General features: G+C 44.3%; 4 protein-coding genes and 1 pseudogene across 4 annotated transcripts; all 5 read left to right on the forward strand.

Moving 5' to 3' along the window:
- Nucleotides 1-873: 873 nt before the first annotated feature.
- LOC146560667 (lymphocyte function-associated antigen 3-like) lies at nt 874-1,729 on the forward strand. The gene has a single exon (XM_085243133.1). The coding sequence runs from the start codon at nt 881-883 to the stop codon at nt 1,601-1,603; it is 723 nt and encodes a 240-aa protein (XP_085099259.1). The 5' UTR covers nt 874-880; the 3' UTR covers nt 1,604-1,729.
- Nucleotides 1,730-5,056: 3,327 nt separating this feature from the next.
- LOC146560668 (SLAM family member 9-like) lies at nt 5,057-5,824 on the forward strand. Its single transcript, XM_085243160.1, has one exon. It carries the CDS (start codon nt 5,057-5,059, stop codon nt 5,822-5,824), a length of 768 nt encoding a protein of 255 aa, XP_085099286.1.
- Nucleotides 5,825-7,723: 1,899 nt separating this feature from the next.
- On the forward strand, nt 7,724-8,730 carry LOC146560669 (SLAM family member 9-like). Its single transcript, XM_085243134.1, has one exon. It carries the CDS (start codon nt 7,724-7,726, stop codon nt 8,507-8,509), a length of 786 nt encoding a protein of 261 aa, XP_085099260.1. The 3' UTR covers nt 8,510-8,730.
- A 2,637-nt stretch (nt 8,731-11,367) lies between these two features.
- Nucleotides 11,368-11,966, forward strand: LOC146560670 (uncharacterized; annotated as a pseudogene).
- Nucleotides 11,967-15,382: 3,416 nt separating this feature from the next.
- On the forward strand, nt 15,383-38,294 carry LOC146560671 (TBC1 domain family member 12-like). Its single transcript, XM_085296083.1, has 13 exons — nt 15,383-16,832; nt 24,206-24,341; nt 29,206-29,339; nt 30,339-30,421; nt 30,510-30,627; nt 30,704-30,810; nt 31,218-31,301; nt 31,383-31,477; nt 31,722-31,793; nt 31,892-32,020; nt 32,186-32,295; nt 32,659-32,917; nt 33,000-38,294. Exons 1-13 carry the CDS (start codon nt 15,703-15,705, stop codon nt 33,069-33,071), a joined length of 2,529 nt encoding a protein of 842 aa, XP_085152209.1. The 5' UTR covers nt 15,383-15,702; the 3' UTR covers nt 33,072-38,294.
- Nucleotides 38,295-71,567: the final 33,273 nt, after the last annotated feature.

Here is a 71,567-nt window from a genome sequence, read left to right on the forward strand (position 1 = left end):
GACAGCTGCTAAAGGAGAGGAGGAAGTGACGACGAACTTGATGATGAAACTTTGTCTCGACCAGAAACATCAAACCCGAGTTAAAGTTGACGCCTGCACTCTGCTGACAGCTCCAGGAAAGCTGCTGAGCGGGTGTTGCTCAGAATAATCACTCTGGCTGAACTCTGGCTCTGAAACAATAATGAACAGCGACCAGCAGCAGCTGCCTGGCTGGTGATCAGACTCTCAGTTATATCTAATGTAGATGTGTTTGGCTACCATGTCACAGATATGTGATGTTTTCTATCTTTATTTGGAGTTTAAAGCAAAAACATAAATTAATTAGACATGAAGTTGTTGATAAACTTCTGGAGAGTTTGGAGTTTGTTTAGACTGAGTTTTGTTATCATTTGTTTCTATGATTATTCTAGATTAACAGTAATCTTCATATGTATCCATATGTCATCATACACACATATCTAACTGATTACTGGGAGTTCTCTAACAGAGAGTATTGTGTTTAGACTTCTTGCATGTCCTTCATTGGCCTTCCTGGTGTCTTCTTATCTCTCATCATTAAGTTGTTGTCTTTGGTTCTGTGCTCTGCTGTTTAGTCACTTCCTGTTGTGCTTTGCTCTTTGTTTACTTCTTTTGTTTGTTGTTGTCTGTTCAGGAGTTTGTTCAGGATCTTTTAGATTCACTTTAATTAAAACTTCGTTGTGTTTACTTTGTCTGCTCGCTGCATTTGGGTCATTTTGGCAAAACTGTGGGAGGAACATCCTGGAATCAGCAAAGACTGAGACTGCGCTCAGTGTAGGAAACCACAGGCTGTACGGAAGAGGAAAAGGGTTTGAGACCTCTGACACGTGGTTTGCTGTCACTCCTGCACTGATCTGTGAACATGACGCTCTCGGCTGGTTTCTGGCTCCTGGCTGTGCTGCTCTTGGCTGCATCCAGCTTCTCTCAGGATCAGATTGTAAAGAAGTACTTTGAGGATGGTGACACGCTTCAGCTCAGCCCTCAGCCGGTTTCTGAAAAGATCACCAGCATCGTGTGGTATTGTGATGAATACCTGCTGGCTGAGTGGGTGAAAGACTTGATTGAGCTGAGAGATCACATCTCGTTTAAAGGCCGAACCACTCTGAACACTGACACAGGAGTGTTGGAGATCAGGGACATGACTGCAGCGGACACTGGAGTGTATTCAGTGGAGATCAACAACCAGGTCCAGAGTCAGGTTTATAAGACAGTGGCGGTCGAAGCAGTGCCTCAGCCTGAGGTGAGTGTGATGCCGCTGTTGTGTAACTCAACCTCAGAGAGCTGCACACTGAGCTGTGACGGAGACATCAGCGCTGCTGGGCCTGTCGAGTATTCCTGGAAGATCGGAGACGGAGAGTGGAAGCAGTCAGGAACGAACATGGAGATCATCAATAATGAGGAAACACAGCGTGTTACGAATTTCATCTGCAGGATGAAGAATCCAGTGAGTGCGAGAGACAGCAAACCTCTCCCTAACCCACTCTTCCAAATGCCTTCCTTTCCATCTTCATCATCACCGATGACGGTCAGTGACGATACAGAGAGTGAACCGCTAACAAAGGCCCAGATTACAAATGGAGTTTAGGCGCTGTGACCTCTGGGGTCGCGGGGGTCTTTGTGGTCGTCCACCTGTTGAGGCAGAAACGAGAGACGCTCCACGTCTGTAAATGCAGTAAAAGTGATGATGATGATGATGCAGTTTAAAGTCGAGTATCTGCTTTGATTTCCTGATGAAGATTAAAGCCTATCTGCTCTCCTTAAACCAAAGTTGATGTTTGTTAGCTTGTAAAACGTTTCTGCTTTATTTCCACACTAATGATCATCATGGTCGGCCATGTTTGTAGTTTTTCTTTAAATCATTTCTTGTCTTTTTTAGAGTTTTTGTATCTCCCTTGTCTGCACTTGTCATTGATATATTAGTTCCTCTTTCATCATTACTCATTATGGTGATTTGTGTTTTCTGCACCTTTGATGTTTTCACTTCCTGTTTTTGTCAGTTTTCCGTCCTTCGTGTTCGTAGCGCCGAGTTAGTTTCGCCCCCTCAGGTCTGTGGTTTTATATGTCTGACTTTCTTATGTCAGACTGTTTTTTTCATCTCTGTCTTTATTTATATTTTCTGTGAAGTGCCTTCAGGGTTCAATATTTTCCATGATTTTTTATTTCTTTGAACTTTGCATTTAAAACTCACCTTTGAAAAATGATTCTTGCCTGAAGTGTCCTTTCTTCCTGCAACTCTTATACAGATCGTGTTTAGAAAGTAATTAGAAAGTAATTATTTATCTTTAATTATTTCATGTTTTTAAAATGATTGTTCATTGTTCGGTCCTGATGAGCCGTACCACTCTGACTTTCATAGATTTCTTTAATTTCCACTTTACTGGAATAAAATGCTTCGATTTGCAGAAAAACTCTGCTTTGTGTGAGCATTTCCAATTTAAAGTTTTATCGCTGACCATAAACATGTTAGAAGAGAGATTTCCTCATGTTAGTCAGCTTCATTCAAGACCCAAGATTCTTTATTTGTCACATGCGTAGTTATACGAGTACAACACAATGCTCCTCGACGGTGCAAAAAGAGAACATTATATACAGTAAGTGAACATATACAAGGAGGACATTATAGTAAGTGAGTGGATTCTATAGATTAAGTAACTAAAATAAAATAAAACAATCTGGAAATATAAGAAAATCTGAGACTGTACATTGTGTGAGTGGGTGTTAAAGTGTCTTGTGCCGTAGTGAGGCACAAGACACTTTAATAGCAGTATATGAATGACTACGAGGTTAGTCATTCATATACTGCTGCATGGGCTGGGCTGTAGTTACATCCTAAGGTTTTAAAAACTGAGCTTAAATAAATGATTAGCGGTAATAAAAGCCGAGGGAGGTCAACAGTGATCACTGACTGTTTTACGAGCTTTTTGAGATCAAATAGAAGAAAATACAAACATGCATTAAAGCAGGAACTGCACACCTAGCCATCAAACATTTATTAAAGTATCTTGATGCATGCTCAATCATCCAGGAAAGTAAATCTCCAAAAGTTGATTCTGTTCATCTGGACGCAGCGTTTTGTGGGAGAAACGTTTGGTCACTCATCCAGGTGACTTCTTTAGTCTCAGCTGACTGCAGGTTTCAATCTTATAAACAGTACATTTGCATGATGACTGAAACCAGCCCACTGAGGGAACAATGGGCTGGGAGGCCAGTTCCTTAGTCTTAATTATGCAAATTCTCATGACCATTGATCAACAACCACTGACTGTTCCAGAAACACTTCCCTTGTGCTTTTGGAAATCTGTTTTTTCCTATTTCCGTTGTGTTTTGTATGCTTTTGCTGCGTTTTTCTTAGTGCTGGTGTTTTCTCAAGTTGCAGTCTGTTTGGCCTCTCAGGGCCACCGTATAAAACAGTGTGATCATCGAACATTTTAGTGCAAAGAATAACAAACCCATTGGACTCACAATATCTCCCATGCTTATTTACTCTCCATGTCTTTCAGACAGTTACTTAGACAAACTAGCCTGTTCACATTTTCAGGGCAGCTCTTTTTTGTTACTATGTGACCTGTAAGTGAGAAGAGTCTGTCACATGGGACAGAAGTGGCAGGACTAATCAGATACTTACAGGCCAGGACAGACAGCTGTGGGTGGTCTCTGTTCGACTGGACCACCACTGCAGCGGGCAGTCTGTGTCGCTGATGGTGGATTCTGCTCTGTACAAACTCAGGGCCCCGTTACGCAGAGCTTCCTCATCTGAGTCTGAAGACAATGAAGAGAGGAGGACGATCTTTCTTTGCTGGCTCCTTTGTGGTGGCATTTTTACACTGTTCCTGCAGCAGGGCCTCAAGGCTGGTTCAAACTTCTTCTTGCTCTCCCCTTACAAGCAACTTTAAAACCTTAAAGTGTGGGTTAGTAGGGGAATTTTTTAATGTATGTATATGCTCGAACCGGCAACCTTCTGATTACAAGGCGAACGCCCAACTCTTGAGCCACGATCGCCCTTAATTAAGCGAAACAAAACAGTCAGATAAGTCAAACTTTGCTCAACTCATTCTTCTTGCTTCCTCCACTTCACTAATGTTGAATTTTTTCGCAGCTGCTCTATTCCCATGTTGTTGCAGTATATGAATGACTAACCTCGTATTGTGGATGGATTATCTCAGTTGTTCTCCTGACTGAAGTTTGGTCTGTTTACAGCATCCTGCCATGAGATTACATTTGTCCCTAACCATCTGTACGTTTGAATTTTTTCACAAATCAACCAGCTTCTCTCAACCAGATGGAGAGTGGGAGGAGATGTGGCGATCTTCAATTTGTATAAAATACAGCATGTTAAAAATGCTGCCTACTCACCCTGAGAGGAGAAATCATCTGAGAGCACTTCAGATACTGCAGGAGTCTGACTCTGTCTGTCTTTTCTTACTTACTGCAGAATGAAGAACTGAGAATGTGAGAAAGACACCTGGAGAATAATCCACAGTGTCCACTTTCAGTTTCAGTTGCTGTGACGAGATCCTCGGTGATGCTGCCAGTTTCCCTGGTGGTCTACTCTTTTTTTTTTTTTTTTTGCATCAGACACAAAAGCTTCAGAGGCTGTTGGATTGGTGTGCAGACAACACCTCGGACCTCAATACCAGCAAGACAAAAGAGCTGGTGGTCGACTTTAGAAGGAGGAAGTCTGAGCTGCAGCCCAGACTGAATTATAAAGCTAATAAACATGATCATGACTCGAGTACAGGAGGTGAAAATACTTTGATCATGCATGTTCAATTATAAGATTAAAACACTGGAAAACCTGCAGCTAACCAAATAAATACCTATTTTTTTTAGCCATAATGATTAATGTTTAGTAGGAAATGTTTAATATCTCATGAAAAGCAGAGGCTACATTCATACTCTCATGTGTGTTATGCGCTGTGCTGGTTTCCTTTTCACAGCTATGACACTCACTGCACTCACTTAGTAAACCACAAAGAGTAGAGAAAAGTAAAAGAGTAACACCGTCGAATAGTTTGTGTCACTGCACTGATCTGTGAACATGGAGACGTCGGCTGGTTTCTGGCTCCTGGCTGTGCTGCTCTTAGCTGCAACCAGCTTCTCTCAGGATCAGACTGTGAAGTACTTCAAAGTTGGTGACACACTTCAGCTCAGCCCTCAGCCGGTCTCTGAACAGATCTACAACGTCGTGTGGAAATACGGCAAGAACCTGCTGGCTGAGTGGGCGAAAGACCAGATTCCTCTGACATATTACAGCAAGTTTAAAGGACGAACCACTGTGAACACTGGCACAGGAGTGTTGGAGATCAGGAACATGACTGCGGCGGACACTAGACTGTATTCAGTGGAGATCAACAACCAAGTCCAGAGTCAGGTATATCAGATTGTGGAGATCGAAGCAGTGCCCCAGCCTGGGGTGAAAGTGACGCCGCTGTTGTGTAATTCAACCTCAGAGAGCTGTAAACTGGTGTGTGACGGAGTCATTAACAAAGCCGGGCCTGTCGAGTACTTCTGGAAGAAGGATGAAGGAGAGTGGGATCAGTCAGGAAAGGAGATGGAGATCCTGAATGATGGCGAAACACAGCGTGTGAAAACTTTCTCCTGCAGGATGAAGAACCTGGTGAGTGAGAGCGACAGCGAGCCCATCGATAATCCGCTCTACCAGGAGAAAACCCCCGACTGTGGACTCTGTGTCACACTTTCAGGTGCTGTGATGAGATCCTTGGCGATCCTGACTCCGTGTTGGGCGGCTGTGTGTTTGTGGACAAAACGAAAGACTCTTCGTAAATGCACAAACACACACAGCTGAAGCTGAACCACCGCCTTAATTTCCTGGTGTAGTGTGTTGATAATATTTTGCCTTTTAAAGCTGACGTTCAATAATTCTGTTGTAATAATTATCAGATAAAGCTCAGTTTGGTCTGTCCTGTGCAGACTGTTTGCTGTGGTGGTTTTTACAAGCTTGGGTTTCTGTTGTAACAGCTTGGTTTGGCTTCATCGAGGAGTCAGCTGTTAAACACAAAGTGTCCTCTCCTGATCTAACAGTGTCCTCAGAGAGAGAACAGCTCCACTCTAGAGTTTTATTTGTGTGGCCCAGATCACACATACAGGTTCAAACAGCTTCACTGGCAAAAAATGTGTCTAAAACAATTTCCTTTCTGAAGCTGAAAAACGGTTCATTATTCGAAGCTTGTCAACACAGCGCTCTTTGGTGACATCTGGTGGCCAAACATATGAAGCGCAGCTTGAATCTACAACATAGTGAACTGCTTCATTATGATTTCCCACAGAGCTGAAGTGACAGCTTCTGTTTAACATCATGACAGTTCTGTGTGAGATCGGGCTGATGTGCTGCTTTGAGCATGTGTAAAAAAATGATGTCTATTTTAATAATAACTAATTTCAATGAATAAACCTTCCTTCTTTAAACATGTGCCGTGTTCTGCCTTTGCTTTGACTTCTTGCAGTTTTTTTTACCAATAAGAAAATCTCTTTATATAACAATGTACAACACAGTCTTATAATAAACTGGAAGTATGCTTGTGCTGTGGGGTCCCTGCAGCCATGTGATAATGTAATTAACCAGTGGTTATACGTGTATGGGTGGTTAGCACTGTTGCCTCACAGCGAGAAGGTCCTGAGTTCAATTCCTCCACCAGGCCAGGGTCTTTCTATGTGGAGTTTGCATGTTCTCCCCGTGTTTGCGTGGGTTCTCTCCGGGTACTCCAGACACGCATGCAGTTAGTAGAAACTGTGTGTGAGTGGCTGTCTGTGTCTATGCTCCCTGCGAACCTGGAAAGGATAAACAGCTGGACGTATAATGTGGTTCTTAAGTACATTTTAGACCTGGGAACAGATTTGCTCATGAACTGGTTTTTATTTAGGAGCGTCCTCTCTTCCTGGCTTAAAAAACAGGAACAGGGTGCAGGACCTCTGACGCTGCTGTTACTTCTGCACTGATCTGTGAACATGGAGACATCAGCTTAACCAGCTTCTCTCAGTCTGTAAAGAAGTGCTTTAAGGTTGGCGACACTGTGGTCCTCAAACCTCTCAGTATCTCTGGACTGACCACCAGCATCTGTCTGTGTATCTGCTCTGCTGCCTGCTCTGAGCACAGGAATAAAATCTTTTATTAGACTTTTGTTCAAACACCTGGTTAACTCCAGCAGGTCATCAAGGTTACTGACAGCTTATTCTGAAACCGTGAACACTGCTTCATGCCAAACATCTCTGGATCGAATCTGGAAGTTGTTATCTGAACACAACTCGACCAAGAGCTGATCTAATAACTCCTGCTGTTTGTTTGAACAGCCCTCAGGATTGGGATTTCCTGGAGTTTAAAAACACTGTAGTACCAAAGAGCCAAAAGTCACATCCCACCACAAACACACTGATGTAAAGGAACATGCAACAAACACCAAATTACCTTCTATCCACTTTTACAACCAGTAGAACTTAATCTGGTTTGTGAATTCGGGATTGGCACCAGACAGGAACATTTACAGCGGGGCAGTCAGCTTACTCAGTCTACTTCTTCATATAATCACAGACACTATATTCATGTCCTCATGTGTGTTATGCACTGGGCTGACTTCCTTGTCACAACTGTTTTCATGATCATGCTTCCCACAAAAGAAAACCACAAAGATTAGAGAAAAGGAAGCTTTAAGACTGCTGCAAAGACTCACTTCTGCACTGATCTGTGAACATGGAGACGTCGGCTGGTTTCTGGCTCCTGGCTGTGCTGCTCTTAGCTGCAACCAGCTTCTCTCAGGATCAGACTGTGAAGTACTTCAAAGTTGGTGACACACTCCAGCTCAGCCCTCAGCCGGTCTCTGAACAGATCTACAGCGTCGTGTGGAAATACGGCAAGAACCTGCTGGCTGAGTGGGCGAAAGACCAGATTCCTCTGACATATTACAGCAAGTTTATTGGCAGAACCACTCTGAACACTGGCACAGGAGTGTTGGAGATCAGGGACATGACTGCAGCGGACACTGGAGTGTATTCAGTGGAGATCAACAACCAGGTCCAGAGTCAGGTTTATAAGACAGTGGCGGTCGAAGCAGTGCCTCAGCCTGAGGTGAGTGTGATGCCGCTGTTGTGTAACTCAACCTCAGAGAGCTGCACGCTGAGCTGTGACGGAGACGTCAGCGCTGCTGGGCCTGTCGAGTATTTCTGGAAGCTCGGAGATGGAGAGTGGAAGCAGTCAGGAACGAACATGGAGATCATCAATAATGAGGAAACACAGCGTGTCCCAACTTTCTCCTGCAGGATGAAGAATCGAGTAAGTGAGAGAGAAAGCAAACCTCTCTTTAATCCACTCTTCCAAATAAAACCTGCAGACTGTGGACACTGGATTATAGTTTTAGGTGCTGTGATGAGATCTCTGGCGATCGTGGCGCTCTTTGTTGCCGTCGTCTACTTTTTGTGCCAGAAACTTCCTTCTGTCTGTGTCTGTAAACACAGAAAAGGTCATAATGATGCAGTTTAATGTTGACCATCACCTTTGGTTTCCTGGTGAAGACTAAAGCACGTCAGTCCTGAAAGTTCACATTTATTTGCTCATAAAACTGTTCTGCTTATTTTCTATAGCAGTGATAATCACCAGGCTGTCATGGCCATGGTCTGCCATGTTTGTAGTTTTCTCTGTTCTTGTGCCTTTTACAGTATTTGTATTTGTCTGTTTCCCCTCTTTAACAGTAAGTATTAAAAGCTGACGTTTGTTCATCGTCTCTGCCTCCAGCGTCTTTGCTTCATCAAACAGAATCAAGTTTGATAAAAAAATCGATGATTGAAGAGAAATGCTTTGTGATGCAGTCTAACATCATTATGGCTTTTAAAAATTTGACTAAAGCAACACCTGGAAACATTTGCAACCAGTCTTTTTCCTCCAATCAGAAACAAGATTGAATGATAACGCTCACACTGCACATGCTCAGTGAGACCTGCCACATTTATTTAAAAAAGTGCAAAACTAGATTTTTGAGCTCCATTTTTCTTCTTAAGTTCTTGAACTTCTTCAGGAGGATCCTGAGGAGTTCGAGTTGACGAAGCTGTGACTTCTGTCTCCACCACTGCTCAGACTTCCTAATGTGGGTCTTTAAAGCAGGGCTGTTATCTCATGGCGGTCAGTCAAGGCTCTGACATCAGCCTTCAGTGGTTCAGAGGGATTATAAAAAGGTTTTTGGGACTTCCCCTTCACAAATGTTTTCATGATGAGGCTCACCACACATCTACTGAAGGAAACCACAGGAAGCACTGAAGGGAAAAAGATACCTGCTGATCTGTTTCCGACCCTCACCTGTAGTCATGAGCTCTGGGTGATGATGGATACAAGCAGGGGGTGAGCTTCCTGGTGGCTTGTTTGTAGTTTTAAAGCTGTTGTGGTTCTGGGTCCTGTTTTTGAGTTTTGTATCTTGTAAATAATTAATCGTTTGTTGTGTTTAGACTTCTCAGTGTTTTTCATGTTTCCTGTTTTATTTTGAAAGTGTCTTGTCTCTTCTGTATTCATGAGGAGGGTCCGTCATCATCCCAGTTCCTCCCAGTTTAGGTTTTCTGTTTTAGTTGTCTTGCAGGGGGACGAGCTGCCTGTGAGCCTTCTTGCATTTGTAAAGCAGATTCAGCAGCAGAAACACAAATGTGTGTGTGTGTGTGTGTGTGTGTGTGTGTGTGTGTGTGTGTGTGTGTGTGTGTTATTGGGAAGCTTCTCTGGGAAATAACTTTATCTGTTTATCTGTTCTAATTCTGAAATGTTGGGAGAGCAAAAGCCAGAGCAGCTGTAGCTGTGTGAGGGAGGCAGGATTAGGACCCGATTAGCAGGACGTGGGCTCAAAGCAGCTTTACTGCAGGACTACAAAGACCTACAGCACATACAAGACAAAGGCTCCTGACATGTGTCATCACAACACCATGCACAGCTGTGTGCACTCTTTATATTTCAGCTTGGATGGCTAATATTAGAGTGTTCAATTATAAACTACATTTAGTGTTCAGTAAAATGTGGAAAAAGACGCGTACAGACACAGCATTAAAAAAACACCACCTGAAAACCCTCCAAAATATGACGTATTAGAATAGACAGGTATGTTATAAGATACTCACTGCAAAGTAGCTTACAGGAGAATGCTACCAGCAGCTGTGATGCTGCATACTGTGCATGTATGTGAGATAGAAAGTACTTACATAGAAAACACAGAGAAAAAACGGGTGTGAATGAGGCACGTTGGGCAAAGCGCTACGAGAGTAGAAAAGCCAACCATTCACCATCTACTTCTGTGTAATATCATCCAATACCACAGGGTGGCGCTGTGAGCCAGTGTTGGAAGAGGACAGCAAACGGTCTGAAAGTGCTGAAGTCCCAGATGAGACTGGAAAACAACAAGTGATGATGAAGTTTGTCAGACTGGAAAGCTCAAAGTGCCGTTACTGCTGATGCTGAGGGGAGCAAACATGCACTTGATTACTGAAGCCAGTCCACAGGTTTTAAAGCCAATTATGTGGTACTGGGCTGTGGGAGCCACTTATTTGTCCACACACAGTATGTAAAAGCCCGTTTATTTCCCAAATCCACCATAAAGACGTTATACCAGCCAGAGGGCAGTGAGTCATGATGCCGTCACGTCTCACACAACATAAAAGGTGGACTTTGCTTCTTGGTCTGAAAAGTGAAGCCAGCTTGCTTTATAATGACGCCTCTGCACGGCTCAGCCTGCAGTCATGACCCACTGTGACTGATCAGCATCACCCAAGCTGTGGGCTGGAGGATCTCGATCTGTCATCAGAGGGACATCTACACTCTGCAGTGAGCCTGCGTGTGTGTTTGAACAGTGGAAGAACGTGCATGCTCCACAGAAAGGTCGGCAGGAAGTTTGAACAGCGACCCTTCCTCCTGTAAGGTAACAGTGCTGTGCACAGCAGCTCTGCATCTCAGCCCAAACACTGCACCTTCTTATATCTTACTGAGGCAACTGTTTCTGGTAAATCACTGTCATGCAGTGGTGAAAACCCGAGTACAAGTGTGCAAACTCAGTTAGCTCCTTTTGCGTGTTGAATTGTCTTCCTGAGTGAAAATGTTTACGTTTTTCTTGCTAAGGTTGTTGCATGCTGCAGTGTCAGTGAGGCTCAGTGTGAGGGGGTGCTTGGCCAGGAAGCTTGAGGCAGAGGTGAGAAGTTTTGCTGCACATCAAAGTTTCCCTGAAGCAGAAACAAAATAACTATTTGAATTTGGGGTTTGACTTCTTTCCAGTTTTCGCCACAGGTCTCACCGCAGTCACTGAAGGGAAACACAGCAGTGCAGAGAGTGGTTCAAGCCCTTGCATACATCTGTCACTTCAGTGCTGATTGGTGGACATGCTGTTTGCTGCACTGAACTCTTCTGGAGCCCAGATTTTTCTCTCATACTTCAAGGTTGGTGGCACACTGGTCCTCAGTCCTGCCTGGGCCTACGGTAAAAACCTGCTGGCTGAGTGGGTGAAAGGCTCGATTCCTCTGAGATATTAAAGCAGATTTAAAGGCCGCTCAGACCTGAACACGACCACCGGGGTGTTGGAAATCCACAACATGACTGCAGCGGATACTGGAGTGTATTCAGTGGAGATCAACAACCAGGTCCAGTGTTGGTTTATCAGACTGTGGAGATCAAAGATGTGCCCCAGCCTGAGGTGAGCGTGCAGCCGCCAGCGTGTCGCGTGAACTCAGAGGACTGAGCTGTGATGGAGACACTGATCAAAATGGGCCTGTTGAGTACTTCTGGAAGAAGGATGATGGAGAGTGGGAGCAGTCAGGAAAGAAGATGGAGATCCTCAATAATGAGGAAACAGCGTGTGAAAACTTTCTCCTGCAGGATGAAGAACCTGGTGAGTGAGAGCGACAGCGAGCCCATCGATAATCCGCTCTACCAGGAGAAAACCCCGGCTGTGGACTCTGTGTCACACTTTCAGGTGCTGTGATGAGATCCTTGGCGATCCTGGCTCCGTGTTGGGCGGCTGTGTGTTTGTGGACAAACGAAAGACTCTTCGTAAATGCAGAAACACACACAGCTGAAGCTGAACCACCGCCTTAATTTCCTGCTGTAGATAAAAGTGAATATTTTACTTTTTAAAGCAAAATAGTTATCAGATAAAGTCTGTTTGCTGTGGTTGTTTTACAAGCTTGGGTTTCTGTTGTAACAGCTTGGTGTGGCTTCATCAAGGAGTCAGCTGTTATACACAGTGTCCTCTCCTGCAGCAGCAGTGTCCACAGAGAGAACAGCTCCACTCTAGAGTTTTATTTGTGTGGCCCAGATCACACATACAGGTTCAAAAAGCTTCACTGGCAAAACACAGTATTTAAATCAATGAAAAACAATTTAGAAACAATTTCAAACAAATAAAAACCAGAAATGTTTGCAAAATATAAAGATGCATACAGACACAGAAGAACAGAAAGGAAGCAAAGCTGGTGCTGCTCTCACTGCAGACTGCAGCTTAGTTACAGCTCTGCATCCTCCAAGTACGAGTCTGTTGTGTTTGTCAGAATTTATTTGAATTAAAACTGAAAAACAAAACCGAGAAGTACCAAATAACTGTGATACAAAGCAGAAAAAATACTATGATTGAGTCAAAATTTGAAAATGCTGCAATGATTCAGTGAAATGTACAAACGCAGAAGTGCAGCACACAAGGTGAACGAGTTTGTACAACTCTAACAAGCTTGAAACTGAATCTTTGTTGTGAGCAGCTCTGTCAGCATCCTCGGGATGACGTCTCCAGGCTTCTTCTTTGTTCTGGTCCCTGTCAGGATGATCCCACACTGCTTCAGTCAGGCTGAGGTCGGCTCTGTGGAGGCCCTTCCATGACTGTTGGTGTCCTGCGGTGTGTTATTATATCCACGTGTGCTTTCACTGCACTGAAGTGTGTTTGCTGGAACAGGAAGCTGCTGGTATTGTATGGCAGATCAAAATATGATGGAACTTTCTGTGTTAATAATTCATATCTCCAACAGCCATACTGACTATAATCTGAGCCAAACACGTCAGATGTGGGTTCATCTCTCCGTCAGACCTGTTCCTCTGATCTTCGGTCCAGTTGACAGCCGTCCTTCACTGGATCCTCTCATCACCAACGATGATGACACCGCCTACAGAGATGAGATCCAGCGGCTGTCAGATTGGTGTAACTACAATAACCTCACCCTAAAAACCAAGAAAACCAAGGAAGTGGTCATGGACTTCTGCAGAACAAGAACTGATCCCCCTCCCCTCTCCATGAAAGGTGACTGTGTGGAGAGGGTGTCCTCCTTTAAGTTCCTCGGCACCCACATATCTGAGGACCGATCTTGGTCCACAAACACATGAGCCCTGGTGATGAAAGCCCAGCAGCGCCTCCATTTTCTGAGGGTCCTGAGATGGAACAGGCTGCAGACTGACCTCCTGTCCTTCTGCCGTGCCACTATGGAGAGCGTGCTGGTGCACGCCATCCCTGTGCGGTACGCTAGTTGCACAACAGCTGACAAGAAGAGCCTACAGAGGGTCATCAGAAGTGCAGAGAAGCTGTCCACTCCCCTCACTGGACTTATTTATTTATTTATTATATTATATAACTGCCCTTGTATGCAGCCCCACAATGTTTCTGTTTCAGTGTTTCTTACACATACACCATGTGTATAGTTCACTCACATATACGTTTTCTCTTCTTTACTTTTGCACCTTTGTGGTCCAGCTACCCAAATTTTGCTCTAAGTCTCTCAGGTCCTGTGTCAGGTCTTTGCTGGATGCTTTCCTCTTTCTGAAAGACGTGACCTTTGCTGCTCATCTGCTGTAGAAAGTTTTTAGACCTCACACTTCTTCTTTTGTCCAGTTTCCTCAGATTTTTTAACAACGTGGTGCACACCTTTGTAAATGTGTGTTGGTGCAAAAGTGTTATTTTATCTCAAAGTGTGTTATCTTTGGCTCAAGACTTTTGCACAGCACTCCAAAGCACTAAAAGAAAACGGATTCCCCCAGAATCCCCAAACATGGTTTTGACCAACAGCCCTCATTCATGGTTCTGTGAGTGTTTCACTGATGAGCTGTGGGAGGTTAACAGGTTACTGTGAGAGTGAAAGAGCAGGAGGTTATGCAGAGCGGTTGGGCCAGTCTGTCTTTGCAGCCAGTGTTTCCTGATTGAAGGTAAAGATAGCACATTCTCTGGTTTCCTGTGCAGCATTTTTCCTGGCTGAGTGGATGGAAGACGCCATTGACCTTGTATATTTTAGCAGATTTAGGGGCCGTTCACACCTGAACACTGATCCACTGCTGAAGATCAGGAACATGACTACAGCTGTCACATTTGTGTATTCAGTGGAGATCAACAACACGGTGTAGAGTCCCAGGTAGTGAGAAAGAGAGCGAATCCATCAATAATGTTTTCCACAGAGAATAAACAGGCCTCTCTTCTAAATCCAGCCTTATGATATCTCTGGGGACCTGCGATGGCTTGGGGCAGCAAAACCCAGAGTTTGAAAAGGAAATGCAAGTTTTTGCTTCATTTTCAGTGTTAATCATGTGTCAGATATCAAATATCAGTCTTCAAACGCTGATCTTTTTCAGGCTTTTTATATTTTTTAATTACTTTTTTCTGCCATCTTATCTGTGAATCTCTTTGACCTGCGCTACCCTGAATAAAACTTAAGAATAAAGTTTGATCTCTCTGCAAGAGTGACCTGGTCAATATGCCAGCAGACATTAAGGATAAACAATCAGATTTGACTGATGAACTATGAAAGATCAGGACAGCATCATTGTAGTTTTGATTTTTTCATTAGTTTTACTTCATTTTGAATTATTATTTTTGTTTCAGTTAGTTGCTCATATCAGTTTAGTTTTTATTGTTCCAAAACATTTAGTTTGTGTGAGTAATGCTGAGTGTATTTGTCAGGACTGGATCCTCCTTGTGATTTCTGGCTTGATAAATTTGACCACAATGACAAAAGCTCAGGTGATTTCTCGAATAGTATAATTTCAGTTTTTTTCTAGATTGTTAAAAGCACACAGAGCATAGTTCTGCCAGGTGCTTGCTCAAATGGTGATCATCTGATTACAGGGTTTCTCCATCTTTGTATTAATATAACGTCTTACCTTACAACATACTGTGTCTTGAGACAGTTGTTGTTGTGATTTAATGCTATATAAACAAAAATTGAACTAAATGTTTTCCAGTCTAGTCTTCAGATTAGTATTCGTTAACTGTAATAACTCTGAGTTTGTTTGAGTGTTTGTGTGCCTTTTTTTAATGGGGTCAACAAAGGTTTGAGGTGCAGTTACACAGATTGACCACAGGGTGTCACTGTAAACCTCTTCAGCGAATCAAAACACAGTTGTGGTGAATGACGTCATTGTTGGGGAATTTTCAAGATGGCGCTGGACTGTGGCCGGGATGCCACTGCTGCTGCGACTAGCTAACAGTTGGGGGATTTAATTAATCTTCTGCCCGGTGGCGACGCAAGAAAGCGGCCGTGAAGCGTTCCTTTGTCTGCATTAAACACCTGAGACGGAAATGTCGCGCCGGGTGTGTGTCAGGTAGCGTTAAACCGGCTCTGAAAATGCAGGTAGCCCCTTCCTCCAAGAACAACAAAACCTGCTGCTGCGGAGCTCGGCCCACCGGGCAGGGGGACTCGTTGCAGGAACTTACGCCCGCGGCAGAGGCTCGCTTGGCGGACTGAGAAGTCATGGAGACTGTGAGGGAGAACGGAGGGTCGTTCGGAGTCGACTTGAACGAGAACGAAGAGGGAGAAAGAGGTGGCGGAGCGGGGAAATCAGCACTCAGAGACCGCAGCATCGCGCTGCTAGCCGGGGTCAGCGCGGTGCAAGACGCTGGGAAGGCTTTCACCGGCCTCGGCAGGGATGTAAACACTGACGCCTCCTTGAAAGGGAAGATAATGCTGGAGAGGCTGTTCCCCGGCCAGGTTTCCGGGGTCTGCGGGGACCACAGTGGCCTGAACGGGTTCACTGAGGAGGAGCTGTCGGTGGTCGAGTTGGAAGTAGGAGGAGGGCTTGGCCTTGAGGGCACCACAGCTGCTTCCTGTCCAGCTGTGTTCTCAGTGGAGAAGATGCGGGGGGACAGCAAAGAAGAAGCCCGGGACTCAGACTGTGTTAGCCCGGGGGGAGAGGCCACAGGAGGCGGGTGTATCAGGACTGCTCTGCCCGGCCATGAGCTGGTATGCGCGGTGAGGGAGCACCGGCGGAACTGCGCCTGCACCGCGGGGGTAAACATGCCCAACGGGGCTGCTGACAGCTGTGAGGGGGAGGCAGGGTTATTTCCCACCCAGCAGCTTTGCGTTTGCGACTGTGAAGAAGTGAAAGTGGCCAACGGGGGTTTCCACACACATGACCAGGACCTGGACTCGGGCTGCTCACCTGAAAACACCCCTGACTGTCAGTTTAAATCGAAGTCTAGGCATGAGAAGAGGGTAGGGTCCCCTGGATTAAGTGCCAAATCCCCCTCTCCCTGCCCTTCATCCAGTGGCAGCCCGCTCTCTGAGCGCAACACCAGGGATGAAGAGGAGGTGGAGGACGATGAGGAGGGTTTCAGTGACCCCAGCTCACCTCCCGTCAGGCCGCAGAGTCTGAGGACTAACCCCAACGTGGCCGTGTCCCTCAGCTGTGACGCCACCCCGCTGTCCCCAGAGGATGAGGAGGATGGGGGCTTTTATTTTGAAGGGTACGACGAAGACCTGAGGGGCGTTTTGGAGGCGGGTCGCCGGCAGAGCGCTCCGGACACGCTCCCGGACCTGAACCAGGACAGCTCGGACCCCAAGCAGATGCCAAAGAGGTTCGGCATCGCAGATTTCTTCACCAGGTAAAATGATCACGTGGTCTGCGGGGCAATAAAGAGTGCACGTGCTAACTCCCAAGGACCCCCTCCCTCCTCGTATGGTCTTAAGGCTTTAGTCTTACTACTGTATTAAAATATAAGTAAACAACACGAAGACAACTGAAAAGGATAAAATACAAGGTTTTAATTCTCAGTCAATCCAGGCTCAATTATTTTAGTAAAGAAGCTCATAATTTAAAGATTAAAATAGAAAAAAATAAAGATTTAAAAGCTGATTGGACTTTAGTTAGCGTTATTAAAATACATTTTACATATAGGAAATACCTTCTTTTATTTACTTATCTGTCCTTAAGATTCATGGAAATAAACAACATAAGGCTGAAAAATATAAAACACACTTTTATTAATTTGTGCTTCCAAATGCAGATTTTAGGAAATAAAGCTCATGATGTACAGATTTAAATGCTCGGTGATGAAGATGCATCCTTGCATCCAGCAGCTGTCTCCGCCTACTCTTCTCGCTCCACCTTTCCACATTAAAGGTCACTTATTGTATTAAACAGACGACCTCTCAGAGCTGCTGTCTGGGGCCTGTAACACTGTAAAATCCTGCACGTTAATCACATCTCAGTTCTGTATGTGTGACACAGCAGGCATCAGCGAGCATCGACTCAGCGCGGCCTCTTTCCCCGGGGCTTCACCGCTCCCTTTGCTCTTTTCCCGGAGCGGTTTCAGCCATTAGAGGCGATTGATCACGCCGTGTAACCACCGTGCAGCTGCCCAGATGCTGTGACTGTGTGCTGATCAGGCACGAATGAGATTACATGCTCTCAGTTCCTGAAAAGCTGATTTTTAGACGTGTCACATCGACTTTGAATAAACCCCACACGCACAGGTGGTTGAACTAAAAGGCTTTGAAACAGAGTCTGGGCTCTTTAGATGGAGCTTTTTAGCCTCTGTGCTAGAATTAAGGCAACAGAGCAGCAACACAGGAACACGTTTCCCCTTTTTAACCAAAGAAGCGAGTCACGCTGAAGCAAAAGAGAAGGTGAATAAATGAAGGAGAGGCTGAATTACTAAGCTTTAGCTCTTAATGTACAAAACCTCCAAACATATAAGAGCAAAGCTGGAGAGATTTGAGCTGTGGGTTACTGGATTATTTTCAGATTGTTGATGACTTTGTGATGATTTTGCTGCCGTCCTGACGCAGGGACAGCGCTGTCTCCCTCTCACTCTTTGCCACATAAACAGGGCCGTGACTCAGTGACCTTTGAGGTTTCACTCCTACAGTGTTGGTGCTAAAAAGCAACGCTAGTTCATAACCTGTGTGAATCTGTGTTATCTCCACCTGTTGGTCCATTATGAGCCTGCTATTGAGTGCATCCTGAATTTGATTGCTTTGTTTCGGTCTTTTATTTATTCAAACCAAGATGGCCGTTCTTTGGTCATTTTAATTTGGTTCTTGTTGTTCCAAGAAAGAGTCGAGTAGATCTTCAATGATTGCATGAGCCCCAGGCCGAGGGAAGTGGGCGCTCTCCATATTCCCAATGAAACAGGGGGAAACGCCCTCCTCCTGCTTTGTCTCGTTTTGAGATGACAGATTGATGGCGTCATTTCCCATACACGCCACACAGACCCTCTTAGCAAATATACAAGTAACCTCCTGTTGTTGGACTGGATAATGTTAGCTGACGGGACTAAACACGACATTTCAAATGAGATATAAAATCAGATAATGCGGTTTTATGTTGCATGACGTAAAGTGTTGTCCGTCTTCTCTTAAAGGGAGACGGCACTGGTCCTGCGATAAGTAATAAGTCAAAGTTTGAAGGTATATGTTGATTAAATGTTAAACTTTTGAATAAAGCAACAAAGAGAGTTAATTTGCAGAAATGGCGTGCTGGGAAAGGAGTCGTTCTTTTCAGCTCTACCAGACTCCTGACAAAAAATGATCATTTTATTTCACAGGAAACAAGAGTTTGTTTGTTTTAAAAACCAAAGGCGATTAGACAACAATCTCACACATTTGTGGAGGTAAAATTCCCGTTTTTGTGAATGGAGTCTGGTGGAATGTGATGGCTTCACATCCTCGTCAGAGTGAAGCACTGAAAACGCAGCATCCACCTTTAAATATGCAGCATACGAACACTGAATTCATTTTTTTTTTGCATTTTATTTCAGTCAGCTGTTTGTAAAGTCCCCCTCTATGTTCTGTATTCTGTTCTGGTCCTTATCACCTACTCCTGCTATGTGCAATCTTTTTTATTGTAGTGCATCTCTTCCTGTTTTGTAACAGCTGGAAGTACACACTCGTGCTTTGCATTAAAAGTCAGATTTCCGGTCAAATACTTGACAGAATTCCTCAGTTGTTGGAGTCGGTCTTCAGACAAGAAACGATTACATTTATCAGATTGTCTGCAGTTCAACAGGAAGCACACAGGGCCTTCTCAGAAATCAGAGGAGAGCAGGTTGGGTGAGGACCTGAAAGCAGCGGCCTCCTGCAGGCTGATAGCTGAAGGGCTGTTTGTTCAGAGCTGAGAACGTCTAAGTTTGTATCTTTGCCTGAAATGCGGTCCGTTTTTTGTCATTCGACTGATTAGATTTGGTCTGGAGTCAGTTTTCTTGTTTGTCCGCTGTAACCACAACACCGCAGGTGGTTAGGACATCCAGACCCTGCTAATTTGGTCCCGATGCTGAGCCCTGCTGATTTTAATCATGCTCGGTGTGGTCTGGTGCCGCGCTCATTGATTACTGCTCAGTCAGAGCCAGGAAGTGTGGATGCAGGTGTGCGCAGTATCTGTTTGAGAGTACGGAAGAGACACTCTGTCGGTAACTGATGATTAACCCAGAGCACCCAAACAGAAAGCAGAAAGCAAACTTGAAGTCTCAAGGTTGGAGATTGATCTGCTGGCGGATATGTGCTCATCCATAACCTCGTTAGTCAAACGATCCTCGGCAGCGGTGGAAACCCGCCGGGCGCTCCGGGACATGGCTCTGTTTATCTAACAGCCCAGTTTTAGTTTGTTTTGCTGAACTTTGTGAGTGCCGTCGTTCTCTTTGGCTTCATTTGTCTCTCCTGTTGGAACAGCTAACCTCACTTCAGTGTTGGTGCTTTAGGGTTATGATCTGAAATCATGACCATTGCTGCTCCACGTTGAGTTCATATTTGCTTGAAGTCGTCTGTAAATGGCAAAAACAATCATCGTGGCTTTTTGTTGTTGTTCATCGACCGGTGTGACTCATTGAAACCAGCCGTCCACTCTGCCCCTCACACCAGAGACCACAGTCCCACACAGAACACATCATCTCTGCTTCATATGACTTTAACACTAAGATGCACTAATTCAGTATTTATTGAAGTTCTGGTGCCGAAACTACTCTGATTGTTTGTGATTTTAGGAAAAAAAGCACCAGGACATTTTGCATGCATGAACAGATGGGATCATTTTCCATCACTATTCTGCATTTTTCCACGAGAGCAGGCTGAAACATCAGAATGATAACCGTGGAATTGAATCTCTGGGGGCACGAGGCTGCACTCAGTTCACATGATTTAATATGCTGCAGATATTTGCCTTCTACAGTTACTTATAATTGCTTTGAGCAGATAAGGCTGCAGGTGAAGTTCGGTTTCCTGTTTTTATTGTGCTGTAAAGGAGGATTGCTTTGTTTCATCCTGAACTGACTGCATGATTTCCTCCCTCGTGACTTGAACAGTGACTCCAGCAGCAGAATAAAGATGTTATATTACGTTGATAGTTACTGGAAGAGCTCCAACGTTCCTCTGAGCCACACAAGGAAGTGAAAAAGAGAGAAATGCAGCAGCAGAGAGTTTCCCTAGTTTGGTCGCATTCAGAAACTTGAGCGTTGGATTTTTCTCTGTTTGACTAATGAAGTAGTAAAACAGTCCCCGACTGGCAGGTGCAGGAAAATTTATGTTTGTTAAATCTGCATCTGGGTCTGGGCTGGTTTTTTGGGTTGGATGCGAGCCCTGCAGCTGGCTTGAATGTCACAGCGTCTCAGAGGAAATCCAGACAGACGGAGGAGGAAGGCCAAGGGGAAAACAGCCCGGCTGGAAAAACTCCACTCTGGCTGTGTGGCCCACAGAGCTCAGGCAGGTCAGCCAGGGTCACATACAGGCAGCAGTGCTACTTTAAAGTGGACCTGTGCTGTTCCTTATTTCCTGTCACCCACCTCCTCTTCCAGAGGTGGATGTTAAAGTTAAGCATATGTACACGTGCGTCTGGGTCAGTTTTAGTTGGTGTTTTCCCACTCAAACCTTCTGTTTGTGAGGGGCAGCCAATCAGAAGAAAGATGGCTTAAATGAAAGATTCATTTAAACGATGAAAGAGCCCAAGATTAAACAACAAGTGGAACTGCAGCTCTGAACATGCACAGCTTTGTGCTCACGTCCTGCTTCTAATCAGCTGTTGGAATAACACCGAACCAGCCTTTAATTATTTAAGGTCTTTGTTAGATGTGCTCACCTCTGCAGTTAATTATTAATGCAGTGTGTAGTGCAGCCTCAGTGTTTCACACAGAGTTGCGCTCTATTTGTGATGGCAGCACGGTGTCTTTTAAAAACAAAGTCATAAAAAGACCCTCGTATACTTTTGCAGGAATAGATAATAGATGATAAACAGCTGCGCCTCCCGTCAGTGACTCCCAGCACATCCAGGCCATCTGCTTCAGGCTGCAGCTTGCAGCAGATCAACAGAACAGAGCAAAGCTTACGCTACAAAAACTGCTTGGTTAGGTTTGTCTCAGAATAATGTTTACCCCACAATTTACTGAATTCTCTTCTACAGCCTCTGACTTCTACATCAGTCAGGACAAGCTCGGGAGAGCGCCCTGTGGAACAGGAAGTCAAGAGTCTGGGATTATTTCTGTCAAAATAAACACAAATTGATACTTGAATGGCTCCCACTACTGAAGTTTGTGTGTGAAACACTGAGGTTAGGTCTTATCACACATAAACACCCACAGAGGCTGAACGTCACAGCAGCCACAGCTTTAAACGAGGCTTCTGATCTGAGGGACAGTTTGATGTAACCAGCACAAAGCTACGCGTCAGCTGTTCTTCTGAGGAAGGAGCAGTGACAGTCTAACCTGCTGCATTTCTTCTTCTGCATGATTAATGTGCGCACTCCTCGGCGGTTTGGAGAATCCTGGCAGGACGCTGTGAATGAACATTTCACTTTCTTTGTGTTTGTGATCTTTCTTCTGTAATTACACCAGAGTCACATTGTTGCTCAGATAAAGAGCCTCTGCTGTTAGTGAGAAAGCAACTTCTCCTTTTTCTATTTCTGGAGTTTCTCTCACTTGTTACAACTGCAGCCGCAAGAGAGGAAGAAGATCAACACACAGTTCAGTTTTTAACCAAAGTCTGTCAGCATCTACGAGTTTGTTTGGTTTTAAAACTGACATCAGTGTGATAGTGGAGTTTTTCCATCAGTTATAAAGTTGTGTTTATCTGTCATTTTGGCATTAAAATAATAAAAACAAGGATTTTATTTCACAGAACTGCTAAAACACTGTCGCTTACACCGAGAAGACAATAGTCTAGTTTTAATTACACTTAAGTCTACAATTACCTTCTATTACCTTTTAAATGACTGAAAGTTTTGAATGAGCCACAGACGCTTCAGCAATAGCATTTATCTCAGCTGAGGGAGTAAGAGCCAAGTTTTCTGTAATCAAAGTGAATGAAAGTGTAGGGACACGGCGATTGTGGCTCCGCTTATTCTTTTCAGCTGCTGCAGTGGTGCACAGACAGCTGAGCTGCAGCAGATGCAGCGTGTGGGTCTTTGAAGCTGTGAACAAACTTGACCTGCAGAGCGCGAGGTGGGATAATATTTGCTCTGCCGTCTCTTCGGAGCCGGCTCCCATGCATATCTGTGTCTGTTTGTTCTCTTCCCGCCGGCTGACCAGCAGACTCTCCCAATGAAAACTGTCGATATGGCAGCTTTTCCTAAACAGTCTTTTTTCCTTTGGCATCATCTTAAAAAACTGCTGTAGCTGCAGCATTTACCGCATTACGTCTTTGCTGCGTGTCTTTCCTCGTTTGTTTGAGGAACTGAAATCGGCCTCTGCAGCTTTTCTGACCAGAGTTTACATTCTTCACAGATGGCTGGACTTCTAATGAAATGGGAACCTGCCAGTGTGTTGAAATGTCTGAGTGATAGGGAACGCTTACAGGAATCTCTTTAAGGGGAAGACGTTTTATCAGCACACTGAAGGAGGTCAGAGGGACACTGACCATGTAACCTGTGTGAGGATGAGCAGAGTTTTATACACTGACTTTAGTACATTTAATGACGCCATGCAGAATCTGACCTTCATGAATATCTGCACAGTTACAGGCCCTCAGATATGTAGGGGGTGCAGTTTGTTTATATTCATGACTTCATAATTACAGCACATTAAGTTTTCAGTGCTGAAAAATATTAATGCTCAGTTAAAAACTAAACTTCACAATCTAAAGCCAAAGTCTGGCTAACGTGGAGCGTCGCTATGATGGGATCTGTCAGATGCAGCGGAGCAGAAAGCAGCATCGATAGTCTGCATGTTTGATCTGGTTTCTGATTATTTCAAACGGTGCCAGCTTTCAAGACTCATATCAACATGCGGAGCAGGTGCTGCTCAGGACAAGTTAGAGCAAATGAAAGGTCTCCTTTTTATCTATGTTCGATACCAGGATTCCTTCTGACTGATTTATGGAGCCTATCGCATAAAGCAGTGCACACCCTGAACAGGTCATCAGATTAGTGTGGAGCTAAAACGAATAAATAAACAATTAATGAAAAAGGTAAATAGGTACAGAAGCAATGTCACAATTTACATTAATGATGTTTTACTTTTGTGTTTAATATTAGTGATGATTCATTTTATTAGTTTCTAAGGTAGATTAGTGAAATGTATAAAATGATTACAATTACTAAATAAAACTGTAAAGGAAACTGTAGAGTCGATCAAAAGGCATCAAATGTAAAGTTAATTTTATTCATTCATTTATTTTCCCTCCTGATTAGAAGACACCATCTCTGTCGTCGAGGCAACACTCTGACCTCTTGTCACCCTTTGAATTTGCAAAATGAAGCAGAAATAAGCAAAGAAACAAACAAGAAAATACACAAAAATACGAGGTCAAAACTGTAAATTAGGGAAGTGAAATAAAACGAGTTTATACACAAGTTAATAATAATAAGAAAATCTGTAACATTTTATAAGTTTATTAAAATACATCAGCTAATGCATAAAAACTCTTATACTTAATAATGAAGAGAAGTTTTATTTGTAACATTTTGCTTGTCCTTCATATGATTTTGAGAGAAGTTTATTTCCTTCCTGTTGACTCTGATACATGTTTGCTAAGCTCAGTCTGTGCTCTCTTTCAGGAGCCTGTTTTCTAGGAAACCCAAAGAGCCCAAAGCGACATCTCACAGCTCAGCAGGGTGGCGACTGTTTGGCAAGACAGCAGCCAGAGAAGGCGATACGAGCAAAGACCTCGCCTCCACGCCGACCGCGGAGCAGGTTGGCTCTTTAAACACACACAATCATATCATCATCATCCTCCTCCTCCTCCGCCCAGGGTGTTTAATCTGCTCCCAGCCACAGTCGGTCCTTTATAAGGGCATGAAACTCTCCTGGGTGAATCATCTGAGCAGAAACATGAGCTGCTATGTTGGAAAATCAGATAAACAGTGGAAGGTAGAAGCCTTAGGACTCAGAAACTGCGGGCGAGGCGTTAAACGAGCTCCGCAGGCACAATAAAGGCTCTGTTTGCTTTCAGCGTTACTCGCTGTGTGTCCTCCATGTCCACTCGAGGTCTTAACAAAAACGCTGATTATTTTAAAGCACACCCAGCTGTGTCCACCTGCAAACTCAGTTGTCCTCTTTCCTTCTGTCGGCACCTTTTCTTCATCAGTTATTGAGATTTTACGTTTTTCTGAACCGTTTGCGTTGTGGGAACACGAGCACTTCATTTTCTCAGGGCAGGCTGCAGACTGTACGTGTTCATGTTCAAGTCAGAGTTTGAAGCCTCGTCAGTGAATTCTGAATGTCTTCATGTAAATGTTGCCTCCAGCACAGAGAGGGGAAATAAGCTTCACACTGTGAGGTAAGAACTAATCATCTGCAAATAACTGACATCCAATTTATAAACGTAAACAGACTGCAAAGTGCTGCAACTCTCCTGCGAATTAGCTGAGGTAAAGTCTAGCAGGCAGCTAGCAGCTATACCCACCTGTTAGTCAAAGAGGCCACACCCCCTAATAATGCAAACTTTTAGCTGTAATGCAGTTTAAACAGGTGAGATATAACCGTACCCTCAGTACAGTTGTTATTAAGCAGAAGTCACCTATAGAGACCAGAACAGTTTCTTTGCAGGACTTCTGGAGCCAGCCCCTAGTGGATGTTAGAGGAACTGCACTCTGGAGCTGTCCTGGGGGTTGCTGCCTGCTTGCTGTTGGAAAATAGAGCCATGAACACTGCGCCTGCAGTCCCATCCCATGCACTTTCTGCTTTATTTATGCACTTGAGCAAAGTTAAACTTTTTTATTTTGTTTACATTGAAGAAGCTGTGAAGCAGCTCTCAGCAGTCACATTCAGAGATCTTTAACTGGAACACCTGCTGGGGTTTTTCCTCCCATGCAGCTACGCTAAAGTCCAGTCGATGCTGGATGGAGTTTTTGCTCCGGCTTGTTTACCACAGGTTGCAAAGCTTTTTCATGCACGTTCTACCAAACCAAAGTGGGAAAGCACTTTCTCTGTGGGATCTGGCTTTGTGCATGAAGCCATTGTGACACTTTGGGGTGGCTGTAGCTCAGGCGGTAGAGCAGGTTGGTGGTTTGATTCCTAGTCTGCATGACAAATATCCTTGGGCAAGATACTAACCCCAAATTGCTCTCCGATCCATCCATCGGAGTATGAATGTGTGTGTGAATGTTAGTGAGAAAGCAAAAAATGTGCTTGTGCGAATGGGTGTGACTGGGTGAATGAACAAGTTATGTAAAGCGCTTTGAGTGCTCAGAAGAGTAGAAAAGTGCTATTTAAGAACCAGTCCGTTTACCATTTACACTGAAACAGGAAACAGCCAAACCTGAAAGCCAGGACTGTTTCCACCGAGCTGGACAAACACACTATTGTCTGAAATATCGCTGCAGCAGGAAGATGTCCCAACAACATCTGTGCTATGGAGCACGCAGCAGACTGTGACAGTCGCAATGTGAATGTTTCCCTGCTTTCTGGTACAGAGACTGCAGAGCTGCACCGGGCTGGATTTACTGGAGTCTTATTTAAGGAGCCAAACCATGATTAAACCATCAGTTAACAGTTAGCATCATTTGGCAGCTTCAGAGCTGTCCTTCTGCACTATTGAAAGGAAACTGTTTAAGTGAAGTCAGCCTTCCTCCTCCTCCTCCTCCTCCTCCAGCAGCATTGTGTCTGACGTGTCAGCTAGCCTGAGCCAGGCCACATCTGGCCAACTCTTTTCCCGATGAATCATCTGACTGCTGCTGCCGTCATGTGAGCAGAGCGAGGGTAGAGGCCAGCAGCTGTTGGCAAAATACCTTTAAGGCTCCAATCAAAGGTCAGAGGTCACACAGTCATGCTCCATGTTACTGTGGCAGCAAAGAAAATCCCGCCAAGTGTGACGTAGTTTTTTATCCAGCAAATTGATGTGATAATGTGTGTAATTAAACTCAACTAGAGGAGGAGGCTGGTGTGTGTCTGCGTGTGTGTGTGTGTGATCATCATCTGATCAGCAACACAGGGGCACCACAGGGGACTGTCCTCTCCCCCTTCCTCTTCACCCTCTACACCACAGACTTCAGCCACTGCACAGAGACCTGCCATCTTCAGAAGTTTTCTGATGACTCTGCGGTGGTTGGATGCATCAGCAGGGATGATGAGACAGAGTACCGGGCTGTGGTCGACTCCTTTGTCACGTGGTGTGAGCAGAATCATCTGCAGCTCAACGTGGCAAAGACCAAGGAACTGATCGTGGACTTCAGGAAGACCAGGAAACACTTGACCCCTGTTTCAATTCAGGGGGTCAGTGTTGACATTGTGGAGGACTATAAATACCTTGGAGTTCACATTGACAATAAACTGGACTGGGCTAAAAACACCACAGCACTTTACAGGAAGGGCCAGAGTCGTCTCTATTTTTTGAGGCGACTGAGGTCCTTCAACATCTGCCAGAAAATGCTGAGGATTTTCTATGAGTCTGTGGTGGCCAGTGCGATCCTCTATGCTGTTGCATGCTGGGGGAGCAGGCTGAGGGTCGCAGATGCCAACAGACTTAATAAACTAATCCGTAAGGCCAGCAATGTTGTGGGGATGGAGCTGGACTCCCTCAAGGTGGTGTCGGAGAGGCGGATGCTGTCCAAGATAAAGACAATGTTGGATAACACCTCCCACCCACTCCATGACATGCTGGTCAGTCACAGGAGCTCGTTCAGTGAGAGACTGAGATTACCGAAAAGCACCACTGAACGACACAGGAAATCATTCCTGCCTGTGGCCATCTCCCTGTACAACGCATCCACTTAACACACTGTTTGCTGCTACAACTACACATGTTTCTTTTCCAACTATTTATTTATAAGTGACTTATGTATGTATATATGTATATATATGTATATATTGTACTATTCTTAGTTAGCGTATTGTCTGTCTTGTCTTAATGTTGGTTTAAAATGGAGCACTGTAACAAAAAATAATTTCCCCCAGGGATCAATAAAGTATTCTGATTCTGATTCTGATCTGCCTCCGCAGCTTCAGGCTGTGTACGTGTGGATGTTGCCCAGCACACTACATCATTTTACAGACATCGTGTTGTACATAAACACAGGCAGGCTAACAGTGTTAGCATCAAGCTGGTAAACACGTGTGCAGATGCAGCTCCTCTCTGCTCTGCAGCATCTGGATTTTTACTGCTCGTAAAAACTCTCCTCAGACATAAATACCATGATTACGTGGAGCTTTTCTGTGCTCACACAGACACTCGACCTGCTGCAGACCCACTGATCTCCTGATCGTCAGTATCGCAGAATTAGGAAATCACCTTTGCGGAGGTTGAAGGATCTTATCTGTCTGAGTTCTTCATTTTTAGTTCTGTAGAGTCCAGCTAGCTGCTAACGTAAACGCTCTCATCCAAATACATCACTTCTGCTTGCTAACATGGATGCTTTTAAATGTGGAGGCACAAACCAGTGGGTGTGATGTCACTGTGGCTGCATGCATCTTTTATTTACAGTCTGTCTAACAAACCATAATATGCACGTTGCTGTAATGTAAAGGAAAGGTGAGCAGCATGTTTCACGTCAGTGTTTCCTCAGCTCCGTGTTTTTTATATCTCGGCTCTTTGGAAATCACCAGGACGGTCACATGATGCGTATCTTTTTATGACTCTCACTTCATGTTGAATCTGATGACAGAGTAGCCTCAGAGGGCGACCTCTGTCTCCCTCTGCTGGCGGCATTCACGCCTGAAACCAGCTGATGAAAGACGTGTTGTTCTGTTGACCCCACAGCTGTCCTGCTCCTGTGGATAAACGGTTTATTGTACGGGACACACACACACACACACACACACACACACACACACACACACACACACACACACACACACACAGAGTGATTCTCTGTGCTTAAGCTGATGAACGAACGCTCTGTTTATTCTGAAACTGCAAATAATCTGTTACAAACATTTTTACTAAATTCAGAAACGATGCTTTTACTTCCGTTTGTACTCGAGAGAATTGTGGAAAGAAAAGCACCTTCTTTACGTTTCTTCCACCTCTCATCCAAGAAGCTTTTTCAGTTCTAAGATCAATTAGTGGAGAGTGATCTCCACCATGTGCCTCCATCTCACCCTATCCCAGCATCCTCCTCTGCTACCAACCCTCTGCATGTCCTGCTTCACCACATCCATCTTCTCTGAGCTCTTCCTCCTTTCCTCCTGCTTGGCGGCTCCATCATCCTTTGTCCTGTAAATCCACTCTCCCTCTTCTGCACATGTGCAAACCCTCTCAGCTTCTCTACCTTTGTCTCCAAAGCTCGCCTGAGCTGTCCCTCTGACACTTGAAATGATCAGACCTTTGCAAAAGCAGTTTTTGGGTCTCAGAGAAGAATGAAACTGAGCTGGAGGCAGATGTTTATCTGTGTATAAGGTGGAATGGCTTTTTATGATGTTCTCTGGGTGGCGCTTTTACAGCTCAGGAAAATAAAACTTTAAACACCCACAGCTCAGTGAGGACCGTGGGAACTGAAAAAGATGTGAGACGGCTCTGAATTTGTGTAACTGCCAAAAACACCCTGTTGAGTTGATGTTCAGGTGTAATTATTCCTCTGAGAGCGATGCTGTACTACATGATATCTGTTTCTTTCTTTAGTCTCCTCAGCAGGAGCCGATGAAGGACTCCAGCGTGCCCTCGTGTCCTCAGCGCCCCCTGCTTGCAGGGAGGAGGAAAAACCTGGAGTTTGAACCTCTTTCCACCACGGCTCTCATCTTGGAGGACCGCCCTTCGTAAGTTCTGTGGTGGCTTTAAAAATGCAGTTTTAAGAATGTGCTTTTGTGCCTGTGGTGGAAAAGACTGCAGCTGGTTCTAGATTACACACTGTGATGTTGGAAAAGGCATAAACCTGCTGATGTGTGTACTTCTAAAGCGAGTGCATCTGCAAACAGGGGATTTTGTGTTATTCCCACGTTTAAGCTCAATGGTTCCAACTGTGAGCCGAGCGGTGTAGGGTATCCGTGCTGGTGCCGATCTTTTTACCAGTACACTCTGGAGTGTTTGGTGTGGTGCTGGTTTGTTTCTCACCTCAGCTGCAGCTTCTGACTCAATGTTTCCAACTTTGGGCTCAGCGGTGTTGGGAAGTCAAGTTGCTGCTGGTGTTTATTCTCTGGAACCAGCTGGAACTGGTTGTTGTTATTATTATTATTATTATTATTATTGGCAGAATGTTGCTGAATGCACTTGCAGATTAAAATGTTATATTTCAATGTTTCATAGCTGCAGAAACAGACACCTGAGTCAGTGAATGACATGTTTTATTTTTGTGAAAAGCAAATGAAAGGGCCGAATATTTCCATCACATACATGTGTGTGTATCAGTAACACATGCTTGGATATGGATTTGCATTGGAAGACCACACGTGGTCCTCCATGACTATTTTTCCTGCCTGTATGTGGAAGTCGGAGGTTCGACTGTGCAATGCAGTGAAAACACTGAAGCTTTTTATCAAAGGTTTAATATCAGTCTTTATTGTTCTTTGTCCCTCTGTGGTGAACAAAGATGAGCTAACAGTTTTACATTAGAGTCAAACTGGTGTAAAATGTCAGATTAATGAGTTTTTTCCTGAGTGAGGGGGATGCGAGGCGATCCTCGCAGCAGAAACACTTCAGGATGAGGTCACTGTCACAGAGAGACAGAGCCGCTGTGTGTGATCACCTGACAGGAAGTAAAACCAGAAAACCCCAACAAGCTTTCCAGCTGGCTGAGAGCTCGTCTGTCTGTCCTTCAGGAACCTGCCGGCTAAATCTACGGAGGAAACTCAGAGACACAAGCTGGAGTACGAGGAGATGGTGGCAGGAGCCAAGAGGAGAGGTACGTATACACACACACACACACACTGATGTCACTGGCTGGTTCTGTTCTTGGATTTGATTGGCTCGTGCTGTTGCGTCTCCTTCAGAGCTGAAAGAAGCCCAGAGGAAGAAGCGTCAGATGAAGGAGAGACACCGGCAGGAGGACAGCATCTCCAACGCCATGGTCATCTGGAACACCGAGATCCTGCCTCACTGGGACTCCATGTACGTCTCCACCGCTGTGTGTGTGTGCGTGCGCGCGCGGGTGCTTGTGTTTATTTAATGCATTGTGTGTGTGCAGGAAGGGAACGAGGCGGGTCAGAGAGCTGTGGTGGCAGGGCCTTCCCCCCAGTGTCAGAGGAAGAGTTTGGAGCCTCGCTATCGGCAACGAGCTGAACATCACACCAGGTACAAACACGCGATCCTGGACACTCTTTTGACACTTCTGTTAAATATTAAGTACATTTTTAAATGCTGCAGTGACTGCAGCTGTTTATTTAAACCACCATGAGTCCCACAGGAACCCTAATCTGTGCTCTCTTATATGGAGAGATGGAGGCGTGCAGAGACAGTCAGTTTAGATTCTGGTTCACAAACATTTGCACAGTGGGAAGAACACAGCTGGGCGTTGCACACTTTTAATGAATCTAACGAGAATTTTGATTGCATGGTAAAAAATTGTTCTGCACACAAAACTGTGACTGAGGCTCAAAGAGATTCAAAACGATGGATTTGCATAAAAACTGAAACTCTAACCTTTAAAAGTTGCTGATTGAGTCTAATTTTCTGATTGATGGGTGTTTGTCTCGCTGCAGAGCTCTATGAGATCTTCCTCTCCAGAGCCAAAGAGAAGTGGAGGAGTTACAGCGAGACCAGCTCGGTGAACGACAGCGAGAGCGGTACGACGCCCCTCCTCTCTTTGACCCTCACAGCTCCAGTTTCAGCGACTGAAAACTACTTCTGTGTGTTTCTCCCGTTAGATGGAGGAGCATCTCTGGCTGACAGAGAGTCCAGCCTGGATCTCATCAAACTAGACATCTCCAGAACCTTCCCCTCGCTCTTCATCTTCCAGAAGGTAAACACAGATAACAGGCAGAGGACCATTCAGGTTTGCAGCACTGCAGCAGCAAATGCAGCAGTTTGATTTCTGCTACGATGAGAAAAGAATTTGGTCGGATTTTCAGACATTTGTTTTTGGACTTGTGACGTCTGTGTGGGTGTTTTTGTCCCGAGGTTCTTCAGTCTGCCTGCAACAAACAGCCAGCAGGTCAATCACATCTGTGTCTCACATGAATGTCTGCTGTGTCTTCCTCCTGCAGGGCGGTCCGTACCACGACCTCCTCCACAGCGTGCTGGGTGCCTACACGTGTTACAGGCCTGACATTGGCTATGTGAGTAAAAGCATTATGGCAGCTCTTACCAAATATTTAAAAATCATTCAGTGTCTCGTTAAGACTGATCCGAAACCAAAGCGTCTGTGGACTTTCAGGTGCAGGGCATGTCCTTCATCGCTGCTGTGCTCATCCTCAACCTGGAGGAGGCCGAGGCCTTCATCACCTTTGCCAACCTGCTCAATAAACCCTGTCAGATGGCCTTCTTCAGAGTCGACCATGAACTGGTACGCAGTCTTTGTGATATTTCATAAGAGGGAGGAGGGAAAACTCAGAAACCTCCTGAAGAACTCAGAGTTGGTTTGTGAGTAAAAGTGAAAGATTTTTACTTTTACACAAATCACTGTGAACATTTAAAACCTTTTCCTCTTTGTTCTCTCCGTTTCTGACAGATGTTGAAGTATTTTGCAGCCTTTGAGATTTTCTTCGAGGAGAATCTTCCTCGTCTCTTCAGCCACTTCCAGACCAACAGCCTGACCCCTGACCTCTATCTGATTGACTGGTGAGTTAATACAACTGAAGAAAAAAGCAGCCAAGCTGATTTTTTTCTGTTATAAATTTACAGCAAATCTTTTAGATGTTTAACACAGATTAGATTGTCAGTAAGATTTATCGACTTAAAAATGCCTTAAAGTTCATTTGTCTTAAAAAAAAAAAAAGACTTTGGATGTAGCTCACCTGGTTGAGCAGGTGACCCACGTAACAAAGGTCACTGCAGGTCACCACAGAGTCATGCAGAAGCTGTTTGCGTTGATTTGGTTTTAGCGGTGCATATTTCCATGCCGATCTTTCATAACTCGCCTTGAGTTGGTGTTTCATCTTCATACACCTGCAGATTTCACTCAGCATGTCTGTCTCCCTGCAGGATCTTCACTCTGTACAGTAAGTCACTCCCTCTGGACGTGGCGTGCCGGGTGTGGGACGTCTTTTGCCGGGATGGCGAGGAGAGCTTATTCCGGACGGGTCTGGGCATCCTGCATCTGTACGAGGAAGTCCTGCTGCAGATGGACTTCATCCACATCGCGCAGTTCCTCACGCGCCTGCCGGAGGACCTGCAGTCGCACACGCTCTTCAACGCCATGGCCAGCACACACATGATCAGCAGGAACCGCCGCTGGGCTCAGGTCAGGCTCACGGTCAGAGCGCAGGGTGAGGGCGGCGCAGCTCACTCGCAGAAAAAAAGCTAACAGCTGTGTTTCCTTCCAGGTGTTTTCTGCCTTGATGAAGGACGGAAATAAAGAGGCGGATAAAAACACGAGTCCAGCTTTGAGAAGCTAACCCCGACGCTAACTCCAGCTGTACTCAAACTAACGTCTGGCTTCGGGGATGTCGGAGCTTGCGCTAGCTCCCCCTGCCGCCGCTGACGCCAACCACAGAGGCTAGTTGTGTATCTTGAAGCTGCGTAGCCTGAAGCTAAACTCAGTCCTGGGCTCAGCTACGAAGCTTGAAGTGAAGACGAGGCAGCCGTGGAGGTGGGGGCGGAGCCGCTGACCAGTCTTGGGAAAGGAAGCGGCAGCTCCGGCGATTCCTGAAACCTCTGCTGGGACCAGAAGCGTTCGGTTACTCCTGATCTTCAGCTGCCAGTCAGTATTTCTCACAGATTGTGTTCCACAGCTGGGGAGTCACAGGTGGCTGGGAAGAAAACCTAAAAGCAGTCCGACTCGGCCATCGTTTGGCTCCTCCAGGTCGAGACGGCGCTAACACTGAGCGTCACGCCCTGCGTAATTCTCCAAGACTCTAAATCTAACTGTAGGTGCTAATGAGTTTCTCAAGGCTTCAGAAATGTCCTCTGTGGTTCACTTATTAATGTGAGTCCTTGTGGTTCGAGTTCACAAACACTCTTTTACTTTGCTGCTTTTGTTGTAATATTAGCTTCAAGAATGACGGCAGTCTGCACTACTTTAATCTGCTAGCAAAACAAACTCACAACACGGGAGATTTGGGTGGAAGTAAAACTAAAGTGTTGCAGTTTACTCGCTGCTTCTCTGTCACCAGTTTTGGTGGGAGCTGCCCAGTTTGGGAGATATCTGCTGCCTTCTCAGAACTAAAATCAAAAAGCATTTTTAATATAATTCTGTCTTTCTGGGAATCAAGACCACCTTCCTTAAAAAAGGATTCATGTACCCAAACTCACTGTGAGCATGTTTCAGGATCTGTGCAGAAGGAAGCGTCGATCTGTCGCGTGTCGGTCCGTTAGCTTAGCGCCCCGCTGAACAGCAGTCATTTTACCAGAACCAATCAGCAAACAACCTACAGGTGACATCACCTGCCCACACTCCCAAGTCAGCCGGCCAACGATGTGGTTTGACGCTGCTGCCCTTCATTAAAGTCAGTCTAATGTGTTTTATTAGAGCCTGTAGATGTTACCTAGCAACCACCACTAGAGTGCAGTGTGTGACAGGAAGCTGTAACCGAGCAGCACGGAGCAAAGAGGGACGGCATCCGTGCTAACCTTTAACATCAACGCTGAGCCTCGTCTGATCGGCTGTGCTCGACTTTTGTTACGTTCAAACTCGTCCACTGGTCCCACGCACAGGTTTTGTGGATTTTTGTGATTAAGTCGGTCATGATTTTTGGAAAAACACTTATAGATGATAGTCCTGACCAGACGCTCAGAGCTCCTGGGACTGAGAGCTGACGGCAAATTCAAAGCGTCACCTTCTGACGCCGCACTCTCTCCACCTCACGCTCCGTGTTCCCGTCACTTGTGCACAAGATCCTGAACTCCCTCGTTTGGTGGAAGAAGCAACAGCCTGCTGTTTTCTGGCTCATTCATTCGATTCGTGTTCAAGAGAAGGCAGCCTTTATCTGTGAAGTTAGAGCGCTCTCACCAGTCACTCGAAGGAAACCAGGGCTGAACTGGCCCTTTAAGGACGAGCAGATGGTGAAAGTGATTACAAAGGATGCAGTTAATGAAAGAGTATGTGTTTGTTTGTTTTTTAAACGTTAAGATAATGATTCCACTTAAGTGTTTAATACTTCTAAATATATTCTAAAGGTGGGAATATTAGTGCTGGTGTTTAAGCAAGAATTTAGAAGGACATTCGTGTTAGTATTTGACGTAATTGGCTTAAAATATCCACAAAAACCATTTTGGGTAGAGCGTAAATGTTTGTGCTGACAAATGGGGCCATCGGGGTTTTAAAGCCAGCGTTTCCCAGATCCAGATTTCCATTCAGAGCACTTTATCACGCAGCATTTAAGCCCCACAGTGAGGCCTCCAGCTCTACGGCCGCGGCCTTTAGCTTTTAGTAGTTCGGGCTTGAAAAATGACGCTTTTATAGGCTTTGCATTAGATTATTTCTTGCTTGTTTATTAAAACTTAGCTAAAAAATTTGACTGAAGTTAACAGAAGAAACTGCTGCATGTATGCAAGCAGCGTGTTTGAACCCGGAGGCCTAAAACCGAGACCAGAGGTGTTGCTGTTCATTCCCAGAAGATCCTTGAAAACATTATTTCCTTTTAAAGCAAACATCCTCCAAGTCGCCATCTTCTCAAATTTGCAGTGTTTCTTTGTCATCTCTTGTTTTGGATGAATTCGATCGTACGTTCTGATTTTCTGTGGATCAACCGTTTGGTCTACATAGATGCCAGAGGGGAAAAAAACTTGCTTCCAGCCGCTCGGGCTGAAAACTCTCTGCCGACTTTTAGACTGTTTGAAGCTGCTCGCACCAACACTCCAACGGGATAATGAAAGCAATTTTTATTTATTTTTTCTTATATTACTCGTTTTCTTTCAAAAACAAAAGTCTGCTCAAAAATCGAGTTACTGCTGCTTTAGCCTGCCTACAGGCAACTGCAAGCCACTTTGCAACCCACCGTCACCACCTTTGCTCCACCTCCTCCATGTCGTTCCGTCTGCCAGAGCAAACAAACATAACACAACAGCGTCGTCCTGAAATAACAGGAAAAGGAGTTTGTGGTATTTATAGTGAAAAATGATTGTTTTTGGATATTAATTACTTTTTACACAGAAGAGTAACACTAATCTGAGGATGCAGATGTTACCAACACACTGACTGAACAAAGCTTCGCACTCACAGCCGTCACTAAAAACACAACAGCGCTACAATAATGAGCAGATCAGCAGCGTCTCTACAAGTTTCTACACTCTTTGTTGCTCCTTGAGCTCATGGAAACACTTCTTTGATTTCCACTCACTACATCAGCCTGATGTGTTTGCACAGCCGATTAAAGGCAGCCAGAGGTCACCACCTCCTGTGAGACGGGCAATGATGGAAATATGTGCCAAAAAATAAAATCAAGATAAAATGTGTTTCAAAAATATACTGGACTATAGAGTGAACTCTGTTTTGTGCTGCCAGACTTTTATATAATTCATGGATGGTATCTAATGGATGTAATAATAAAGTTAAGCAATCTCAACAGGTGAATTTTAATCAGTTGCTGATCTATAAACTATTCTTTGTATCAGGCGGTAAACATTTGTTTCTGCTGTGACGTTCGATGTTTTAACCTGGGAGTCTACGGCTGCTGATGGAGCCCCTAGTGGGTGTTAGACAAAGTGCAGCAAGAAAATGAAGCTTTGTTTTTGTAAAGAGCTCGCTCTATAGTCCTCTGCACCGATCAGCAGTGAATGATTTAGGGCTCAAAATAAATGCAACCGCCATCTCGCCATGACCATCAAACTACCGACAAGCACTACTGAGGAAGTCTCCACTCAGCCTGCAGCGAATGCACAGGCCGCCACTCTTTCCATTTAAAGCTGAAAACTCACCAGAGACGACGAAGATCCCTGGATGAGGAAATGGTTCATGTCCTTTACAGGCACCAGCTAATCAGTATTTCTGAGGTGGTAAAGATGGAGGTCGTTTCCAAACTTCAGGGTTGTTGCTTCTTCTTCTCTGGTGACTGTGTCAGCGTCACACCTGTGTAACACCTGAATTCTCCACAGACAGTTATGATCAGTGTTCATTAAAACATCTGCAAAAATTATGTTTAAAAAGTTAAAAATGCAATTAGTGTTTCCTTCAGGAAAACTACAGACCGTCCCTTTAAAATGTCTGTTACCTTCCACCGAGCCTTACAACCCAGGAAGTGTCACCGCCTTTCAAAATAAAACTCGACCAAAGTGTTAATGAAGCGCTTCATTAAACACGGCTGGAAACAGAGTCATGATTTATTATTTTTAAACACACGATCATCCAGCATTTAGTTTTTTTCACAGTGAAGCAAAGCGAAGCACCCAAAAGGTAAAAACATTCATTTCTAGTTGTTACTATTATTGTTATTATTCGTCTGCTCACAAATATTTTGGACCATTTTAAATCGTCAGACTTTGCAGAAGACGCAACACCAGGTTAATGCGTGTTGAAATTTGAATCTGGAACTTTATTTATAGCAGGTCTGTCCAGAATTCATCATCCTTAGAATTTGATGAGTTTTCCAGCAGATTTACTGAAAATCTGTTTGTATTTCTGACGATTATTTTTCTCATTGTTCTCAGATTAGTTCTTGACAAACGCTCCAAAATACTTTTGATGTTTTTGTTTTATTTATTTTCTTTTTAACAAACAAAGAACACATTAAAAACTCCAGTTTTCTAATTTTTTTTTTTTAAATAAAGGCACTTTTTGAAGACAAACTTGTTTTTTCTACACTTTAAACACACTCAGTAACAAAGCTGCACTCAAAGCCTGTTAATGAACTTTTCTTCTACTTTTACATTAATTCCTCTCGTTTGAGATTCAATGACAAGTATTTGTTTTTGTTTGTTTTTATCTTGTAAATTTACAACTTTAATGTTCAAACTACATCAGGATTCGCCCAGCCCCTCGATTCTTTTGGTTCTTTTAAAAATGAAACCACATTTTAAACATTTTTATTAATGTCTTTTGTCTGCTTTTGCAATTTTCTCCAAAATGTCCGATAATCACCCCCTTCTTGCTTTGCCATGTAAGTGTTTATTCATCATGTAACATCTCCGTATGATTATTCTGACAGCCGAGGTTGTCCCGAACACGATCTGAATCCAACCTCATTCACGTTTTTGGGCTCGATAGAAACTTCTGGTCATTTTTAACTCAACACAAAACAAATGTGTGAAAACAAATCAGAGGAAAGTTGTATTAATGGATTTAGTTTTGATTTAAATAAAGGAAGTTAAATATGCAAGTGAAAAGCAGTTAAATATTCAGAGCTGAATGAAACAAAAGTGCAATAGAGACGTTGTTTGTGCAGTTTCATTACCCATAATCCTCAGCAGGTTGATTACATCACTCCAGATTGCTAACAAACGTTCAGATGAGACTCGATAGTGTCCCCTCTGACTCTTCAGTGTATTCCTTCTTTTTAACTTGTTTTATACTTTCATGTAAATCCATTCAGCTTGTTTCTGTTTTACTGTCAGATTTTAATATTTTAATGTACAGTTTTCTTTTGTTCCATAATGCCTTACAGGTGCTGTAAATACACTGTAAAAAATAAATCTTTTCATATAATGGCCACTAGTTAAATGTGTAAATAAATATCTCAGCAAACTCCCGCGTCTCTTTCCTCTTTACAGTTTTTTTGAAATAAATTCAAATGTTCGCCGACTTTGAGGACTTTACAGTCTTTTCTCATTGAGTAGTTGCAACTGAAGAACAAAAGTTGATGCAGAGTTAATTATAAAATATAAGAGCCTGTAGTGGTACGACTACACACCTTTGGAGCAGAAGTCATAAGTTCAATTCCCCCCTGGGGCATCAAATCCAGCTACACCTTCCCCTAAGGGACTGCTCCCATGCTTACAGATTGATGAGGTGCAACACACATGCTACAGCAAGGCAGAGCCAGGATGGGGGAGTTATCACCTCTAACAAGCCCCGTTTATTTGTTAGGTAACTGATATGACGCCTCGTCATCCTCTAGTGTTTAAGATGATGCAAGTTATTATTATAGAGTCTGTTAGTTATAACTTCAAATTTTACAGTTGAGCTTAACAAGGTGATACGTATGATAAATATGTGTGACGTTCTAGGGGTGCAACAAGAAATTGGCCCCACTCACGCACCAACCGTGAAAGGTGATCAACTAATTACCCAATCATGGAGCAGGAGTGAATTCCACCCAGGGACTCAGCAGGCACTGGACTCCAGTAAGCCACACCCAGGTGTCTGTGCCTGAGAGAGAAAAGAGGGAAAACCCAGAGCAATCCTCTGGTGGGAGGAGTCACAAACAACCACAACACTGAATCATAACATATGCATGTCCGCAGATGATTTTTACTACTGCACTTTGTGATCTTTTTATCTAGAAAGGTGCTATATAAATACAATTGTACTTACTTTTTACTTCTTCTGCATGATTTCTTTGTGTGCTGCTCAGACCACCAGATGGCGCCTGAGGACCAGTTTACTCTGACACGTCTGTAGTTCTCCGCAGCCTCCACGCATCTAAACCCACTCTGGATTTACATCTACACTTCCAGCTTTCTGCTCCACGCTCACTATAAAAATGAGGCCGTTTTTAACGTAACAAAAATCCCCAGAGAGGAAACTGTTCTGTGTCCACGTCATCATTCAAGTCAATAAGTCAACATTTACTCTGCATTTAAACAAAGACAAAAACAGAAGACGGAACCAAAAGAAACTGAACTAGGTCTTCCTCATAGCCGACACAAACATGACACGACTCCGACTGACTGACATCACCAGTAAATTCAAACCGACTCCCCAAACCTGATGAAACTCGTCACAGAACAGCAGAGCTTCAGTTAAACTTCCAGGAAGCAGGAACCATGTATTTGCACCTGTGCAGGTAAAAAGTGACAGCAGGGAAAACAGCAGGGCACCTGGAGAGGCAACAAGATGAGCCTAAAAAGAAATGGCTTGGCAGGCAGTGGTCAGACCATCATCTCCTGACCTCTCGCTGGTTTTGCTTCAGTTAGCATTAGACGAGCTTCTCCAGGACGGCACATCCACGCGTGCCGTCACCAGAAGGTTTGCCTTGTCTGCCAGCACAGTGTCACGAGTGTGGAGGAGAAGCCAGGAGACAGCCATTAAACAGCAGGAACTGCAGCAGGTCCAGTATCTGCTCCTTTACATGAGGAGGAGCCCTGCCAGCAAACGACCTCCAGCGTGCTCCTCATGGGCAACCGGTCAGACTTCATGAGGGTTTTTTCCTACTGTGAACGTCATGAATCAATAAATTGAGATGTTTGAACCTTGTGATCAAAATGTGAGTATAATGGAGACAAAGACGGCTCGGCTTTTCAAACCTGTCAGGTGAGGCCTAAGAAGAGAGATAAAGTAGATATGCTGACAACATCCGTCAGCTGAGTTTACGACTCCTACACAATCAACATCGTTTTATCTTTCCAGCCTGTCAATCATCCTAATGCATCACACAATAACTCGTTTCCATGAAGTCCAACGCCTGGAAACGGGAATTTGAAAAATTTAATAAACTTTTTGTTTTTAGCTGGAAAAAAAAAAGCCTCTGTTTGTAAAATCAGAGTTACAAATGTAATTTTGAGCGCGGAGGTCACGGGAGGTGAACTCGGGTCAAAGTGGGGAAGAGGAGCGGCGCGCGCTCTCAGGGATTTCAGGTATTTCCGAAGCCTGCGGCGAACGATGCTGCGAGGGGCCTCTTGCCGCATCGGAGCGAGGGGTTAGAATCAATGTGCGGAGACATTTGGCGGCAGTCTGCGGGTTTTCCTGTGGAGGTGGGGCCGGAGGGGAAGGAGGGCCTCTGGGATGCCACAGCAGGAGGCAGGGAGGCCGAGGTCACAGCCGAGGAGGAGAATGGAGGAGAGCTTAAAGAGCAAGAGGCAAAAACACAGATTCAAATGTTACATAAATGAGCTGCGACATCTTCTTCATTTTAAATAATGTTTGGAGGCTTGTGGAGTTTCTCCTTTTAACATAACGACAAAAACAACAACCCTGCTGTCTGCACTGAGCGTGACAGCCGGCTGGTTGTAACGGTTGTAAGAACAGCGGCTCTGCAGAGGTGGAGTGAAACCAAACAGGCTGTGGTGACGGAGTGATGAGTGCAGGACAGATGAAAGGGTGCAGGAGGAGAGATGAGTGATTCAGTCATCCAGACGTCCCAGAGGAGAGGAAACGCCGTGTTGACCGACAGTCTGCACCTCCACCTCCTGCTTCTTCATTTTCATCTCCTACAACTGTTTCCCTCTGAAATTCATAAAACATGCTTCAAAAACTGCTCGTGGTTAATCGTCCAATTATTTTTGCTTCTAATTGTGTATAAAATGGCTTTAATTCCCAAACAGTTGATGCCAAACTTTAAATCGGGTCATGGAAAAGTCACAACAGCTAATCTACTGATTTGGTTTCTGGAAATTAGACAATTTTTTAAGATTTAGTTCAATTTCATTTATATAGTTCAATGTGTTTAATATTGTGACATAGTAATCCGACAGTAAGAGTTTGCAGGATGATTTGCAGGCTGGTGGGGTTTGTGGTGGAGCAGATCATCTTTAGGTTCAGGTTTTTAAATCTTATTTTTAATGTTACTGTCACTGGAAATATCTCGGTTAACATTAAACATTAAGAATTACCGAGGGTCAGAAAAATATGGCAGTTTGGTTTAAGAGAAGACCTCAGAGTCCAACATTGTTTCAGCATCATTTTCTCGACTTCCAGTTAATGTTACCAGGTGTTGACGTGAATTACAGTTTTACTAAATTTCTCCCGAGGCAGCAGTTTTAAATGCTGAAGTGCACCTGTGTCATGTTTCTAAGTACAGAATCTCCAATAAGCGGAGTATTTCCCACAGTGGGTGTGATGCAGAGTTGAGGGTGAGCTGAGGGACAGCTAACCAGGGCGGAGCTACTCTAACCCACACCGGCTACAGGGGTCTGGCTCTCTGCAGGGTTTCCTTCAGCGGTGCAGAGCTGTGCCTCTACACCAACTACAAGTCTGTTTGTTGCTAGCAGCATTAGCATTAGCAAGGAGTAAATAACATGTGACGTAGCTGCAGGTCGCTATAGATAGTAGTTAAGCTAAAGGTTCAGCAAACAGACCCAAAAGAGTTCAATAACTGAACACTGAGCCAAAGATTATGTGCTTGGATAAAAGTTGTGTAACTTACAGTGTGAAATAGGTCGCAACATAAAAGATGGGCAGTAATAGAGCTGGGATGATCAACTAGCAGCAGAACACCAGAATGCACTGAACCACAGGAAGTGATACAATACCACACCTGCTATTTGTTATGCGACCGCCTACATTTGGGTCATTTCCATGGATTTGCTTCAGCTTTAGCACCAAATCACAATATACAGTCGCTTCAAGGTTCTTTATAGTTCAATATTAGCGCGAAACCCCAACAATCCAACAACCGTTTGATGAGGAAGCACTTTGTGACAGTGGGAAGCACCTCCTGGATCCCTGGATCCAGTTTCCAGCACCCGGAACAAGAAAATGACTTGACTCATTTATCACCCTCCACATCCAGTAACTACAGTTTTTGTTGGACATGTGAGGAACTGGCTGTAGCTGTGGCACCATCAGGAACAGAGATATGGGTGTGGCTCTCCATATTGATGTCAGCCTGCTGGAAAATTGACAGTGGAGATGCAAACGTGTTATCGTGGGAGATGAAAGAAAGCCAAACATCAGATTTAAATTCTCAGCTGCCTGATGATGAATTTCCTGTTTTGACAGAGTTTCATCTGATCTATTATCTAATAACACAAACACACAATCTGATCTCGAACTTCCTGTTCACCTATTCCACTTAATATCTTTCCATGTGACCGCTCGCTGCCTTTACAGAGCAGGTTGCCGTTAATCTTCCGTACACGCTTCTCTTCACGCCGGCTTTTATCGTGAAAACAAGTTTTGCATTAGGCTCAGTCACGTCTGCACTGGCTTCCCCGTTCCCCCCCCGAGCCGTACACCTCGGCGTCCTCCTACACAAATATTCGCAGCATTAATTAAAATCCTCTCTGTCAAAGTGTGACTGACATGTATTCGCTGAGCGTGACACAAAGCTGGGAGGAAGTCATGTAAAGGTTACATTTTCCATTTATACCCGAGGCACTGAGGCTTATGTTAACAGCAGGATTATTTCTGTCAGGTGATCAGCACACAAAACAAATGAAGTCATTAGTTTGAAAACATCCACATATTTTTAAAGAAACACATCAGAATCAGCTGATTTTCACTGTACAGTAACTTCAGTATGTTTAATGAAGCCATGCAAAATTTTACCTTCATACCACAAATATTTTCAGAGTTACACGCACTCGAAGCTGTCAGTCAAATGTGGTATTTAAAATGTAATCTGACTGAATCAACACTGCGTGAGAAACAAACACCTGTTTGATCAGGTAATGGACCAGAAACCGAATTTTTACACACGTGTACAAAAAAAGGAAAATTAAATTAAATCCCAAATCACAACAACTGTTGCCTCAGGTGCTTTATATTGTAAGATAAAGACGCTACAATAATACAGAGAAAACCCAACAATCATGAGACCCCGTATGAGCAAACGCTTTGGCAACAGTGGGAAGAAAAATCTCCCTTTTAACAGGAAGAACCCTCCAGCAGAACCAGGCCCAGGGAGGGGCGGCCAACAAGGAGTGATGTGCACTACGTTGCACATTTACCAATTTTTTCTTGTAAATTTGCCGCATTCGACGTAAAGCAGTCACACACTCTTGTGTGAAGGACTTTTATTGTGAAAGGAAGAAACAGGAGAGTTTTAGAAGGGTTTCCAGTAGAGATCGGTTAACCATGTTGGATAGATTGTCTTCAATAAATCTCAAATTTAAATGTAATTTAAATGAATTCTTTTATAGAATAAAAATCCGGCCTGGAGAGTCGTCGCGCTAATAGTCCCTGGACATCACAGGCGACGCGAATGCCAGAGAACGAGATTCACACCGTTGGAGTCTCGGGGGTGCCGACCTCCAGCCGTCGGCACCGAGACGCTTCAGGACGAAGACGAGGAGAATTGTTGGACCAAACCGAGCCACCTGCAGCCACCGTGCTGCAGGGGTCGACGTGTTCAGGTCTCGCAGCCGAAGGTTTACATGTTTAAAAGCTTCGGGGGTCGTCACCCTGAGCGCCCCACCTCTGGAAAGCCTCGAGCCTCCAACAGCGTCACAGACTAAAGCTCGAGCCGGTTTCCCATTAGGTCAGTGCTTGCCCCCAGAGGGCAATTGTTTTTAGCTCCCCTTTCCCTCCTCTCACACCAAATACCGCCGGGTCAGACGGAGGGAAAGCTGCTACGTGTGGCGCCCTGAGTATTTTGCGCATTAAGAACAAGTCTCAGATGTGTTCCTTATGTGTTCGTGCCCACCCCCCATCATCATTTTTTGCTATTTGTTGTGACAACAGTTTGCATCATAACACAGAGCGAAAAGCTCATTTGCTCCCACCTGATGTGATGTTAGGGCGATATTTAGTTTCGCCAGTAGGTGGCAGTGGCGGCTCAGACAAACGGGTAACTGGCAAAATAATCCTTCACAAAAGTAACGCAGGCCAGTTATTACAATGGAAGCCGCCAGTAACACTGAATTGTTTTGCTGTGTTTCAGGTGAGAGCAATATACGAGAACTACATACATTTATGTAAAGTTGATGCTTATTTAACATGTTTGGAGTGTAATTCTTGTTTATATGGTGTTTAATGTGAGCGAATAAGGGAGTTGTTTCACGTTATCTGTGGGTAAGGCTTGTAACATTTGTGCGTTAGCTAAGTCATGTTAGCCTCCTGCATTAATCTCTGTAACCGTGTTGTCCCATCAGTAAGGTGAAAGGAAACTATTAGCTGGTTTCAGTTAAAGTTATAAGATAAGATAAGAGATAAGATAACCTTTATTAGTCCCACACGTGGGAAATTTGTTTTGTCACAGCAGGAAGTGGACAGTGCAAAAGTTATGACGCAAAAATTAGAATACAATAAGAATAAATACAGTACACAGCTGTACAGAATAGAATAAAATAATATACTATATACAGTAGAATAAAATAGAATAAAAATATACAATAAGATAAAAATAGAATACGAATGCTATATACAACTGAGTAAAAATACAACGATGCTAGAAAAGATTATTGCACTTAGTGTTATTGCACATGTGTGGATGTGTGTGTTTGTTCAGTTAAAGTCTTTGTTGTGGAGTCTGACAGCAGTGGGGAGGAAAGACCTGCGAAATCTCTCCGTCCCACACCGTGGGTGCCGCAGTCTCCCACTGAAGGAGCTGCTCAGTGCTGTCACAGTCTGCTGCATGGGGTGGGAGACGTTGTCCAACAGGGATGACAGCTTAGCCGCCATTCTCCTGTCACTCACCACCTCCACTGGGTCCAGAGGGCATCCTAGAACAGAGCTGGCCCTTCGGATCACCCTGTTCAGTCTCTTCCTGTCCCCAGCAGAGATGCTGCCGCCCCAGCAGACCACACCATAAAAGATAGCAGAAGCCACCACAGAGTCATAGTCTTCAGGAGTGGGCCCTCCACCCCAAACGACCTGAGTCTCCGCAGCAGGTACAGCCTGCTCTGCCCTTTCCTGTAGAGGGCGTCTGAGTTATGAGTCCAGTCCAGTCTGTTGTTCAGATGAACACCAAGGTACCTGTAGCTGTCCACAGCCTCAATGTCCATACCCTGGATGTTCAGTGGTTGCAGTGGAGAATGCTTGTGCCTGCGGAAGTCTACCACCAGCTCCTTGGTTTTACTGGCGTTGATCTGGAGGTAGTTCAGCTGGCACCAGTCCACAAAGTCTTGAGTCAGTCCTCTGTACTCCTTGTCGTCCCCATCAGTGATGAGGCCGACTATTGCAGAGTCATCAGAGAACTTCTGCAGGAAGCACTGGGTGGAATTGTGGGAGAAGTCTGCAGTGTAGATGGTGAAGAGGAACGGAGCCAGAACCGTTCCCTGTGGGGCCCCCGTACTGCAGACGACCCTGTCCGACACACAGCCCTGAGTCCTCACATACTGTGGTCGGTCGGTGAGGTAGTCCAAAATCCAGGTAGTGAGGTGATGGTCCACTCCAGAGTTCTCCAGCTTGTCCTTCAGAACCGAGGGAAGAATAGTGTTGAAGGCACTGGAGAAATCAAAGAACATGATTCTCACAGTGCTTCCAGCGGTCTCCAGGTGAGCTAGGGAACGATGTAGGAGGTGAATGACGGCATCATCCGCGCCAATGCCAGGCTGGTAGGCAAACTGAAGTGGGTCCAGTGATGAGCTTGTTAGGCGCCGAAGCTGAGCCAGGACCAACCGCTCCAGGGTCTTCATCAGGTGGGATGTCAGAGCCACCGGCCTGTAGCTGTTGAGGTCCTTGGGGCGTGAAGTCTTTGGCACTGGTACAACACAGGAGGTTTTCCAGAGCTGTGGGACTCTTCCCAACCTCAGGCTCAGGTTGAAGAGGTGCTCCATCACCCCACACAGTTGGTCCGCGCAGGACCTGACGACCCTCGAGCTGATGCCATCTGGGCCCGCTGCCTTCTTGCCATTAATCCTCCTCAGTTCCCTCCTAACCTGGGTGGTTGAGAGAGACAGGCTGGAGCCTTGTGTTGAGTGTGTATTGGATGCTGTTGTTGGGGGTGAGCAGGGTGAGCAGGGTGAATAGAGGAGGTGTGAAGTGTCTGAGGTGTCAGAGGTGGAACAGCAGCAGTGGGGGTGGGTGAGTCTGCAGCCGATGTTGTAGACTGTCTCATGGTTGAATCAAATCTGTTGAAGAAATGATTCAGTTCATTTGCCCATCTCACATCCCTCCCAGGCAGAGAGTTCTGCTGTTTGTGGCCTGAGATGGTTCTGAGGCCTCTCCAGACTTCACCAACGTTGTTTTGCTGAAGCTGGTTCTCCATCTTCTGCCTGTAGCTGTCCTTCCCATTCCTTATCAGTCCCCTCAACTCTCTCTGCACCCTTTTCAACTCCTCTTTGTCTTTGGATTTGAAGGCCCTCCTCTTCTGCTTGAGGACAGCTTTAATTTCTGGGGTAATCCAAGGTTTGTTGTTGGAGAAACACCGTACAGTCCTGGTAGGTACGGTGTTATCCACACAGAAATTAATATAGTCAGTAATGCATGTAGTAAGGCTGTCGATGTCCTCTCCATGGTCGTCACAGATCACCTCCCACACAGTCGACTCAAAACAGTCCTTAAGAGCCTCCTCGCTCTCCTCTGACCATCTCTGCACTGTGCGGGTGGCTGGTGGCACCCTGCGCACTAAGGGCTCATACACAGGGACAAGGTGCACCAGGTTGTGGTCAGATTTGCCCAGTGGAGGGAGAGGTGATGAACTGTATGCCTCTTCAGCATTGGCATACAGTAAGTCCAGTGTTTTATTGTCTCTGGTTGAGCAGGTCACATACTGGGTGAAGGTGGGCAGTGTGGAGTCCAAAGAGGCATGATTGAAGTCCCCTGATATTATGAGAAGGGCTCTCGGAGATTGTGTTTGCAGTCTGCTGACCACTGAGTGGAGAGTGTCACAGGCTGCATCCGCGTTGGCCGAGGGGGGGACATACGCTGTTATTGCGATAACATGCGAGAATTCCCGGGGCAGATAGTACGGACGCATGCTAACGGCTAACAGCTCAATGTCTCTGGAGATAGGAGATAGGAGATAGACCAGCCAGTACATGTTATGTTGTCTATTGTTACTGGTCATTTTCTCTGTGTGTTAAGGGCTGATTAATACGTGGCCATTACACGTAATGCCACAAAAGTAACGCAGGCCAGTTATTACAATGGAAGCCGCCAGTAACACTGAATTGTTTTGCTGTGTTTCAGCGCAATAAATCTTCATGTGCACCTGAATGAACCCTGTCGTCCTTCAGTGTGTAACATACGCACAGAGCTGCAATTAGACACTCCATTATATAAAGGCATATTCAGATAACAGGGGCACCAATGAGGTCAGTATGTGCCCTTTGTTGTGGGATTAATGAGTTTTTTAATAAAACAAAAAAAAAATGCCCACTTCTTTATTGTCATGACCTAATGAGTGTGCCGGTGGCGCCAGGCCATGTTGGTGGGAAAGTGCCGCGGTTGTACCCGTCTCTCCGTCCTTTCCGTGCACCTGCATCCACCCCCTTCTCCCAGCGCCGCCCCGTGCTTTCCGGACCCCTCCTCCAGTGTTTGTATTCAAAGCTAGGAGCCAAACAAATGTTTAATTACCATAAAATGCTATCGGCATTTCGCCCTCTGACTCAATGAATGGCAACATAGAGCTCATTGAGGTTATCAACATGGGGACCAGTGGTCAATTGGGTCATTGATTTGGATTGTTTGACAGACCCGGAGCCAAGGCTGCAGGAGAAAGCAAAGTTCAAAAATCCCCCTCAGTTGAATCGAGAAGTTTGGCACAGAATCTGTTGGAAGGGGCTGTCAGGAGCGATTAGGGGGCATGAAAGGTCTCAGCGATCAAACGGGGCCTGTTCCAACGCTGCGCATTTAATTAGAATTTGCATGCCTTTGTTCCTGACCCTTCAGCGGGCATGATCTGATTACAAGGGTGAACAGTTAATACGTGGCCATTACACGTAATGCCACAAAAGTAACGCAGGCCAGTTATTACAATGGAAGCCGCCAGTAACACTGAATTGTTTTGCTGTGTTTCAGCGCAATAAATCTTCATGTGCACCTGAATGAACTCTGTCGTCCTTCAGTGTGTAACATAATTTGGCGAGCCAGCCAGAAGCATATTTCCTGCTCCAGACAAGAACCTAGAACACATTAAATCAACATCTGGTAAAGATGGAACAACTACAGGATGAGATCAGCACAGCCTTGTGGACACTTGGGAAACCCGAACTCACCAAGGTATGCCAGCATCTTAAGTGCAGCGAACCAGCAGGGGTGGGTTTTAAAGGACAGTCCCGACGTGCTCTGATTCGGCTGGCAGAAAGTACTCTGGATGAGATTGAAAAAACAGAGGAATCTGAAGTGTTTCAGCAGTTCATCCGTGATCTCCAGTCATTCATACAGTCATTACAAGAACATCCTGTAGCTGAAGTGGAGATACAACGAGCAGAGCTCAGTGAGATAGAAAGACTGAAACAAGAGTACAGTCAGCTCCAACAAGCTCAAGCAGAAGCACGACGTGTTCTGGAAGAAAAAATTGAAGCGTTGGGGACCGAGTTTAGAGGTGCAGCTGGGATAAGTGAAAAACAAGTAAGTCAGCCTGCACCCTTTACTACACCAGAAGTGACTCTGAGAAAAGACTTTCGGATCTGGGGTCAGATCGGGGAAGCAGGACAAAAAGACAAGTTATCTTTCACTAGCTTGACCAACCAAATTGATTCCGGGCTTAAGAAAGGCTACTCAGAGACTGAAATCATTGAAGCTGTGATTAAGGCAGTAAGCCCTGGCCTTCACCTTCGAGACTTGCTGGAAGTGAAGCGTGACCTCACACTTCCCACACTAAGAACTATATTACGGGGACATTACAAAGTAGACTCGTCAGCTGACCTGCTTCATCAACTCATGAGCATATCTCAAGACCCCAAAGAATCTGCTCAGTGCTTTCTGTTCAGGGCAATAGAACTCAGAGAGAAATTGCTCTGGAAGTCTGGTGATGACGATGAAGGGGAGCAGTTCAGCCCAGACTTAATTCAGCGCAAGTTCCTGCGCTCATTAGAGACTGGCCTCCTCAGTGAAGCCGTGAAGTTTCAGTTAAAGCCTTATCTTAGCAACTACCAAGTAACAGATGAGGTTCTAATTGAGAAGATAAATGAAGCAGCCAGCCTTGAATTAGAGCGACAAAATAAACTGAGGAGAAATACTACAGTAAAAACACCAAGGATAAATGAGGTACACGCAGAGTCACAGCACAACCACACTCAGCCACCTTTGAACAGTGAACCAGACAGAAAGGATGAAACTCAGACAAAAGGGGGTGAAGGAGGTGCCACAAAGAAAAAGCAAGGACAGAATAAGGGCCTGGATTCAGAGACAGCTAAGCTGATTGAAGGCCTGAAAGCTGATGTGCTTGAAGTAAAGAAAATGTTTAATGAGACTTTGGAAGCAACAAAAGTAAGGTCAAGTATGGACAGTCGGTTCTCTCCTACAACAAGACGTGCTAGAGGTTGCCAAATGTGCAGAGAGGCTCAGCTTGGTGATCTGTGTAGACACTGCTACCGCTGTGGTCAGGAGGGTCACCTTTCCCGAGGGTGCAGGCAGGCTAGGATCACCCAGGGAAACGGGAGGGGGCTACTGAGCCGGGACCCACAGTAGCCCACTCATCACCCAGGTCCCAGGTAGATCCTGTCTATGTGCAAAACACCTCGCATCAACAAGCACCACAAAATGATTCCACACGCACTGAAACTGGCCTAAAAGAGCCAAACAGCAACAAATTGACAAGTGATACATCTAATGGTTATATACCCTCACAACGGCAAACCAAGCTCATCAGTCTCATTGGGAAAAGATGCACAGTTCAGTGCCACCTAGATAAGGTACCAGTAGAGGCCCTGTGGGACACTGGAGCTCAGGCAAGTCTGATTAACAATGAATGGCGAGAACAACACCTACCACACAGCACTGTCAGGCCACTTGCTGAGCTGTTGGGAACAGAACCTCTAGTGGCTTTAGCAGCTAATGGTAGTGAAATCCCATATGATGGGTGGGTAGAGACAGAATTCTATTTGGACTGTAACCCTGAAAATTGTCTTCTAGTCCCAATGCTTGTATCCAGTGACCCCAATGTTGCACAACTGCCCATTATTGGATTTAATGTAATAGAGGAAGTTGTGAGTAAATGGGGCAAGCGACAACCAAGCTCACGCAACGTTCGAAAAATCAGCCAAATCCTCTCAGTATCAGTACACACTGCTAAATCAGTACTAAAACTATTGCAGTCACCAGACCAAAACCAAAGTGTGGGCACAGTATTGGCAGGAAAGAGGGGACTATGTCTGGCTGCTGAACAGATTACCACGACATATGTCCGTGCACATATTGGAGCCCAGTTTTCAGGACACAGTCTGTTATTTGTCCCGAATGAACCATCACAGTTGCCTGAGGGTCTTGTCATTCAAGAGGGACTGGTCACAATAATGGAGGGCAGGTCAGTGTACATCCCAGTCGCGATAGCTAATACCAACAAGCGGGATGTCAACTTAATTCCTCACACTGTTCTGGGACATCTGGAAGAAATAAAAGCAGTGTACCCCATCACCCCTGAAAAGACACAAGACTCAGTAGAGCAGATTTCATCACAGCCTCCTATACAGGTGAATGAGGTGATGAACACACCCTCCTCCAGCCATAAGCCACCTCAGTGGGACCCTCCAGTTAAGTTGGACCATCTCAGGGAAAATGAACAACAAACGGTGAGACAGCTGTTAAGAGAGGAATGTCATGCTTTTGCTTATGATGATAAAGATGTTGGGTGCATCCCCAGTTTAAACATGCACATCACATTGCATGACACAACACCTGTTCGAAAGACCTACATATCTGTGCCAAAGCCTCTGCACCAAGAGGTGAAAGACTATCTTCAAGACCTGCTGAACCGTGGGTGGATTTCAGAGTCTAGGTCACCCTACTCGTCTCCAATCGTCTGTGTTCGGAAGAAGTCGGGTGAATTGAGATTGTGCTGTGATTACAGGGAACTCAACCGGAAGTCAGTACCAGACAGACACCCAATTCCCAGAATTCAGGATATGCTAGATTCCCTTCATGGCAGCTCCTGGTTCTCTGTTCTTGATCAGGGGAAAGCATACCATCAGGGGTTCCTGGACCCTGAAAGTCGCCCCCTGACAGCCTTCATCACACCTTGGGGCTTGTACCAGTGGAACCGCATACCCTTTGGCCTCAGCTCGGCCCCAGCAGAGTTTCAGCGGAGCATGGAGGACTGTTTAAGGGGACTGCGGGATGTAATCTGTCAGCCATATTTGGACGACAACCTAGTCCACTCTACTTCATTTGATACTCATCTTGAACACATCAGAGCCGTCCTTCAGAGATACCAAAAACATGGTGTCAAACTCAGCCCACAGAAATGTGACATCTTCAAGAGAAAGGTACGTTTCCTTGGTCGGATGGTGTCCGAAGAGGGATATACCATGGACCCAGCGGAAATAGTCCCTGTACAAGCTCTCAGAGACAAACCACCATCCACAGTGGGGGAACTGAGTCGGGTCCTAGGATTCCTGTCCTACTATAGATCCTATATCCCAAACTTTTCAAAAGTGGCAAAACCCCTGTACCAGTTGCTGACACTGCCTCCAGATAAAGCACCGCCACCAGTGCCCAGGACAAAGGGGAAAGTGGTTAAGACAAAACCGAAAGGTCGACCACCGCCTAACACACCCATTAAATGGACTGAGAGCCATCAAAATGCCTTAAATGAGTTGACTGATTGTCTAACACAGCCACCTATTTTGGGTTACCCTGATTTCTCAGAGCCCTTTGTACTCCATTGTGATGCCTCACAACAGGGCCTGGGAGCTGTGTTATATCAAAAGCAAGCAGGCAAGATGAAGGTCATTGCATATGGCTCAAGGACATTAACACCCCCTGAGAAAAACTATCATATGCATTCGGGAAAGCTGGAATTCTTGGCTTTAAAATGGGCAGTCTGTGAACGCTTTCGGGACTACCTATATTACGCCCCACATTTTGTTGTCTACACAGACAATAACCCTTTGACATATGTCCTTACGACAGCAAAGCTGAACGCCACAGGCCACCGCTGGGTGAGTGAACTGGCTGACTTCAACTTTACTATCAAATACCGGCCAGGGAAGAAAAATGCTGATGCAGATGGCCTATCCCGCTTACCACTAAACATTGAGCAGTATATGGCACAGTGCACATCAGAAGTCAAACAGGGTGTCGCTAGAGCTGCTGTTGAAAGTGCAGTATTGCAGAGGGAGAATCTGCTGCATGAAACTGTTGTTGTCAGCCTGAGTGCCGTCAGTTTAGTGCAAGACGCGGTTACACTGTCTGCTGGAAAGTCTCTGTCACCCGAGGAAATCCGAGTGAGTCAGGAGAAAGATCCCATCATTAGTCGCTTTTTACAACACAAAATCAACAACTACTTACCAAAAGGTCGTGCCCTAACAGCAGAACCCCCTGATGTCAGAATCTTGCTGAGGCAGTGGAGCAGAGTGCACATAAATGATGATGGGGTCCTCTATAGGAGAGTGAAAGGCAGAGATCAGCTTCTTCTCCCTAAAGCGCATCGTGACACTGTGTTCAGGGAACTGCACAAAGAGATGGGACATTTGGGGACAGAAAGAACTCTGTGTTTAATAAGGGACAGGTTCTACTGGCCTCGAATGCAAAGCGATGTGGAGCATTTTGTAATGCATGCCTGCGAATGCCTCAAGAGAAAGCGGCCAAGTAAGATTACCAGGGCCCCACTGACCACCATTACAACGACATTCCCATTTGAGCTTGTGTCCATAGACTTTTTGCACCTTGAGACTTGTAAACAGGGATATGAGTACATACTGGTAGTGATGGACCACTTCACACGTTTTGCACAAGCTTATGCAACAAAAAACAAATCTGCAAAAACAGTGGTGGATAAGGTCTTCAATCACTTTGCTCTGAACTTTGGTTTCCCAGCACGAATCCACCATGACATGGGCAGGGAATTTGAGAATCAGATGTTTTCCCAGTTGCAGAAAGTCTGTGGTTTACGTGGCTCTCACACTACCCCATACCATCCACAAGGAAATGGGCAAGTGGAGCGTTTCAACAGAACTTTGTTGTCCATGTTGAGAACACTAACTGACCTTGAAAAAGCAGACTGGAAGGAATCATTGACAAAAGTGGTGCACGCCTACAACTGCACTCGGAATGAGGCTACTGGGTTTTCCCCGTACTATTTGTTGTTTGGCCGTACTCCAAGACTTCCTATAGACATCTTGTTCAACTTGCCTTCACAGGAACAGCAATTAAGCTACGAGGAGTATGTGACAAAATGGCAATCCCGAATGAAGGAGGCCTATGAGATTGCATCTATGGCAGCCCAGAAAGAAGCTTCAAGAGGTAAACATTATTACAACCGTAAGACCTACGGAGCTCAACTTCATCCGGGGAACAGAGTCCTGCTCCGCAACCTCAAGGAGAGAGGAGGCCCAGGCAAGCTTCGGTCATACTGGGAGGATACAGTGTATGTGGTGGTGAGTCAAAAAAGCCCTGACATCCCAGTTTACGAGATCAAGCCAGAGAGGGGAGGAAAAAGCCGCACAGTACACAGGAACCTGTTGCTTCCATGTGACAGTCTACCTGTAGAAAAACCACACAGACAGGAGCAAAACGAAAAAAGAAAAAGCCTGAGACAAAAAGGGGTAGAAGCTCAACAACAGCTACTACAACAAGACACAGACGTGGAGAGTGAGGATGAGGGTGAGCTTGTGTGGAGGTTTCCACAGCAAAACAGTACCACCACCATTATCCCTCCAACCCTGGAATCTCTGGTGGGTGAACAACAACTGGGGGAGCCTCAAACAGCTGACTTCGACCCTTTCTTACAGGACCACAGAGAGATACACGAACCTGAGTTGCAGACAGCAGAGCAACATTACAACCACCAGGAGTCACAGGATGAACAACAAGATGAGCAAGGAGACAGTGACTCCAACAGTGAACTAGGGTTGTCACCTGTCCTCAGACACCCCAAGAGAGAGCGACGTCAGCCCAAAATGCTGACATATGATATATTAGGACAACCCACAGTCAGACAAGCTGATATGGACAGTGTTAAGATGGGAGCTATTTGCACCCAGAGACTGTGGAGGCCTTGGTGGCCTGAAGATATACCAGCAAGGTGTGAGAGACAGTAATAAGAAACTGATCCAAAATGAAGACATTTACATGAACATTGTGACAAGCAGAATAGAGCAAACGTAGCACCAACAGACAATGGACAGAATCTAACACTCATTCTTATGGTGTGTGCTAACTTGTCACATGCTGAACATATGATGATGATGACCATCTGTAAAAGATGCCTTGATATGTAAACAAAGTTAAGTGTGGTAACAGACTAGTGTATTGTTGGCCGAATATTGAGTCTGGTTACAGTCAGAAATTCAGAGTAACATGATGAACTTGTTTACTAACCTTGAGGGAGAAAAAATGGTTACTTGGCACAACAAGATTCATGATTAGCTTCTACCATGACTTTTAATTTGCTGAATGCAAATTGTTGTACTGCAATGTTTCATTGAACAGATGTCAGAAGCATGTGTAACCATAATTGTTACCCAGGGATAGGTATACTAATAGTACACAAGAAATGTACTGACAACGGCAAACATGTTCAAAGAGTTTAGGAAAAAATAGACGGAAGCCTTTTTTTCCCTCTTTCTTTCTTTTTTTATTAAGTAGGGGAGGGTGTGGCGCCCTGAGTATTTTGCGCATTAAGAACAAGTCTCAGATGTGTTCCTTATGTGTTCGTGCCCACCCCCCATCATCATTTTTTGCTATTTGTTGTGACAACAGTTTGCATCATAACACAGAGCGAAAAGCTCATTTGCTCCCACCTGATGTGATGTTAGGGCGATATTTAGTTTCGCCAGTAGGTGGCAGTGGCGGCTCAGACAAACGGGTAACTGGCAAAATAATCCTTCACAAAAGTAACGCAGGCCAGTTATTACAATGGAAGCCGCCAGTAACACTGAATTGTTTTGCTGTGTTTCAGGTGAGAGCAATATACGAGAACTACATACATTTATGTAAAGTTGATGCTTATTTAACATGTTTGGAGTGTAATTCTTGTTTATATGGTGTTTAATGTGAGCGAATAAGGGAGTTGTTTCACGTTATCTGTGGGTAAGGCTAGTAACATTTGTGCGTTAGCTAAGTCATGTTAGCCTCCTGCATTAATCTCTGTAACCGTGTTGTCCCATCAGTAAGGTGAAAGGAAACTATTAGCTGGTTTCAGTTAAAGTTATAGGAGATAGACCAGCCAGTACATGTTATGTTGTCTATTGTTACTGGTCATTTTCTCTGTGTGTTAAGGGCTGATTAATACGTGGCCATTACACGTAATGCCACAAAAGTAACGCAGGCCAGTTATTACAATGGAAGCCGCCAGTAACACTGAATTGTTTTGCTGTGTTTCAGCGCAATAAATCTTCATGTGCACCTGAATGAACCCTGTCGTCCTTCAGTGTGTAACATACGCACAGAGCTGCAATTAGACACTCCATTATATAAAGGCATATTCAGATAACAGGGGCACCAATGAGGTCAGTATGTGCCCTTTGTTGTGGGATTAATGAGTTTTTTAATAAAACAAAAAAAAATGCCCACTTCTTTATTGTCATGACCTAATGAGTGTGCCGGTGGCGCCAGGCCATGTTGGTGGGAAAGTGCCGCGGTTGTACCCGTCTCTCCGTCCTTTCCGTGCACCTGCATCCACCCCCTTCTCCCAGCGCCGGCCCGTGCTTTCCGGACCCCTCCTCCAGTGTTTGTATTCAAAGCTAGGAGCCAAACAAATGTTTAATTACCATAAAATGCTATCGGCATTTCGCCCTCTGACTCAATGAATGGCAACATAGAGCTCATTGAGGTTATCAACATGGGGACCAGTGGTCAATTGGGTCATTGATTTGGATTGTTTGACAGACCCGGAGCCAAGGCTGCAGGAGAAAGCAAAGTTCAAAAATCCCCCTCAGTTGAATCGAGAAGTTTGGCACAGAATCTGTTGGAAGGGGCTGTCAGGAGCGATTAGGGGGCATGAAAGGGCTCAGCGATCAAACGGGGCCTGTTCCAACGCTGCGCATTTAATTAGAATTTGCATGCCTTTGTTCCTGACCCTTCAGCAGGCATGATCTGATTACAAGGGTGAACAGTTACCGCCGGGGGAACGGGGAGCTTGCAACGTGCGCCCGCGCTTTTTCGCCCGGCAAAACGCGGCAGGTATTCTACGCAGGTGCAAATGGGTTGTGGGTGATGGCGACCCACGGCCGGACGCAAACTCAGAGCAGCTGGAGGGACGGAGGTGTGCGGGGGGGCAGCCGGAAAATATCCGACCCCCAAATGCTTCTGCTTCATTTCTGCCTCCTGCTGAATTGTGGGAGTTTGGGGAGGGGAGGGGCTGACTGAAGCGCTCCGTGGCCCATTAATTGGGAGGCACAGCGCCCTTTGACCCCTATGATGATGCAGGGTGACAGGGCAAATGGCGAGAGGTGATTGGCTAGCAGCTACAGCAGTTGAATCTGCCACCAGTGGTGTTCGGGGGTGGAAAAGGGCAGCGTGGACCCAAACTCTGCCCCCCCCCAATTATTTGCTCCTCCATCCAGTTTTATTAGTTTTTGTGGCAGATTTTTTTCTGTCATTTTTGCAAAACTTTTCTATTAATCGATTAAATATAGATATTTTACTCTAACAGCATGGCACAAAATAATCATCCCTTAAGTCAAATTTGCATATTTATTTCCCTACTTTACTGTAACTCCTCATAGCCTTTAATGACAATCACAATTCATATTCATGTCTCATTCTGATGATAATTAATAATACCTGAAATTCATTTGTGTTCCATGCTTTTTGCTGTTGTGATTGTTTAGATGATCGGGAACTGTGATGTGAAATGCTGATATTTGTTATACCAGTAATAATAAAAGTACACATTCATAATTTATACATTTATATTGTTAAGTTACCAAATTATTCCTAAAAAACCTTAATAACTGCCTTTAAGAGTCAATTATTATTAGTCGTAATATTAACAGTAACAAAGGAACTTGAATACTCAGAGTATTTATATAGATTAAGTTGTGTTAAATATTACAGAAACAGCTTTTTACTCGAATATTCCCGACACATTTTGAATTTATTAAACTGTTTCCAGTTAATCTGGACTTTATATGAGCATCACATATTTAATAACATGACCTTCATGATGTGAATGTTTTCCCAGTTCGTACATTTACAGATTTTCTAAGTGTATAAAATTGATTGGTTGTGGTTTTTAATCAGCTGTACTTATGAAGTTATGCAGGTTAAAAAGTGCTGCAAAATTATTTTTAAAGCGTCAGATTCATTCATGTACATGCTGGGAAAATATTCTTACTATGAGGGTAAACTTTTGCATTTGTTGTTCCACAAACACCCTCCTCCTCCTCCCGTCTCTGTCCCCCACACACATTTTGGGAATTGAGACGTCCTCTGACATGCCGTACTCGGATTTCCGGGTCACACTCAGGAAGCACAAATTAGAGAAATGAGGAAAGCCAGTAGAGTCCAGGTGGAGTGACGGCTGTCAGCACAGACAGCAAAGTGCAGAGTGATGCTCTGCTCAGAGTACAAGGAAAACTTTGTGTGTGTGAGAGTTTATTTTTAAGCAACTTTAATTCAATAAATTAGACTTTTTTTTTATGTAAATTTGATAAATTAGTAAAACTTAAAACACCTCATGTGCTCATTTAACCATTTATCAGATCTGATGCTTAGTTTAATATTCAGTGCTTTTTACTGGAAAACGCTTTTATTTCAATATTAAAGCCATAAATGTGTTTCAATAAAATGAAAACTCACTTGAAATTATTATTGCTTTGATTCACAAACCCACCACCTACTGACCAATCAGACCTCTGGGATCCTCCAGACCCTCAAGTGAGGACAGTAAGAGGGTTACGGTTACAAGCTCCGCCCCTTTTATAAGCTCGTGTCTACACTGATGACTCATCGGTTGATGAGCAGCGGGGATGGCGGCAGTGAAAAGATGATTTAATCATTTAACAGTTATTGATAACTGTGTTGAATCAAAGTATCAACACAGTTATCAATAACACCACATTTCAGGACACGGTAGGTTAACGACGAACACATTCCTCTCAGTTGTTTGCAGTTTTGTTATTCTGTCTTAAACGTTTTGGTGCATTACTCTGGAATAAATATGTTATTGCTTTGATTTTAGTTGAAGCTTTTTCAGCTGTTTCCATGATTTTTGTCTTCATGATCATTTTTTCACACTGATGTTTGTGATTTTCTTGTATCCTTGCCGGGACTGAAGGATGTGAGTAAAAACAGCTCCGGCGAGCTTTCCTGTATCAGGGAAACATGATGTGATGTGATCTGAAGGACTGGTGTGTTTTTGTGTGACGGAGGTCATTAGCGTGTTGTTTCTTTGTTAAAGTGTCTCCAGTGTGTCTGGGATGACGGCACGCACCCCATCCTCCTCCCACGTCTCTGCACCTCCACCCAGCTCTTTCTTGTTATTTATAGTATTCTTGTGTTTCTTTATGGAAGAGCTGCGCTGAATGAGAAGACTGACAATGTGACAATAAAAGCTTCTTATCCATTTTTCTCCTTAACAGATGTTTTGGTTGAAACATTTACTAAGACTTTACGTTTCGTTTCAGTGGATTTTAACTTAAGTCTGATTATTTTCATCTTCAGTACAGTAGGGCTGCTCTTTACAGTAGTAAAGATACTTTGGTGCACAAAAAGGCCGACAGGTTTTGGCCTGTGTGATGTGCAGATGTTGGTTCCTGCTGCAGGTCACGCTACTGTGCCACACGGACCAGCAAAAAGCTTTAAATATTTGTTTTTGGTTCATTATGTGCATTTTTGTCTGGACATCTGATGGAACAGGGACTCAAACTCGTGACCCATCTGTTATTGGGTTGGAGACAGGTGAGCAGAGGTGAGTCTGTCTCTTAGAGCCGGAGCTCAGAGATTCACAGCAGCGATATGCGAGACTGCAAAGCTTGGTATCAATCCAAAACCAAGCAAACACTGGGCCAGTACTGATACAGATACTGTGAACTTCTGCAGGATGGAGCAGTGTGTCAAACACATCTTTAAACTTGGGCACTGATGCAGTTGACGGCAGTAATTCGGGCGTGGCTCTGCGTCAGTATGGACAGTTACAGTTACAGGGCTGTGATGATGGCACTGCTGGAACATGTCACAACCAATGCAGGGCGCCCGCAGCAGCCTAGAAACGACGCTGCTGCAACGTGAAACAGGATCACAGCGTCTGCACCGTGCCTCGCACTCAAAGCACTTATATCTGATCTCGTCTTACGTACTCACCCCCTCGTACACTCTTCTTCAGCTTCCCCTCTGTCTGTTCCACCTGCTCGCCTGACTACCACAGGACTCAGAGCCTTTAGTTGTTCTGCCCGAGACTTTGGAATCCACTTCCACCAGACCTCCGGATCACAAACTCTCTACTTTTAAATCACATCTTCAAACCCATCTGTTCATAAATGCATCCCCTTCATCATGACTCAGTCTTAGTCCAGTTTGACCTTCTTTAGCTTTTATACTTTCATACTCGTTTACCTTATGTTTTTATTTGGTTGCACTACTGTACTCTGACCTTGAGGGTCTTTAAAGGTGCCTATAAATAAAATTATTACTATTATTGTTATTATTATTCAAAACTTTAACCAGGAAAAAAAAGGTGCTTAATGTTACTCTGTGTTAAACTGTGACACCCAGAGGTCCAGATGTTACTGCTGAATTACAGCGTTGAAGCTGCTACTCAACAAAAGTAATGCATTACAGTGGCCTGTCAGAAGTAATCCAGTACACTGCTCATTACTTTATTCCTTTGTTAGTCTTTAACATGGCCTGAGAAAAAATATAAAGCTGACATCCTTCATCCACGTGAGCTAAAAAACGGTGAAATAATTACTTTTATAACTTTACAAACTTTTCTAAACTTGCCTTCTGTCAACAAAAACAAAAGAGGAAATGAATCTGTGGAAGCATCAGACCGACGTCGCCTGCTTCACAGATAAAATGTGCTGAATCCAAATATGACTATTAGAACAGCTGATTTCTGAAACTGTATGGTTTCCAGTACATTTCATGATTTTTTAAATCATAACTTGTAAGTTTCTATATTCTAATGTGTTTATGTTCACTTCATATATGAAAGTATTTCACCTTTAGTTAAACATAAGAAAAAGAAAAATGATATTAAAAACATCACAGTATTTTCTCCCCCCTCAGTTCACATTTAGAGCTCAGCCTGGCAGGTCAGGGTGGGATGATGATGATGATGATGAAGAAATGTGGATACTCAGAGACATGAATGTGTTTCTTTCATCACATTATGTCTCAACCAAACAAAATGTTTGCTGTAACAGAGCAGCAGGACAGCAAAGTACTGTCAACAGCTTATTGGGAAAGAAAATAAAAAATATGACCAATTACTGGACGTGCACGATTACTTTTTGATACTCGGATGGTCCGAGATCAGAGTAGACGTCAAAAGATCAAACAGAGATAACATAAAATTATGTTTTTTCCTTTTAAATGTAACAGTTGCAGTGGAAGGATCATTTAGGCAAAGTGAACAACTTCACAAAGAGACAAAGTTTGACTGCATCTGTTTCAGCAGCAGGTTGCTGCAGGGCCCCGGAGTCGTCTGTGGATCGCTCGACTCACATTCAGCCGTCAGCTCTGACCGTCGCTGCAATAAAGTGAGTCAGGCTGGTTCTCAGTGCAAGACGAGGTTTACGGCTAAAATCATCCGGCGTCAGGACAGAGCCGCAGTCTGTTCATGTACACGTCTTTCTTCCATTTATTTTTCATTTGAATTATAAGCAAAGAGAAGGAAAATCAACTTTTACAAAGATGCTTTGAACTACATTAAATGTATGACGTTCAAAGTTCAAGTAGTGAAGCGCCATCGTGGCCTGCTCAATAATAAAATGAACGTAATGTTTCTGTCCTTAAACTTTCCTCCTCCCTCTACATGGACCAAAGTCCGTCAGTAATTCATTGAGAGCGTACTGTATGTACAGCCACACCGGCGTCACGTCGAGCTCTGCGCTCGTGTTGTTCTGCTTCAGGTCACCGTTCCTCTCTGGGGGAATCGTGGGGGGATCATGGGATTTCATGTGATTTTTGTTAACTGTAACGTGCTTATGTATTTACGTAAACACCGCACGCGCTTGCGTCTTTGAGAGGGCCTTTCTTCGTCACTGCCCGCCATCTGTTGGAGCTGGCAGTACAACCTGCCACTGTGCTCAAAAGGTCGCAGTTCACTGTTCGGCTTTTGATTCCACCGTGTGATTTACTGATGATTCATTAGAGGGACAGATGGAGAGCCCTGGGAATCACTTTATCGCAGGTCATTTTCCAAATGACAAGGACTGACGTTGGGATGATGAAAGTTGAAATGATATGATTTTGGTCGGCGAGCTGGAAGCAACGAGGCGGAAAACGGGCTTCTTGTGCTTGGCCGCGGTTTCTGTACTCCCTGAACCCTGAAATAATGACCCTTCCTTGTTCATTAATGTCTACTTGGTCAATCATAACACATCAGAAATGAGTTTAGCATTCAGGCGCAGGACAATTGACCTTGTGTGTGCCCTTCCTCACCAGCGAGCTGTCACAGGGCTTCATCCAAATTGAGGCAATTAGCTCCGATGTGTCTCCCCATTAAGCTGAGTATCTCCACTGTGTTCTAATGACAGCAGAAAAACATGGCCTAATCATGCCCGGCGTTTCCCCAAGAGTTCACATCCACTGCTAGCCCGAACACCCATGGTGAGCTGAGAGCCGGGGTTACGAGCCCGAAACCATCTGCAACGAGGAAAATGTTCAGGAACAGCAGCAGCAGGAGGGCGACGCTCGTGAGAGGACCACAAAACAGCTCTGCAGAAGCAGAAGCAGGCCAGTTCGTGGGAGCGAAATCGACGCACGATGTTCGGGAGGAAAGTTTTCCCTGGAGTAATGTTAGTACGAGAATCTGGAGCTGCAAGTCCCAAAAATCAAACACTGAGGCTCACTGAGAGTTAAAAAACTGCCTAAATTATTTCAGCTCCAATAAACTGAGCAGTACATCAGGCTGTTCTTCCAGCTGTTAGGGGGTTAGGTTTGATATCCTGACGTCCATGAAGAAGAAGACTTATGAGGGTTAGTGATGCTGGGCTAGCTTACAGTGGGCACCATCTACAGCGCTACAGTGAAGCTAATACGAAGACAGCACAACCAGTGTTGGTTACTTGAAAATAGTAATTAGTTACTGATTACTTCACCAAGAAAGTAATCCAGTTACTTTACTGATTACATATTTTCAAAATAATTAGTTACTTAGTTACTTTTTAAAAACACGATACACAACCTGAATGCGTAATAAAGCCAAAGAGCTTTTAGCCCAATTCTACTTTTTCTGCATCATATAAAACTGAATCAAATGGAAAATTCTCTTTTTAAAACTTGTTGTATTAGTTTTAAGGCTGCCACGATTAGTCGACAATCGTCGACGACTAATTTAATAGTCGACGCGTCGTTTGAAGCTTTGTAAGATCCCAAAAGACGCAGGAACAAGTAGCAGGATTTAAGAGTGTAATAACGGACTGAAACAGAAGATGGCAGCACTGCATGTACAAGGATGCCTGTCACTACCCGATCTGTACCGGAAACCCGATCGGTACCCCGCATGCGCGAAAGGTGTCTACTTCCGGTCGAAGCGTTTTACGATAGTTACAGGTCAGAGTATCTGTTAAGATGTTAAGAATAACAAGTATCTCTTAAAATGTTTCCGATAATGAAACATTTAATATAATGTAGACAAAAACAAAAAAATAAAAAGATAGTGACAGATCGGGTCTACCCAATCCGTACCGCGCATGTGCAGGGGTTTTCTTCTTCTTCTGTTCGTTTAATGGCAGTGTACTCCCCAGTGTACGAGGATACCGCCACCTGCTGACTGAGCGAATGAACCTTATTGTAAACTGAATTAGCGTCATTACAAACGTGTGTTAAATTTGATTTAGTGATAATCGAGTGTGTTTATGCTCGTCTGTGTGGAGAGGATTGACTGGAATAGTGATGATGATGTGCGCTATCACTGTCAATTGCCAGTAAACACTTCATCTGGCTGCTGAATCTTCACGTGACATATTATAAAGTCTGTATTATTAACTCTGTAATTAGGCGCCATTCTTCTTATTTTACGGCGCTGTTGTTCAATCGGGGAATGCTTTCTGTTGAGGAGAAAAGCAAAAATTTGTTGCGGATATGGATTATCCATTGTTTAAATGTCCCGGTAGTCGAAAAGGAGGCAGAGCTGTTGGGAAATGCTAGGAGCTAACTGGGCGCTAACCGTATCATTCAAATATATTGAATGTCGCAATGTTGGCAAAGAGAGGAAGTGACGTAAGATTTGCGCATGCGGGGTACCGATCGGGTTTCCGGTACGGATCGGGTAGTGACAATGCCAGCTGCTGTTAAACCCCGAAGAAGAAGAAGAAGCTGTGTCCCAGAATTCATAGCGCAGCCCAGCTCAGTTTCCAACAATGGCGGCAGCTAGTTAGTTTTAATATTACTCTTATTATTCTTTCTGGGTCACAAAATAAACGTTTAACATATTTTCAGGCGAGAATGTAGCTGTGTAAACCTCAAATATCTGCTCAGTTTATCAAGACACTACATATTTTCAAAAGCGGTCCGACGTTTTCGGAGACGTCTGTTACCCACTAGCTTGATAGCGAGCCGGGGGCTAGGCTCACTAGAGCCGTGAGAACACCGGACTCCCGGCAAATCGTTTTCAAACCCACCGCCGTCTTTCGCTACTCAGGTTAAACATGATATACAGTGGGGCAAAAAAGTATTTAGTCAGCCACCGATTGTGCAAGTTCCCCCACCTAAAATGATGACAGAGGTCAGTAATTTGCACCAGAGGTACACTTCAACTGTGAGAGACAGAATGTGAAAAAAAAATCCATGAATCCACATGGTAGGATTTGTAAAGAATTTATTCGTAAATCAGGGTGGAAAATAAGTATTTGGTCAATAATAAAAATACAACTCAATACTTTGTAACATAACCTTTGTTGGCAATAACAGAGGTCAAACGTTTACTATAGGTCTTTACCAGGTTTGCACACACAGTAGCTGGTATTTTGGCCCATTCCTCCATGCAGATCTTCTCGAGAGCAGTGATGTTTTGGGGCTGTCGCCGAGCAACACGGACTTTCAACTCCCGCCACAGATTTTCTGTGGGGTTGAGGTCTGGAGACTGGCTAGGCCACTCCAGGACTTTCAAATGCTTCTTACGGAGCCACTCCTTTGTTGCCCGGGCGGTGTGTTTTGGATCATTGTCATGTTGGAAGACCCAGCCTCGTTTCATCTTCAAAGTTCTCACTGATGGAAGGAGGTTTTGGCTCAAAATCTCACGATACATGGCCCCATTCATTCTGTCCTTAACACGGATCAGTCGTCCTGTCCCCTTGGCAGAAAAACAGCCCCATAGCATGATGTTTCCACCCCCATGCTTCACAGTAGGTATGGTGTTCTTGGGATGCAACTCAGTATTCTTCTTCCTCCAAACACGACGAGTTGAGTTTATACCAAAAAGTTCTACTTTGGTTTCATCTGACCACATGACATTCTCCCAATCCTCTGCTGTATCATCCATGTGCTCTCTGGCAAACTTCAGACGGGCCTGGACATGCACTGGCTTCAGCAGCGGAACACGTCTGGCACTGTGGGATTTGATTCCCTGCCGTTGTAGTGTGTTACTGATGGTGACCTTTGTTACTTTGGTCCCAGCTCTCTGCAGGTCATTCACCAGGTCCCCCCGTGTGGTTCTGGGATCTTTGCTTACCGTTCTCATGATCATTTTGACCCCACGGGATGAGATCTTGCGTGGAGCCCCAGATCGAGGGAGATTATCAGTGGTCTTGTATGTCTTCCATTTTCTGATGATTGCTCCCACAGTTGATTTTTTCACACCAAGCTGCTTGCCTATTGTAGATTCACTCTTCCCAGTCTGGTGCAGCTCTACAATACTTTTCCTGGTGATCATTCGAAAGCTCTTTGGTCTTGGCCATGGCGGAGTTTGGAGTCTGACTGTTTGAGGCTGTGGACAGGTGTCTTTTATACAGATGATGAGTTCAAACAGGTGCCATTCATACAGGTAACGAGTGGGGGACAGAAAAGCTTCTTACAGAAGACGTTACAGGTCTGTGAGAGCCAGAGATTTTCCTTGTTTGAGGTGACCAAATACTTATTTTCCACCCTGATTTACGAATAAATTCTTTACAAATCCTACCATGTGAATTCATGGATTTTTTTTCACATTCTGTCTCTCACAGTTGAAGTGTACCTCTGGTGCAAATTACTGACCTCTGTCATCATTTTAAGTGGGGGAACTTGCACAATCGCTGGCTGACTAAATACTTTTTTGCCCCACTGTATAAGTCACTTAGATAACTTAAAAATGTTATTGTTTGTCTTTTTTCAGTATTTTATTTGTTCCTGAGTAAATCGGTTTGGCTGAGATTAAAGTTTTTACACAGCTGAATAAACGTCAAGCAGACAGCTGATTATCAGAAGTGTGAGATGCTCGAGAATTTACTCCGGTGTCCCGTTATATTTTAGATAGCAAGGAGTTTATTAAACTTCACCGAAACAATCTGCAGATTTCATTAAAATGTAATAAACTATCATCTTGTCTTTATTTTTAGTTAGCACAGACCTTAAACACTTAAAGCTGTAAGCTAATGATAGTTATATAAGAGCAGATGCTGCAATAAGCTGTACGTTTAACGTCCAATGGATGATGATCTGATTAGTCGGCTAATCGCAAAAATAATCAGTGACTAGTCGACTATCAAAATAATAATTTGTGGCAGCCCTAATTAGTTTTAATCTTTTAACTTTATGCACATTGCATCAAGCAAAAATTAAACTATACAGCATCCCTCTGTGCTTACAGCTTTAAGACATGCTGAATACATAACGCACATGAATGGTGCTGATAAAAAACCGTGAGAAGAAGAGAATGACGATAATTATAATTAATAAGAATAATTCACCAAATTATATAAAATGTGGTGGCCCTGCAGAGCAAGTCTACCAGTAATAAAGCAGTAAAGCGGCCCAGCGTTCTGGTTTCCCCCAAAGACTAACAGGAGGGGTGGAAGTCTGAACTGGAAGCTCTCCAGCCATAACCCCGCTGCTGTAAGGTCACCATCCACCATCTGAGCGCCTAAATTGGATCTGCACTGATGAGATTCTTGTCCAGTTGACCTCATCATGTCTTCACCGTCCCATAATACACCTCGTTTTGTTCTCAAACTGTCTGAGGTGGTCGGGTTATGTAAGCTCTCTCTTTGGACTGTAGTTACACAGATTGTTGTTGAGAGAGCAATCTTTGTTTTCTCCCACTGGTTAAACTTGTGCATTGCTAGTTTGGGGTTTATTTCTGCAGCTTCAGTTCACAGATGTCCCTAAAAACTCATCACAGGCATTTGGATGGTGTTTAATGTTATTGTCCCCATCAAAGTTCTGCAGGACTGCGATCTGTGGGTCTGCAGTCACAGTAGTGGTGGCGTGATGTAAAATCATAGATCCAGTAAAATTAGAATCTGTCTAACCTGCTCGTATTTCTGATGTGGGCTGGAAACAGCAGCAACGGTTAAACATCTAGTTGTGCAAATGAACAACTGAATCTGCCAAACAGGTGACTCCCTCACGCACCAGAGCTCCTCATCTGCATTAGTAGAGTAAACTTACACTTCATTGGTTACTGTTTAACATAGTTACAATCAACCATTCACATTCACACCTGTGGGCAATTTAGGAGATGGTACCTAATAGGGCTGGGCCATATCATACCGTTCACGGTAATACCGGTGTAATTTTGGGCAACGATAGGAAAATGAAATATGGCGATAGAATATGGGTAAAACGCGCATGCGCAGTTCCTTTGTTTACATACGCACATGGCAGCGACGCAGAATGAGAAGAGCGAAAGTGGATCGTTGAATGAAACGATGAACCAGAACTGGTTTGTAAAAATGCTGCAGCTTCACTGGTGGAACTGGTTTAGCTTTCGTCCGTCAGATACACAACAAAGCACAATTTTTGGTAGAGCATGCTAGCGGGCCGCCGTTATTACCGTGTTGTTTGGAAAATACGGCGCACTTAAAATCAATCCTTTGATTTTTCTGACAGTCGACAGAGCCCCTTATAATCCCGTGCGCCTTATGTATGAACTCTGGTTGTGTTTACTGACCTCGAGACGATTTTATGTGCACGGCGCTCGAAAATCTGTCAGATGTTTCAGTACGACTTTGCTAAGCTACGAAGCCGCACCGCTTGATGGATTGTCGGAGCATTACAGCTATCGTAGGCGGAGCCTCGCGGAGTGATACGTACTGTACTTCAACATAATATTACCGTATTGTGTGTGTTTAACCTCTTTTTAAGTTCTGTGGATATTATACATGGTTATGCTGAGGATGTGTCGGCCAGTTTCCACTGGAAATGCCTTTTGGTTAAACTGTCAGTGAGGAATTTGCACTGTTAAAGTTTATATAACTTTAATGCAGATAAAAAACAGCTGCTTGTTTCAGTGGAAATACATTGATGGGTTTTTTGCACTAATAAAGTTGAGGAGTTGTAAAGTATTTTGTCTAGTGTCAATTATATCGTCAGTTATATCGTTATCACAAATTTTCAAATATATATCGTGATAAATATTTTTGGTCATATCGCCCTGCTCTAGTACCTAACCCACCTCATAAACTTAGGTGGTTCTAAGGAGGGACGAGAGAGTCCAGACTCCCCTCAGAGGAGCTCAGTTCACAACTTGTGTGCTCGATCTCCTTCCTTTGGTTGTATGAAGCTCTTTGAGCAGCATACATGTGAAGGTACTGCAGACAAAATATTTAATGCAGGTACTTACAGTGATGAAGCCTTGTTTTGTTGCAGAGGGGAAATCCTATCCCAGGACTCTTCTTCTATTCTACAAACCAGGTGAAGATGAGAAACCTCCATTAAACCTTAGCATAAAAATAAACACAGTAAAAAGATCCAGTCAGACCTCAAACAAACAAAAAGGTGTGTGTGTGTGTGTGTGTGGGGGGGGGGGGGGGGGGGGGGGTCACAGAGATCCGCCTCTTAGACAATGCCATCAAAGCAATCCCCTAAAAGCTGGAAATGGAGACCTCCTGGCAGGGCCTCCTCACAGCTAGCCTCATGCTAATTACCTGCCTGTCTACAGGAAGCACCTGGAAAAAAGCAAAAGAAGCAAAACACGACTTACCCAAACATTAAGAGATGCACTCCAGAAGTCAAGCTGCCATTATTACAAATTCTTCTTCTGTATAGGGTTTACTGGCGGCTGGCAAACAGCAAAATGGTGCATTACCGCCACCAACTGGTGTGGAGTTGGACCAACATGACAAAAAAAATGTTTTAAAGCCTCTCGAACAAATGGGTCTGCCTTAAAAACCAAAATACAGCCCGATAACTTTCACTTACAGAGGTGGTGCGAAACAAATCAATCAAGGCCAACTTCACGTCCATATCGTCCAGCTTTTTGATCAGTTGTCTCCTTTCAATATCAAACCTCTGACAAGTCAATAAAACATGTTCTATTGTTTCCTGTTCCCTGCTGCAGCCACACTCCCCTGTACAGTGTTTACCTATTAAAACAATGTGCTATTTAAACCAGTGTGTCCGAATCTCAGTCGAGATATAATCGTCTCCTCTCTCCTGGTTCTTCCTGTACTTCTCATTTCCCCCCACCTTCCTTTGGATTTTATAAAACCATCGCCCTTTCCTCTCCTCCTCCCATTGCTTTCACCACCTTTCCTTCATTTTGTATCGTATTCTACTCTTGATCTCCGTCCTACTCACACTAATATCCATACCTACCATCGGTCTCCTTGTTGCGACTTTTGCTGTCCTATCTGTTTCATTTCCTACAACTCCATGATGCGCTGGTACCCATAAGAATGTGACCATAAGCCCCATCATAACAAGTCTGAACAATGTTTGCTGGATCTCTATCAGAATGTCAGTCTGCAGTCTGAGTGACAGTCTTGCAGACTGGCCGGTGACGAGCTCGAGTCTGAACATATCACAGATCTTAGTGGTTTTGTTTCTTCAATCCACTGGACTGCTAACAATACTGAAGCCATTTCACACTCCCTACCTTGATATTAAATTGCTTTCTGTCCCACTGTCCACCCAAAGCTTTTCAATTGCGTTTTCTCTTTTTCCCAGCACGGTTGGAAAACAGTTTTTGTCGGATGTTCCTGACCATGTCCTTGTAAACTTGCCCAGTAATTCAATGTCAGTTGCTCTCTTCTTAGTTGTAATGGCATTTCCCCCATTTCAACCTGTAGTGCTGCTGCAGATGTTGTTTTGAATGCGCCTGAGCAAAGTCTTAGTGCCTGATATTAGATACTATCCAACTTACGAAGACTTGTTCTGGCAGCAGAATTATATACTACACACCCATAATCCAATACTGACCTAATTAACCCAGTATATAAAGCTTTTAAAGATTTCCTATCAGCCCCCCAGTCAGTTCCCACTAAGCACCTCATTATATTCAACACTTTCTTGCATTTGTCTATTATTTTCTGAATATGTACAGTCCATGTCACCCTTTCATCAAACCACAACCCCAAAACTTAAATTGTTTTACCCTTTCTAATGCTTGTCCATATAACCTGACCCTGATGTCAACACCAACTCTTTTTCTTGTAAAAACCATTATTTATTCTTATCAGCTGAGAATTTAAAACCCCGTTTATATGACCATGTTCTATTTCTGTGATTGCCGCCTGTACTTTCTTTACCAAAAAGTCTAACCGTCGTCCTCGTGCCCACATCGCCCCATCGTCTGCAAAAAGTGAAAACCCCATCCCACCCTCTATGTTCTTAAACGCATCATTAATCAGCAGTGGAAACAATAACGGGCTAACTATGCTTCCTTCTCACGTTCCATTTTCTATTGGCAAACTCTCCGAATAATTCCTCCCAATCCTCACTATTATTCCTCGGCCTTCCAAAAAATCCTTAATCCATCTGAACATTCGACCATTTATACCCATTTCCCTCATTTTTATTAATAGACCTTCCCTCCACATCATATCATATCATATATCATACACTTTCTCTATATCAAAAAAGACCGCCAGCACACTCTCCTTACTTGTGCCTTAATATCTCATGTTTTAAACATAAAGCTGGATCCATTGTGCCCCTCCCTCTTCTGAAACCACTCTGATACTGAGCCAAATATCCTTTCTTTTCTACATAGAACACTAATCTTTCATTTATCATTCTCTCCATTATTTTGCAGACGTTGGATGTTAAATGATTACAAATCATTTTAAATAATTTTTGTAAAAGTTGAACATTTCCGCTTTTCTGGAGACAGAAATGACCTCAGTTGGATAAGGGGCGGGGCTAGAAAGTGGCACTTCAAGCCTGATTGGATATGAGAGGCGACCCTTCTTTGAGACCTAAGATCTACTCAGTTTTTTTTTTAAAGGAGCACAAACTAACTGTGCTTTTCTTTATTTCCTGTCTTATACTTCCTGTTCCACTGTTTCATATACATATCAAACGGCACCTCTAGCTCAGGTGACTCACCTGCTGAAAGGTTCATGCAGGTGCAGGTTGGCCCTCAGGCCATTCCCTGTCGTTTCCTTGGTCCAGCCTTGATCTCTTCTTTCTGAGGTCTTTTCACTATAAAAGCGAAAAACCCATCAAAGAACATGACCAAAGGTTTCAAATAATGAAGTTGGTGCACGTTTGACGCTGGCTAAGACTATTTTGAGTTTTTTCTGCATCAGTTTGTGTTGGAAATGTCTGATTAAATTAATTAAAAACGAAAAATCAGACACTAGGTAAAAGTTCAACAAGTTCTGAATGTTTAAATAAATAGTCTTTAACATTTCCGGATGCCAGTTGGAGAGTTGATTATGACTTCTGAAGAGAAGCGGACTGATTCTCTTTTGCTTGTTGTAACAACCCGATTAAATGTGTACATCTGATTCTAGTGACAAATTTAAAGCCAAACTTATTTGTACTATTTAGATAAAATCTGAATGAAAGGGTTTTACAGACGCAAAGAAAGAAAAAACTGCAAAAGACATAAAACTGCACTTAT

Source organism: Mchenga conophoros, linkage group LG13 (assembly GCF_057382185.1).
Source record: "Mchenga conophoros isolate Kocher_MC1m ecotype Shallow Benthic linkage group LG13, M_conophoros_male_GT1.1, whole genome shotgun sequence".
NCBI lineage: Eukaryota > Metazoa > Chordata > Actinopteri > Cichliformes > Cichlidae > Mchenga > Mchenga conophoros.

Coding starts and splice junctions, on each gene's coding strand:
- LOC146560671 (XM_085296083.1), top strand. CDS start 15,703: ATGGAGACTGTGAGGGAGAACGGAGGGTCGTTCGGAGTCGACTTGAAC. Junction 30,422..30,509: donor GGCAGGAGCCAAGAGGAGAG/GTACGTATACAC, acceptor CGTCTCCTTCAG/AGCTGAAAGAAGCCCAGAGG. Junction 30,628..30,703: donor CTGCCTCACTGGGACTCCAT/GTACGTCTCCAC, acceptor GTGTGTGTGCAG/GAAGGGAACGAGGCGGGTCA.
- LOC146560668 (XM_085243160.1), top strand. CDS start 5,057: ATGGAGACGTCGGCTGGTTTCTGGCTCCTGGCTGTGCTGCTCTTAGCT.
- LOC146560667 (XM_085243133.1), top strand. CDS start 881: ATGACGCTCTCGGCTGGTTTCTGGCTCCTGGCTGTGCTGCTCTTGGCT.
- LOC146560669 (XM_085243134.1), top strand. CDS start 7,724: ATGGAGACGTCGGCTGGTTTCTGGCTCCTGGCTGTGCTGCTCTTAGCT.